The sequence below is a fragment of the Solanum dulcamara genome, chromosome 7, assembly GCF_947179165.1.
Source record: "Solanum dulcamara chromosome 7, daSolDulc1.2, whole genome shotgun sequence".
In the NCBI taxonomy this organism is placed as follows: Eukaryota; Viridiplantae; Streptophyta; class Magnoliopsida; order Solanales; family Solanaceae; genus Solanum; species Solanum dulcamara.
Window position 1 is genome coordinate 21,982,278 of NC_077243.1, and position 71,774 is coordinate 22,054,051.

General features: G+C 34.5%; 7 protein-coding genes across 8 annotated transcripts; 1 reads left to right on the forward strand and 6 right to left on the reverse strand.

Moving 5' to 3' along the window:
- Positions 1–1,915: 1,915 nt before the first annotated feature.
- On the reverse strand, positions 1,916–6,640 carry LOC129896377 (pentatricopeptide repeat-containing protein At5g66520-like). The gene has a single exon (XM_055972258.1). It carries the CDS (start codon positions 3,756–3,758, stop codon positions 2,136–2,138), a length of 1,623 nt encoding a protein of 540 aa, XP_055828233.1. The 5' UTR covers positions 3,759–6,640; the 3' UTR covers positions 1,916–2,135.
- An 822-nt stretch (positions 6,641–7,462) lies between these two features.
- Positions 7,463–8,884, reverse strand: LOC129896381 (uncharacterized). The gene has a single exon (XM_055972261.1). The coding sequence runs from the start codon at positions 8,882–8,884 to the stop codon at positions 8,003–8,005; it is 882 nt and encodes a 293-aa protein (XP_055828236.1). The 3' UTR covers positions 7,463–8,002.
- Positions 8,885–9,428: 544 nt separating this feature from the next.
- Positions 9,429–14,535, reverse strand: LOC129896379 (uncharacterized). Its single transcript, XM_055972260.1, has 3 exons — positions 13,399–14,535; positions 13,146–13,294; positions 9,429–10,016 (listed from the first exon to the last, which is right to left on the reverse strand). The coding sequence occupies exons 1-3, from the start codon at positions 14,308–14,310 to the stop codon at positions 9,767–9,769; spliced, it is 1,311 nt and encodes a 436-aa protein (XP_055828235.1). The 5' UTR covers positions 14,311–14,535; the 3' UTR covers positions 9,429–9,766.
- Positions 14,536–16,698: 2,163 nt separating this feature from the next.
- LOC129896180 (DEAD-box ATP-dependent RNA helicase 7-like) lies at positions 16,699–21,902 on the reverse strand. Of its 2 annotated transcripts, XM_055972019.1 has the most exons (14): positions 21,091–21,902; positions 20,073–20,207; positions 19,846–19,986; positions 19,629–19,740; positions 19,355–19,425; positions 18,990–19,144; positions 18,778–18,889; positions 18,395–18,496; positions 18,248–18,308; positions 17,992–18,160; positions 17,815–17,911; positions 17,636–17,730; positions 17,332–17,465; positions 16,699–17,126 (listed from the first exon to the last, which is right to left on the reverse strand). In XM_055972019.1, exons 1-14 carry the CDS (start codon positions 21,556–21,558, stop codon positions 16,927–16,929), a joined length of 2,052 nt encoding a protein of 683 aa, XP_055827994.1. In that variant the 5' UTR covers positions 21,559–21,902; the 3' UTR covers positions 16,699–16,926. The 2 variants fall into 2 exon arrangements, 1 of the variants encoding a protein (XP_055827994.1); XR_008767923.1 differs by lacking the exon at positions 17,815–17,911 and having other exon boundaries at positions 16,988–17,126.
- Positions 21,903–26,803: 4,901 nt separating this feature from the next.
- Positions 26,804–28,809, reverse strand: LOC129895358 (xyloglucan galactosyltransferase XLT2). The gene is given in 1 exon segment (XM_055971070.1): positions 26,804–28,809. A coding segment is annotated over 1 exon segment (1,509 nt). The 5' UTR covers positions 28,634–28,809; the 3' UTR covers positions 26,804–27,124.
- Positions 28,810–47,130: 18,321 nt separating this feature from the next.
- LOC129896808 (CDGSH iron-sulfur domain-containing protein NEET) lies at positions 47,131–51,374 on the reverse strand. Its single transcript, XM_055972783.1, has 2 exons — positions 51,077–51,374; positions 47,131–47,372 (listed from the first exon to the last, which is right to left on the reverse strand). The coding sequence occupies exons 1-2, from the start codon at positions 51,271–51,273 to the stop codon at positions 47,270–47,272; spliced, it is 300 nt and encodes a 99-aa protein (XP_055828758.1). The 5' UTR covers positions 51,274–51,374; the 3' UTR covers positions 47,131–47,269.
- A 3,279-nt stretch (positions 51,375–54,653) lies between these two features.
- LOC129895373 (K(+) efflux antiporter 5) lies at positions 54,654–66,373 on the forward strand. The gene is made up of 21 exons (XM_055971082.1): positions 54,654–55,091; positions 55,650–55,693; positions 56,084–56,151; positions 56,245–56,329; positions 56,426–56,487; positions 56,614–56,689; positions 56,802–56,876; positions 58,570–58,641; positions 58,771–58,854; positions 58,927–58,995; positions 59,092–59,169; positions 59,271–59,359; positions 59,460–59,556; positions 62,052–62,105; positions 62,285–62,380; positions 63,975–64,163; positions 64,239–64,316; positions 65,419–65,463; positions 65,556–65,654; positions 66,020–66,059; positions 66,091–66,373. Coding segments are annotated over exons 1-21 (1,734 nt in total). The 5' UTR covers positions 54,654–54,859; the 3' UTR covers positions 66,093–66,373.
- Positions 66,374–71,774: the final 5,401 nt, after the last annotated feature.

The window sequence follows — 71,774 nt, forward strand, 5'->3', positions numbered from 1 at the left end:
TCTTCCAAAAGGGAAGTTAGAGGCTACGGCTACTACAAAAGTCCTCCAAAGACTACTCTTGACTTGGGAAGAAGAGGGGAAGAAATCTTAGCATGGGAAGGGTTCCAACCGATAGAATTCAGACCTATCTTGCCCGTCAAACATTCGAAACCAGGGGTTGGATCTACGCTATGTCTCCACTGTTGCTTGGCACATAGGTAGGTTAGGCTTTCTCTAATCTGAGTAGTTAAATATATACTTGTTGCATAGTATGAAGGGTTGTAAGGAAGAGGTTTCATTATTGGGCTCTTGAACAGGGTCATGAACAGGAATATGGGTGTTTTCAGTGGCCAAGTTTAATGTGACCTGGGTAAGAAAGTTATGTGACGAATTTGAGGTATTGGCAATTGTACTCCCGTATTGATATCAGTGTGTGATTGTAACTTTCTTAAATTGTACGGATATGCTAGAAAGAAAATAATGGGAAGATTGTGATAAACCTTATAGGTTGGTGGATTATCTTAATTGAGTGTAATAGTCTGAGTACTTGTATATGCATTGATTATATTTATTTATTGTAACTGTAAATGTGGATTTTTATTGTTGTGAGGATCGAGTGTCACGTTCGGACACGTACTTGAATCGTGTGTCACGTTCCGACAGATTCTTAGATCGAGTGTCACATTCTGACACATATATGATTGAGTTTGGGTCCCATGAGAGGGCCAAGTTGTCTAAGGTCCCACAAGAGTACCTGATGATATTTGTCATTCTGCGGAATAGTAAGTGTAACTGCTAATGGACTAAAATGTAAGACTTTTATAGAACCTTGTTGCATCTGTGGTGGTTATTAGTGGCTGAGAGTTAGTATAGGCTCATTCATGGGTAAGACTGCCAAAATCTTCTGAGGCCATGCTGTGATATTGCGCTATTCTATACCCTCGGGTTAAGAGGGGAGGTTGCTTGTTAGCAGAGAGTTGTTCTCATTAGGATCGATCAGGTGGTAAAGGTCGTTGTACTTGATACATGAAGGCTAGAGCTAATTAAGAGGTGTTCTTTGTGGGATGATTGGGTCATGTTGGTAAGGTAAACAGGTTAAGGCTAGTGATAGTTGTGTTGCCTTATGAGTAGGTGAGAGTAGGGAGTTAGTGGTAAATTAAAGTGGGCAGCATATAAAGCTTATTGTTTATGATCTCTCTTATTTTTCTATATAAATTATGCGGTGGGTATTAGATTGACCGATGATACCTACCAGTACGTGTTGTTTGTACTGATACTACTCTTGTTATGCCACTTGGCATAGTCTGGGTTCAGAGTCGGTGGAGTTCCTTAAGTGAAGGCAAAGACAATCCTCCGGCAGCTTCTATTTTTCCTCCCTTATGATTGGAGTTGTGTCTTTTCATTTATCTTATGTCCTACTTCGTAGAACTCTTGTACCTGTTTAGACTAGTATCCCTGGGGGTTAAAACAGTATCTTGTATAAAACTTGAGTTCTTGAGTTATTACAGGCTTAATGGAAATTCTTGGCTTACTATTTAAATTTTTTTTAACTTTCGAAACACTTATTTCATATAAGAGGTTAAGGATTCTCCTACTTAGGTCTTAGAGTGGGCGCCCGCACGACCCGATGGATTGGATCGTGACTATGGAGCATCTTCTTCATTTGTCCCATTGAAAGAAGATCGCCGCTTGGATTTGTTAGAAGCCGCTTGGATTGAAGGAAGAATGCTCTCTATTATACAAGCTAGGACTGATTTATTCAGTCAAGTCTCCTAATGAGGCATGTGTGGGTATACATAAAAACAAACTAAAAAATGATCATTATCTTACAAGTAGTTTATTCATTCAATTTTGTGTGTCTCTATGTATACATATATTATAATATATAAAACCTATACATTTGTTGTTTATTTTGTAAACTAGATCACCCAACACATTGGACGCAATAATCCTCTCTTCTTCTTTTTTTCATTTTGGAGCATGAACAATTAGAAGGCAAAGCAGGCCGTGAAAGCCCTAACCAGTAATCAGTTGGACTGGTGCAAAAACAAGATCACCACTTGGCATATGAAAAGTATTGACTCTCATGTCCTCAGATGGAATGCCATGCTCTGAAGAACCAAATAAGTATTGTTCACTTGGTAATAAAACTCTCTTTAACATTCAAAAACGAAGCTCATATTACTACTACTTCCTATCTCATCAATCAAACTAGCTAAGACACACTTTATTTCCGTCATCAAAACTTGAGGTGATCCTCTTATAGAAAATTCGCAGACAACTCCATTAACTTCAATCGTGCTGCAGCCAGGAACGGTCTTCTCAATCCCTTTTTCTTTCATAAAGGCTCTAATTTCCTTCACATGATCAAACCTTCTAGCTTTGGCATATATATCACAAAGATTAACGTAAAAAGCATGGTTCAGAGGCTCTAAAGCAATTAAATACCAGGCGACTTTTTCTCCTAACTGAAAATTTTGGTGCATTTGACAGCCACCGAGTAGTGCACCCCATACGAAAACATCTGGCTCCATTGGCATATTTATGATTAGTCCTTCTGTTTCATCAAAGAGACCAGCTCGACCAAGAATGTCAACCATGCAAGCATAGTGTTGGACTTGTGGTTCTATGTGATAAGCATGCCTCATCACACGGAAACACCAGCGGCCTATCTCTATAAGGCCAGAATGAGCACAAGCAGACAGCAACGCAGTAAAAGTCACAGCATTAGGTCTCACTCCAGCCGTTTCCATGTCCAAGAAAAGCTCGAAAGCCTCCCTGCCATTCCCATTAATTGCAAACGCAGAAAGCATAGCTGTCCATGACAAAACATCCTTATTTTTCATTGCCCTAAAAACATCAAGGGCTCTAGAAACACTCCCACATTTTCCATACATATCGACTAATGCTGTCGCAATCACCATATCACACTCCATTCCGCTTCCATTCAAGTAATCGTGCACCCACCTTCCCTGATCAACCGCGCCAAGAGAAGCACAAGCTGAGAGCACACTAGCAATTGTCATTTTATCTGGACTAACCATATCATCACCAGAAACTTGCATTCCATAAAAGAATTTTAAAGCTTCCTTTGGCCTACCTCCTTGTACGAACCCCGTGATAATTGAATTCCAAGTGACAATATTCCTTTTCTTCATTCTCCTAAACAATTCTAAAGCCATATCCAGCTCTGAATTTCTCAAACACCCAATTATTATAGAATTCCACGAAACAATATCCCGGTTAGACATTTCATCAAACATCCTCCGTGCATTGCTTGCTGACCCGCATTGTGAATACAGAGTAATCAAAGAATTCTGTACAAAAACATCACTGTGAAACCCAAAATTAACAACATGGGAATGAACACTTGGTCCGACAAATTCTTCAACTCTGCTGGCGCAATGTTTTAACACGAAAGGAAATGTAATAGAGTCCGGTGAAATACCATCAAAGAGCATTTGTTTGTACAAAATTAAGGGCTGAGATGAATTGGGGTCATGGATTCTTGAAGCGTGAGCTCTGATCATGGCGTTGTAAATGAAGAGAGTTTTTCGAGGAACGAGTCTGAATACGGTGTCAGCATAGCTGAGAGACCCTGATTGAGAAACTGTACAGAAGAAAATAAGGCGAGAGATTAAGAACCAACGGTCAGTGATGAAGAACTGAGGGGATGTAGTGATATGGGCATGAATCTGCTTGAGATCTCTCATGCTCCTGCAATTCTCAAGCAAGCATGCTAGTTTATTCTTCAAGTTTAACCGTTGGAACTCCATCATTTTCGAAGCTCCAACATTCAAGATTCTAGTGAAGTAACTAGTAAGAAATGAGCAATAAACAAATAATTGAATAATATGAATTGGGATAAAAGATCGAGTTGCCCTGAGCTCTAAGGTGGTTTGACTGGTAACGACACCGGAAAATGTAATGTTGAACACAGTTGAAGTAAGAACTTGATTGCTTTGAGATTTTTAGTAGGAAATATGATACTCATATGCCCTACTGTTATTAGAATGTTGATTCACTGGTCCTGGTTAATGCAGTGGCAAGGTGTGGAAGATACTGAAGAAATTTGATCTGAAATGATAGGAACTAAGAAATCTCCATTGGAGGAGTATATGAAAGCTGAGAGAAACTTCTCCTTTTTTGTATTAGATGAATATCAAAGGCAATCTACATACAATAGCTACACTATGTATTTATAGAGGAAATGAAGCTGAATAATAACTGCTTTAACATAACTGACTTGTATCAGTGATGACAATGACAGCTGCATAACTAACTCTAATATCTCTAACACATTCTAACAAACTCTAACTAACTATTCTGGATATAATTAGATGAGACTAGGTGCAAGCTAACATTGTGGAATCTAATCCTACTAACATCCAATTCCATCATCTGCAATACTCCTCCTCAAACTAGGTGTACTGAAAATGTTCAGGACTCCAAGTTTGGACAATAGTGTGTCGCGTTGAGTCTTCCCAAGTGCCTTGGTCAGTAGATCAGCCTGCTGGTCCTTGGTATTGATGTAGATGGACTGGATCAAGCCACTAGTTACCTTTTCTCTAATGAAGTGGCAATCAATTTCAATATGCTTAGTTCTTTCATGGAAGACTGGATTGGTAGCAATTTGTATTGCTGCCTTACTGTCACAAAATATGGCAACAGGCCTTTCAATTGTGATCCTCAGCTCCTTGAACAAGTTAGTGGTCCAAACCACTCCTGCTGTTAGAGCTGCTAAGTTTCTGTATTCTGCTTCTGCTAAGCTCTTTGAGACAGTGGCCTGCTTCTTAGACTTCCAAGAAATGAGGGAATCACCTAGTTTTAATAAGTAACCTGTAACTGACCTTCTTGTATTGGGGCATGCAGCCCAATTTGCATCACAAAAACCTGTGAGCTTCATACTCTTCTCAGAGGACATGAGTAATCCTAGGCCAGGTTCATTTTTGATATATCTAAGCACCCTCAAAGCTGCATCCCAATGTTGAATTTTAGGCTTCTATAGGAATTGACTCAAAGTTTGGACAGTGTATGCAATGTCAGGCCTGGTTATGGTCAGATACAAGAACTTGCCAACCAGTCTTTGATACTTGTGGATGTCAACAAACAGCTCACCATCATCATGATCAACTGTGGTCAGTTTCACATTGCATTCAAGTGGTGTCAAGGCTGTCCTTCCTGCTGCTAAGCCATCTTCAGAAATGAGCTCCAGTGCATATTTTCTCTAGTTCATCAAGATTCCCTTCTTGGACCTGCTAAATTCAATCCCAAGAAAAAACCTGAGCTGCCCCAAGTCCTTGATTTTGAAGTTATGGTGCAACACACTCTTGGTTTCTTGGATTAGTATTTGATCAGTTCCAGTAATGATCAAGTCATCTACATATACCAGAATCATTACCACACTACTTCCCTTTCTTTTTGTGAAAAGGGAATAGTCAAGGTGGCTTTGCTCATAAACAGAAGTCACTAGAGCCTCAGTCAATTTGAAGTTCCATTGCCTGGAAGCTTGCTTAAGTCCATAGAGGGACTTGACAAGCTTTCAAACTACAGGTTGCTGCTGCTTCTTCTGAACATGTAGTCCTTGGGGCAATTCCATAAACACTTCCTCAGAGAGATCACCTTGCAGGAATGCAGTGTAGAAATCCATCTTATATATGTCCCAATTCTCAGTTGTTGCAAGTACAAGGATGATTCTGACTGTCACCATCTTCACAACTATTGAGAAAGTCTCTTGATAGTCTATCCCTGCAATCTGATTGTACCCTTTGGCAACCAGTCTTGCTTTGTACCTCTCAACCTCACCATTAGCTTGGTATTTGATCTTAAACACCCATTTGCATCCAATGGGAGACTTGCCATGAGGCAAAGGAATGATCTCCGATGTACCATTGTCCTGCAAGGACTGTAGTTCCTCCTGCATGGCCAAGATCCATTTGTTGTCTTTGAAAGCTTCTTCATAGGTCTTAGGTTCTAAGGGAACTGAAGTTTTACACAGATAAGCTTGATAGGATGGTGAAAGTTGAGCATAAGACATATAGTTGTCCATAGAATGGGATTGCTGTATGTCAGAACTCTTGGTAGTGGTAATGTAGTCCTTATGCCAGATTGGAGGATGAACAGATCTTGTGGACTTTCTGATGACATGAGGAGGATCCACATGGTCAATATCAGGGGAATCAATAATAATTGGATCAGGAAGGACATCATCATCTGCAATAGTATCATCATGGCTTGATTCCATCCCTTCAGTGGGCATAGTGCCATCTGTAGTATGATCATTAGACTGGACATCTGTAGTCACTTGTGGTTGTGCAATAGATACAGGTAATTGTCCATCCTGCAGGTTAGTGAAAGGGAACACATGTTCCTTGAAAATGACATCTCGACTTACTAAAAACTTCTTGTCTTGCAAGTCATAGAGTAGATAACCCTCCTGTGTCATAGAGTAGCCCATGAGAACAAAAGCAGTTGCTCTTGGGGAGAACTTGTCATGTTTAATAATTTTGGTTGCATAGCATAGGCAACCTATTATTCTCAGGTGATCAAGTTCGGGTTTATGCTTGTGAAAGACTTCAAATGGAGACTTCCCTTTCAACACAGTTTTAGGTAATCTATTTATTAAGTATATTGCTGACAAAACACATTCACCCCAAAACCTTATAGGAATTCCACCTTGAAACCTGATAGCTCTAGCAACTTCCAAGATATGCTTGTGTTTCCTCTCCACCACTCCATTCTGCTGAGGAGTGTGTGGGCAGCTACTTTGGTGTATTATACCCAATGATTCAAACAACATTTTACATTCTTGGTTGAAGAATTCACCACTAATATCTGATCTCAACACCTTAACAGAAAAAGAGAATTGAGTTTTCACCATCAAAAGGAAATTTCTTAATACAGCAATAACATCTGTTTTTAGCCTGAGCAGATACAACCATGTCATCCTGGAACAGTCATCAACAAGACTCAAAAAATATTTATATACACTATGAGTGGCAACCTTGTATGGCCCCCAGACATCTAGATAAATCATATCAAATACATGCTTATTTTTAGTAGAACTCATAGGAAAAACAAGTCTAGTCTGTTTAGCTAGGGGACAGACTATACATTCATCACTAGCAACATTATTATGCTTACTGCTTGCTAATGATAGCTTTCTTAGCACATTTATTGAAGGATGCCCTAGTCTTCTGTGCCAAATGACTTCTTCCACTTTATTAGTCTTTACTGGCAGCAACTTGACCTCTTCATTCATCAGTGGTTTAAAAGTATGTTCTACCAACAGATATAAGCCTCCAAACTCTTTATCAATCCCCTTGACTCTCCCAGTTGAGAGGTCTTGAAAGACACAGAACTCAAGAAAAAAATTGACAGAACACTTTAGTTGTCTAGTGAGTTGTGATACAAATAACAAGTCATACTTGAAGTTAGGCACAACCAACATATCTCCCAAAATTTCCCCAGTGTTCCATCTATAACTACCAGTACTGATTATTGTGGTGCATTGTCCATTAGGCAAGTAGACTTTGTTTCTACTTCCCTCAGGTACTTTTGATACATCTAACAATTTGTTTATGTTAGAAGTGATATGTTTGGTAGCTCCTGAGTCCACCATCCATTCCTTATTTTTAGTAGATGTTGCAAGAGCTGTTTCATTGTCACTCTGTGGTACAAAAGCAGTAGTATTAGTACCTGCCATGTTGATTGTCATGTCATTGCCTGTTGTTTCATGAGCTCCACCTTTGCTCAGCAGGTTCAGTATCTGATTGTATTGTTCCTTTGTGAAAGCAGGTCCTGGTGCAAATTGATAGTCAGCATCCTGTCCCTGCACAGATCCTACAATTGCACCAAATGGATCATTGTGTTCAACTGCATTAGCCATTCTGGTATGGCCCCCTCCATTTCCTGATCTCCTCTTGTACTTGAGGTCAGATGGATAACCAATGACTTTGTAGCATATTTCCTTAGTGTGTCCTTTCTTTCTACAAACTTCACACTGTAAGTTGAAATTTCTCCCTTAGTTATAAAATGCTGGTTTTCCTGCATAAAGTGCTGCTATTGAAGGCTCATTCATATATGCATGTGTCATTCCTGCATTTCCTGCATTCTTTGCACCATACGAGTTAGCTAACTGATGTTCATTCACATGTCCCTTCCCTTTACTAGCATACAAAGCTGTTGAAGAAGATTCTCCCATATCTCCTCCTGAATATGAACCAGCTATGATTTTTTGACTCTCATCAGCCATGATCATTGAGTAAGCCTTTTTGACTGATGGCAAGGGGATCATTATTAGTATTTGACTACGTGCTTGATTGTATGATTCATTAAGTTCCATCAGAAATGCATACAGTCTCGTATACTCCAAATGTCCTACATACTCTCTAGAGTTGGGACAACCACATGATGGAGGTGCAATTAATGCATCAAACTCAGCCCAAAGTAATCTTAAACTCGTGAAATAAGCTGAAACAGATGAAGTTCCCTGTGCAATTGTGCATATCTCTCTATGCAATTGGTAACCTCTAGATCCATCAACTTTGTCAAACCTTTCCTTTAGATCTGCCCACACAGTTGCTGCATTTGATGCATACATGATCCCATTCATGAGGTCCTTCGAAACTGAATGAACAATCCATGATAGGACAAAAGCATTGCATTTCTCCCATTGTTCTTCCAAATCACTACTGTAATCACTCTTTTTGCAGGTTCCTTTGACAAATCCAATTTTGCTCTTAGCTCTCAGATTGAGCAGCACCGATCTACTCCATATTGTATAATTTTCAACTCCTGTGAGCAGATTTGTGGTCAAAGGTATCCCTGGAGTATCAGAGTTAAGGAGATGAAGAGGATGGTTACGTTGCTTCTCTACATCATCCATTGTATTTGTGCTCACCATTGTTCTTCACAGTTTCTGAGCACACAATTTCATAAACTGTAACTGATTGAATTTGCTTGAATCACTGATTGATTCGAAGCTCTAATACCGTGAAGAAATCTGATCTGAAATGGTAGGAACTAAGAAATCTCCATTAGAGGAGTACATGAAAGCTGAGAGAAACTTCTCCTTTTTTGTATTAGATGAATATCAAAGGCAATCTACATACAATAGCTACACTATGTATTTATAGAGGAAATGAAGCTGAATAATAACTGCTTTAACATCACAGACTTGTATCAGTGATGACAATGATAGCTGCATAACTAACTCTAACTAACTCTGACGCATTCTAACAAACTCTAACTAACTATTCTGGATATAATTAGATGAGACTAGGTGCAAGCTAACATTGTGGAATCTAATCCTACTAACATCCAATTCCATCATCTGCAATAGATACCATGGCGTGGCATATAGTAATACACATTGTGAATTGACATTAAAACATTCTTGGAAAAGATGGATAATTGCCTCACACATAGCTAAAGGAAAGACAATCAGATGACAGATAACTTCGGAAAGTTTGAAAAGATGGAACTTTGCTTTACAAGTTGCTTCCTCGATTTCCTAGAAACTTGACGACACGGGATTTGAAAGGGTTACAGGTAAATAAGCATGCTTATTGAACAGTCATTTTCCGTAGCCACGAAAGGGAATTGGAGTTCTCCAAAAAGAACAATTTTGTAAAGACAATTCTTTGCTTAATCTTCACTACTGGAACCTGAAATGAAAATCAATCAAGATGCGAAGAAAAGACGAGCATAACTTCCAAAGAAACTGCCTGCTTAGGCTTCTGGAAGGCTCCCTATTCACATGGCCTGCTATGCATTTCATTCTCCTCTATAGGAAACCCTCAATCCCCTTCCCTGCCTGCACTTCCCTATATATTGCAAGGGCTTCATCCATTACTTTAGCCTGAGCCAACAACTGCGCTCTCTTCTTCCCAGAAGGATGAGTAGACAGATAATCTCTCAAGGCTGATTCGCCAGAAATTTTGCCCAGCTTCTCATAGACTGAGGGAGCTATTCGAGGGTTATATCCAGCAGAAGCCATCAACAGCAGCCCTATGTAATCTGCTTCCATCTCCATCCTGGTACATAGAAATGCTTGAGAACTCGATACGACAGGAAAAACCAGGCAAAAAATTTCATTCTATCTATCACCATGAAATGACTAGTTTCTTCTATTACATATTACATGCTTGCTAAGAAGACGTGTGCATCCCAACAGATAAAACGGTTGAGATATAACAGGGTACATTAACACAGTTTTAACAAAACCCCACATAACAAGTAGGTGATGCCATGACAGCTTGAAGCCAAAAGTTTTAGTTCCAAACGCTCGATGATCAGCGACTAGTTATATCACCAACCTCTACTACTGGATCAAGCTCATTGATCAATTCACTCAAGTCTTTAACCAACAAAAACAAAACAAAAGTAAGCCTAAATACATAAGACTTAGAGAAACAACAGCAGACTTATTGTTGCACTATCTCACTAATTATGAACAGCAGGATCACAGTAAAACTCAGAACGTAAAGTGATCACTTGCAAACTTTTTTCATCTAAAAAAGGTAAAAACAGGTTAAAAGAAGCAAAAACTTCTAGATCACTATTAAATACATTAATAAAATGCACCAGATAACTGACACAAATAAAAACATTTGAGCACATCTGAAATCGGTGACTTCCTCCTCTCTTTTTTCATTTTTTATGTGGGACAGGTGGACGGAAAAGTGGGTTACACGACAGATATTGCCACTCGCATTCATTTTTGAATGTTGAGGTTTCTAATCCCTTTGGATATAGAACCTTTCTCCTATTCCCCAATCCTTTTCAAATTGTTTCTTTCGCCATTCACAACATGATCAACAGAATTCTAGAACCCTTTACCCAAGTGACTAAATGGATTATGTCAAACACAGACAAATTTAAATTTGTAAGTCCTGGAGTCAACAACTAAACTGATGTCATAAATGAGGAGACTAGGATATGATTTCAATGCACTTATAAAAAAGTAGCAATAAGTTATAAGAAACATAAGCTGGTCATATGTTATTGCTTTCTGTTCACACAGACTATATCGTGTATTGGCACCACTAAAGCCCAGAAGCACATAAGTGCTTGAGAGGTTAACATCTCAAACATTGGTTGTCCCACTTGAATTGGCGACAAAGATCCACATTCTAACAAGTCGTAGTTGCCATGTTTTGCCCCCCATCATTCCACCAAAAAAAAAATCCCAGAAGTAAAAATAAAAGGATAATGGAAGCAGTGTCTTCTTTATACTTTTCTTTTTGCAGGGTGGGGAGTCACTGTTGCCACACTAAATTTCCTCTGATAAATTCCTGAGAACCGCCTTAGATTACTAACCAAAGGTTAGCCCCTAAGCTTTAGAAAATTCAGGTTCCATTTCTCAAAATTATATTTCTCATCCGAAAGGCTCATCAATTGGCCGCTGGCCATTATCACGTTAACGTGGATAAAATGGGAACTTGGTCTTTACCAAGCAACTTGAGATGTCTAACTCCTTAGAACCCTGACACAAAGCATTCAAGGGAAACTCCTCTCTTCTGCTCATCATTGCAGAAAGCAAGTAGAGTAGCATCCTTACAAGCACTGAAAGCCAAGTCGCCTACATTACCTAGGGGTGTCAATGCTTCAGTTCAGCCAGTTAATCTAAGAAATTTATACCATATGTCGGTTACTCTACTGTGTATTACCAATATTAGACTTCTCGGAACTGTCTCAATTATCTCAGCATCTCTCCAATAAAACCCAGTCACCTATATTACCTAGGGGTGTCAAAGCTTGTGTAAAATAATAACAAAATTTTAATATAAACAATATATGGTGTAGATTAAGGGTATTATATGTTCGTTGACCAAAGGTTTTACTGTAAAAGCTAGCATACACACAATGCATAGGTAAAATTTTGATTTACAGGGTTGAGGTTTGCAATAATGTAGGTTGTACACTCGCAACACACTCTTTACCAAAAACAATATTCTTCTGTCTCAGAACGATAACTGAGCAATGATGTGTAACATCACTAGAATTTTTGGAAAATATATTAACTTGATATTTGACTCTAACATCACACACACACAAACACACACGAGGAGAAAACATACCTTGGTGGCTTGATTAACCAATTTAGTTTTAGCAGTAGTAGAGTTCGGTCAAAGTGTTACTCGTAGCCGTTTCCATTGAATCCACCCCAAGTCCCAAGGTTCAAAATTTAATGATTTGTTATTCGTAAACTTAATATATAAGATATACTTTGTACAATGTATATATAAGAATTTATTCAGTTCTGTTTGGTATTTTTTTTGGTTTATCTTATAAAATAAAAAAACCTACCATAATTATTCAGTACAATTATAGATCTATACTGAAACCTACAATTTTATTATAAAAAAGACTAAGAATCGGTTCAGTAAGGCTCAGTTCAGTCAGTACAATCCATACTCAGAAAACCATTGAGACATCTAATATTATCAACTTGTTCTCCTCCTTTATTATACCTTCCAAATGAAAACCTTATAAATGTTTCCCATGTGAAGCTAGAGTTAAGTTATCGAGTTCACACACACACTGTTCTTCTAGACCAAAGCAGCAGAAACAAATTGGCGCAACTTTTTTTTCTTTTTTCTTTGATTGTTCTACAAGCTCTATTCACTTTGTATACAGTAGAAGCAATGATACTAGGGGTAAAACATTGGATTACCTCTTAGAAGGGCTCATGTGTGTGCAATGAAAACCATAGCATGAAACATAATGAAATTTAGATAGGGAGTACAAAAACGTTATTGTAAAAATGTCTTCTTCTTAACATGAGTGTTGGAGGATACAAATGAAAAGAAACAAGGGACACTAAAGACATCCAACCAAGATTTTGATGCGACCACCTTTATAAAAGAAGCTCAAGCTCTATGTCTACATGTTGCCATGATCCCAACAAACATTTAACAAATATTTCACATACGGTAAAGTGAGCTTACTAGACTGACATAATCTATGATGCACGCTTCTTGGCTACATATTGGTTGTATATGTGGACATGACATTCCTATGACTATAAAATTTACCAACTTAATAAAATTGAATAACAGAGAGAATTGGCACGATAAGACACAACAATGTTAACTGAGTCATAAAAACATACAAGCAAGTGAAACTTAGAAAATTCAGATAATAAAAGGGGACAAACATACCTGCGTGAGAATGGAAGCCTTAGAAATAGGGCTGACATGGTGTTAACAACATCAGGCATAACAAATTGATAAAGAACCAGTTGAATGATCGCAAACCACAAGTTTTTTGTAATTCCCTCAACAGCATGGCGAGCCACAGCATGCCCAACCTATCAAGCAAGCAAACGCATGAATTGGACCATACTAAAACCAGGCAGAGATGTAAATGTATACAATGCACTTAAATGAACAAAATGGCAAAGCTGATATACACCTCATGCCCAATGATGGTTGCAATTTCAGCATCCGTCCTAAAATGTTCGAGCAACCCTGTGAAAACTACAATCTTCCCACCAGGCAAACAGAAGGCATTTACAACAGGATCATTTACAACCAAAACCTCCCACTTCAATCCCTCTATATGCCCGGTAGCAGATTCTGACCCCTTCTCCTGTCCCCTCTTTCTACTTTGCTGAACCCAACTGTCATCTAGAATCTCATCCTCTTTATTCCACTTTGCGCCAGGGTTACCATCACTTAATGCCATCAAAGTCTCATGCCCACTAGTCTCATGAGGTTCCACGGCATCTGATGCGTAGTGAAGATCAGTCCATACCTTCTCTTTTCGCAATCCTCTTTGTAAAGCTTCAATTATATCTGTAGCTATCAGTCTCACCCTAACACTTTCCGGGTGTATCGCCGGCAATATTTTCCCTCTGAATGACGCTTTCATCTCTTGAAACTGAGACTCACCCAGCCTTCTCTCAATATCTTTAGAAAAAAGCACAAAATGGGTTCTTTTTGTATAGGGTATAGTCTCCAAATTACCCAGATAAACAGTTATCACTAATCCTGAACCCACTAAGACAACAATAAGAACATTTCTTGGATTCTGAAACCATCTGTGAGGACCCCTTGGCCGAAAGTGATGAATTTGGTGTCGATCAACATAGTAATATCTTCTAGCCCTACCGAAGAAAGGGCCACTGTACTGATTTTGCTTAATTCCATATTGAAAGCACGAATTTCTCAAAATCCGTGAGGACCCAGATGGACTAGGTTTGCCTAGAGCATTCGATACCAAAGAATTGCAGTGGTTGGTTCGTATTGAATTCTTGAGTGAAAACTTTGTTGCGAAACTGCGAAAAGCATCAATGCCAAATTTTGATCTTCTGTACCATCCCATGATGCTTCGAGGACCTCAAAAATCAACAAGAGTGATTACGAGTAGGAACAAAAGTTATTCAGACATCAATTAGTTGGAGCAGAATCAAATCTATAAATTATTTATCCCTAAATAATATAAGAGGAAAAAGGAAGAGAAAATGAATGGAAGAAATGTTGGAAAATCCGGGAATCAGATCAATAGAGAAGGCGAAGGCCGAAGAGTGTGTGGAAGAGTCGGGAAATGGCTAAACAAGGTGGTCTTTGGTCTGGAGGAAATAAAATAATGGTTTTCAATTTTTCTAATTGGTCAATTTATTCTATAAAAAACAGGTGAAGAAAATAATTTCCATGATTGAAGTAGAAAAATTAAATTGTATAAGTCGGATTTCAAATTTATTAAATTGAAGAAAGAAAAAACTATTTGAAATGAACAAAAATGTCTTTCGTTTATAATTTGATCCAAAAATGTCCTTATCGTTAATACTTTGATCCAGAAATACATTTACTGTTATTTAATGGATCAAAAATACCCCTATTGTTACAAAATGAGTCAAAATGCCCTTTCCCGAATAAATATATTTTTTTAAAAAAAAAAACTTTGTTCCTTATAAAAATATTACTTTTAAGAAACTATATTCTAGTTTTTTTTTTAAACCACTTTAAGTAATAAAAATGTAGGAAATTATTTTATTCTTCATAATCTCATTTTATCAATTAAAATAGAATAATTTAATGTATTCTAAGTTTTAATAGATAATATATGTCATATGTATAAGATCATAATAAATTCATCATTAATTTTTATTCAAATAACGATAAAAAATAATTATAATAAAATAAATAATATTTTATTTTTTTCTAATTAAAGTAGAATAAACATTTGATAATAAAAGAAATATTATTAGGAAAAAATGTGTTCAAAAAGAAAATAAATAATATATTTATTTGAAAAGGTGCATTTTTGACTCATTAAATAATAATAAGGATATTTTTGGATCAAAGTATTGACGGTAAGGACATTTTTAACCAAACTATAAATAGAGGACATTTTTGTTCATTTCAAATAGACTACTTCTAACTTGTTCCACAACACCTTAATTTCAAGTACACTACTCCCTTGGTTCATATTAATTGAATTGTTAGATATAATATGTTATTTAAAAATAGAGGAAATAACGGTTTTCATCTCTATGTTATTGCATAATTTCAGTTTTAGTTTTTGTGTTATTTGACTATGCATATTTAACCTTCATTTATTTGAATTGTACGATTTTAGTTCTTGAAGTTAACAAAAGTTAACTATTTAACAAAATGATTATTTGATAATATATAAAATAAAATAAATTAAAGGATTGATGATTTTAAATGCTTGAAAAATTATACATACACACATATATATATATAATTAAAATTATATTTTATTCATTAGCTCCATTTTATTCAAATGTTCTATACTATTTTTTTTATTCCTTATCGACTCGTTCTACCTCTCTTTTTCAATGGTTACTAATTAAGGTCAAATACGATTACATTTGAGGGTTTAGTAGGTGGAGAGGCTCGTTAAGGCTATCAATGATGTCCTAACAGCTTTCACTCTTTAAAAAGTTTAACATTTAATTTTTTTACCTACATAATCCTTCAAGTATTTAGAATCACCAACTCTTCAATTTATTTTATTTTATATATTTCAAAATAATTATATTGTTAAATAAAATTAACTTTTGTCAACTCCAGGGACCAAAATCGCACACTTCAAATAATTGAAGATTAAATGTGCATAACCAAATAACACAAGGACTAAATCTGAAATTATGCAATAACACAAAGACTAAAACCGTTATTTCCTCTAAAAAAAATAATTCTTATAGAAAATATAAGATAGTCAAAAACCTTAGATAAATATGAGGGAAGAAATCATATAAGGGAGGAAATCCCACAATTCTCTTAAATTTTGAATAATTTATTTTTTTAAAATTATTTAAAAAAAATCATAATATAAATGAAAGGATTACCCTTTTCGTTTCAACTTAAAATATTGTTCAATATTCAAAGCTTATTTGGATGAAATTATTTTAATTAACTTATAAGTTAAAAATTGTTTATAAGTTAAAAAAATAAATAGGTGCACCTCAACTTGTTTTTTTTACTTATAAGTTTGCTTAAAATTAATCCATCCAAACAAACTCAATTATTTATTGAAGCTTATTTTTAAGCACAAAATAACTTTAAATTAACCGACCAAATATTTAAAAAAACTGAAAATAGCTTATTAAATAACTTTTAAGCCAATCGAGCTCTCAGCTTATTGCATGCCTCATGTCGTTTGCCCGTTGAACCTACCCATGCAATAAAAGTTGTTGCTCACAAATAACTGTTACATTTATAGTAATATATTGACTAGGAAAAAAACAAAAATTGTTGAGTTTTAAAATACAAGCTGGGAAAAATTGCTACCAAGCAAGAAATAAAAAAATAAGTCTAATTGAACCTATGTGTGGAAAATCTAATGTTCGTATTCCATTAACAGCAGCCGTAATATACATTTTTTTCTTCATTATCGCAAAATTTTGAAGCCACAAAGGCGAAAAAATTCCTATACAGTCAGTCAGCTGTCTGAATAAATTGTTTGCATTCTTCACCATCTACGGCCAAAGTTTCCATAACCTCTCCCACCACCACTTCTTCCGCCTCTGCCTCCAGAAACTCGACCTCCATTTCTCCTGTCAGAGAAGCGACCACGACCACCACCAAATCTTCCACCTCTCGACTGATCTTGCTCTTGCAACCGAGGCAGTTCTTTTACTACCTCTAAGCTTACACCTTGTGCGTTCTTCCCTACAGACCCCCACCAGGAAAGGAAAAAGTAAAGATGAGAAAAAGAGCTTAGACAAGCAGTGACAATTTGATCACTGATAAATGAGGTGGCGTGGTTGCTTGAATATGGTTATAGAAAGCAAACTCTGATAGAGGAAGGCTTTAGAGTTGAATTTGTTTGGATGATTTTCATCAGCCCATATTTACAGAAGATGGAGAAACATACCAGCTAGAAATGTATCCAGGTCATCAGCAGATACATCAAAAACCGCGCCCTTTCCATCGGCTGTCAAAGTAAGACCTTTGATTGACTCAACCTTGTCCTCAGATAGGAACCCCCGCAAAACATTATAAGCAAAGCTGCCATTTTAACAAAGTACAAAAGATCAACAGAGGAATTATTCAAACCGAACTAACAGCAGGCTCTGCCATATTTAGCTCTCACTGAGTGAGATGCATCTTCATCGTAAGACTGTTTATAATTGGAGAAAGTAAGAAATCCATTTACTGAACATGGTTTAAATACTCACGAAGGTGAAAATATGGGCCTCCCACACTCAAGAAGTAGTGTGACACAGTTCTCCATGGAAGAAAGAAGCGACCGACTCTTGATCTCAGAGTAGCCCTGGAAAAGCAAGAGAAGAGCTCTGTCAATCATAAGGCTAGGCTTGGTTCCCCGGTCAGACAAGTAATGAGGAAAAATATTTACAGCTGCCTTGGCAAGTGCCTTCGCTAGCAATTCAGCTGGTGATAGTTCAGAGGTATGTAAAAGTTCCTCTGCAGCAGCCTTGAAAGCAGGTATTACACTACAGAGATTTGAAAATAGATGAAATGATAAGAGCGGTGGCACATTAAAGTCCATAAAAAGCACAAATGAAAAACATACCTATCAGAAATTTCAGCAACTGCTTCTGCTGCTTCTTTCCCAGCCGCTTTAGCAACATCAGCTGACTGTGGAACAGGTAGATGCTCGAACTTGACACCAGATTCCCTTTCAATCTTAGAGATGTTGGACTTCTTAGGATCGTAAAGCATTACAGCAACACCAGTATTTCCTGAATGGCATAGTAACAACAAACTAAGTAAGAATGTTCGTGAATTCTAATGATCTAGCGAAAGCAATTCGAACATCAGCAGCTCACCGGCTCGTCCTGTCCTGCCAGAGCGATGAATATACGCTTCAACATCACGTGGAGGCTCACACTGACCATATGAATTAACTTCAGCATTCACAAATACCAATAAGGTTTGAGCATCAATGTTGAATATGAACTTAATAATGATCAAACCTGAATAATTAACTGGACGTTGTCGATATCCAATCCACGGGCTGCTACATTTGTAGCCACTAATGTCAGGAACTTTCCTGATCTGAATCCAGAAAGTGTAATCTGGAATAGCATGCAACAAACAGGGTAACAGATGTTAGTTGAGAATTGAAAGAAGCTAAATCATAACTTTAAAATTCGTTGAAGGAGTCAAGGAATGTGACAAATAGTCAACTTATGCAAAGTCCTTTTGGCTTTATATTCTTAGACATCAACAATAGAAGGTGATTACATCTGGAGAAATTCCAATCCTCTTAAAAGCGACAAAGTCATCAAAAGGAGCAGGAAAGATTGCAAAACAGAGCATGCCAGAGTACAGCACGTATTTTAAACAATTTTTTTACCTCACGCTGGGACTGTTGTATCTCTCCATGCAAGGCACGTGCCCCAGGCAATATCCGAGCTAGCTCCGAAGCATAACCCCTTGTCTCAGTGAAAATAATTGTGCGTCCACCACTGATATTTCATGGCAAAAGGATGGAAAATGATCTCATAAGTTGATTGTCACTCTAAAATTCTCAGACGGACAGATACTTAAGAATAAGAAACAACCAACCTGCTGTAGCAGCGAATGACATCAGGAATCAGCTGAGATCTGGCTGAACTAGAGCAAGGTATAATAATATGCCTCACATTCTTACTGGCCTTCATTTTCTCATCACCAACAAGATCAGCTGTTTTCTTATCAGGTTTGAGAAACTTCGAAGATATCTGCACCACAAACAGGTCACTATTCAGGAGAGAAAAGAAAATGAAAGCCTAGGTCACAGAAGCTGTACATCTCCCACTTACCCCTAAGGTGGGCTGTTTTCCAAGCCCTGGAAGAAGTAGTATGTTTCAAAATAAACCAAGGGCTAGGAAATATTCCCCTGGAGCAAACACTGACTGGTATTTATAGAAAAAGGGAAATAAGAAACTAACATGCTTCACCCAGCTTGGCAAAGTGGCACTGAAAAGAAGTGTTTGAACTTGGCTAGCGTCTTCTACCTTGCCTTCAAAAATCAAACGAAAAAAGTAAAAGTAAAGCATAAAAAAATCAGAACCATAAGATGACAAGACCCCTGGAAAAGACATCTAATGCAAAAACAAATTTCAGCTCTCAAAGAATATTACACGGATATAACTGACAGCACCAGATAAAGAGGGGGTGAAAAATCATACAACAAGGTTAAGATACCGTTGGATAGCAGCATACCTAGTATAAATTCAACATCATCAACAAAACCAATTTTCAACATTTCATCAACTTCATCAAGAACACGAAACTTTAGGGACCTGAAATCAATATTTCCTCTTTCGATGTGGTCCTGCAGCAAATTTGCAAGGAGTAAATCTAAACTCTCTGAAGCATGAAAGCATAACAATAACGAATATTCCAGAGTCACCAAATATAAGACCAATTAATACACTACCTTGACTCTTCCAGGAGTACCTACGACAATATCAACTCCTCTTTTCAATTGAACTTGTTGTTGTCCCATGGGGGAATTTCCATATAAACAACATGAAGTTAGCCCCACAGCCCCACCATAAACTTCAAAGTCAACAAACACCTATATTAACATGGAGAGAGAAAACAAAACTCAGAGGTTCACATTCAGTGAAGCGGTCAACTTCAGCAAGGCCTCTAAAATAATACCTGAAGTGCCAACTCTCTAGTAGGTAAAAGCACTAGGACACTTGGAGCCCTCCCATACCCTGTTTTCCGTGATACTTTAGTAGGTCCATTTACTAAGGACTCCAATATGGGCAACACAAAGGCCAATGTTTTACCCTGCAAATGTGGGAGCACAAATTGAAATAATAACCTGTTAGGGACTATTTAGTCAACAAATAATCACAAACATCGCATAAAATGTCTTGCGATTCTGGAATATTTGGTCCATTATTATTCGTATGATAATAAAACCAAAGTGGGCACTGTCCATATATCATAATGAATAAGCAATGGCAAAGTCTTAATTGAAAATAGAAACTGTTAACTCTTGTGTTCTCAAAAAACTCATTTCAGATATAAAATTCACATCAGAGGGCAACCTGTGTACCTTTAGCAGATCCTCACTAAGCACCATAGGGTACTGTATGTTTCTTGCAAAGAGAGGAACACGGGAACAGAGGGTGTACCCCTTGGACAAGTAAATAGCAGTTTTGAAGTTTGAACGAAAATGTGGAACATGAAATAAATGGAACTCTATCAATTATGGTTCTAGAATGAAAATCACCAGAAATGTGAGTTACTCCTGAGTAGGTCAGTATAAGTGGACAGCAAAAGAATGAGAATCCCATAAAGAACAAAGGTTCTCTGCCCCCGCCAAAGAGCCAAGCGCATGTAGAGATGGTTATAGTCTTATAGATGACTTGCCTAGTCGCCTAATTTTAATCTTCAAGGATCGCGTTGGGGTTAGAATTTCCCAATGCCATGCCCTAAACAGACCATAATCAAACCAGTAACAAAATTTACATGACGAGTTGCTGGTCCACAGAAAGAAACGTGCATTTAAATTATAACAAATGATAGCCAGATTTTTGAAATATCGTCAATTCAAGTTTAAATTATTAACTGAACACACACACAAAAAAAAAATAGATATAAAATAGAAATGTTATTTCACTGTTTGTGCATAAGAGTTAAGAAGGTAATTGAAAAGAGTATATACCTGACCAGTGCGAGCTCGACCAACCAAGTCAGACCCATCCAAGATGGTATCAAATGTCATAGCTTGAATAGGAAACAGCGCATTTATCCCTTTGGCAATCAAAGCTTCTCTCAATGGCACTGAAATGCTAAAATTAGACAAGGCATTAGGATCCTCCTCTTTCTCCTCAACACCATCCTCCACCAATTTAGCCTCATCCTCCTTTTTCTTCTTCTTCTTCTTCTTCTTCTTTTCATCCTTATTCAGATTACTCGGTTCCAAAACCTCCGAATTCCCATCATCAAAGTTTAAAGCTTTACGATTCTTATCTTTCTTCTTTCTCTTCTTCAGCTCCTCTGAATCAGACCCAGAATCTATTTTGGTCTTCTTCGACTTCTTAGGGGAGTCGGCGGATGACCCCTTTCCGCTATTCTTCAGCTCCTTCAAATCTTCAGACGCCATTGTTTCGTTTTCAACAAATGCAGGCATGACAAGCTATGTAAATTGAGTGCATAGAGAGATAGCAATGTAAGCTTGAAGATGAGAAAATGGCGGTCCTGCTGAAACTGTATTGCAGTTGAGCTGCAATTGCAGGAAAGCAAAGAGGGGAAAAAATTGAATTAGGGTTTGGTGGTGGATGATTTGAAGCCGTTGGATTGCAATGAGTCCTGAGGTTTATTATTCGCCGTTCGATTCTTAAAAATTTCCCAACTTCGCGGGAATAAGTTGAGCATCAGCTCCTCGTAATAACAGCGTTCACGCACTTTCGGTACTGCCCGCCGGTGTTTTAAAAGATTATGGTGGGATTAGCCTAGAGGTTTGTTCTGGGTAGACTCTAGTAAAACGGTTCAAGATTTAAATATGGCACTTAATTTTATAAGACTTATGCTCTAAGAGTTCGTACGTCAAATGTTTGGGGCTCGCTTAATAAATCTTACACAAATTATATGTTAAAATCTTTAGTTAATATTGTTGATCCTCATAATTCTTGAATAAATGAATAATACTTAATAATTTTTAACCTACAAAGATAAGAAAATTAAGAGTAACTCTAATAACAAGTTGTAGTATTACATTTTTACTATTTAGTAACACTACGAAGATGATTATATATTATGCAACATTTTTTAAAAAAATACGTAAAAAAATTTTATTTTTTCACTTATCATTGGTCTTCATGATTCATATTTTATTTAGCTATTTGAAAGAAATTTTATTTTTATTCATGATAGAGTGATGTTTTATTATAATACTAATAAGTTTTATTGATTATTTTCTTTGAGGGAGGTAAATTATATAGTATAATAAAAAATATTTTAAAAAATAATGATTCTTTTATTATTAGAAATTTTAGATATTAGATTATTTATACTTGTATGGTCATGTGAGTTTTATTTTTTATGAGTTTCCTTAATCATATTTGTAATTATTTTAAACTATTGATGTATTTTTATAATTTCGTATTAGTATATTATTATATCATATTGTAAATTAAAAATTTAAAAATCCATGAAACTTACGTGTCACATCTCGAGGCTTACACCTCGTCCTATATTGAGTAAAACATGTCGCCTCACATCCCTATCTTTTAAAACATTGATAACAACATTTTAAAATAGTAAATAGTAGTAAATATCTTTTATTTAACTTAAAAGCAGGTTAATTTTGAGGATACAAAAGTTAAAAGACGAGAGCATAAGAGCCAATAGTCACTTATATAATTATTAGTCATAAGACACCGTGCTACCACAGGCTCAATGTATGTTATTTTTTTTTTCGATTTATGTGATATGAAATTATTATTTTTTATGTTTTTAAAATTTTAAAATTGATAATTATTATGATTTATATATTTTATGTCATTTTAATTAATACATATTATTTACTTTGTTGTATTTTATGTCGCCTCAAAATTTTATTAGTCTTTTAAGTATGTTAGATTATTAATTATTGTGGTTTATAATATCTTTTACATAAATTTCAAATAATGTATGTTACTCTTTCTGTGCAAATTTATGTGGCACTGATAAAATTTAAAAAATCATTTAGATTTTGTCTATGTCTTTTAAATTTTTAAGTTGGTAATTATTGTGATTTATTATATCTTTTATATTATTTCAAGTAATATATGTTACCTCCTCCGTCTCAATTTAAGCTACTGATTATTGTGATTTATAGTACTTTTTACATAAAATTTAAAATTGCTAATCACTGTAATTTATAACACTTCGCATTTAATTTTTTAATATATAATCTATTCCAAAAAAAATAAAAATGAAATTTAAATTAAAAAAATATAAAAATAAATATAAATAGACACATCAATCACCAGCTGCTTACTTCAAACAATCAGAAGCTGCTCAAACAAACAGCACAATCAAAAGCGGCAGAAGTTATTCCTTTGTATATAAGTACTAATATCTAACAAAAACTTCTAATATGAGAAATCCCAAAAACTAGATGGAAGATTTTAAAACATTGCATACCATTTTCAAAGGTATGCATTAATTTTATATAATCAACAACAACAATAAACCCAGTATAATTCCATATGTGGGGTCTGGGGAGGGTAGCGTGTACGCAGACCTAACCTCCACCTTGAAAGGTAGGGCGGCTGTTTCCGAAAGACCCTCGGCTTTAAGAGAGGACAAGATAAAAGGTCAGATAGGGGCAAACATATAAAAAACAAGATGAAAACACGAATAGCAAAAGGGAAAGTCGTGATAGAGTGGTACGGGAAGAAAGAGGCATAACTACAATAAATAAATAAATAAAATAAGATAAGATAGATAAGACAGTCAAAGTACAACGGCGTCACAACTATAAACAGCAATACAATGCAGAAATCAAAAGGCAATAAACAATGAGCAGAACTACAACTACTATGGTGCAAAAGATGAATAACTTAGCCTTTAATCCTAATCTGAGTCCTCCACAAAGGAAATTATAGTGCGCTAATGCGCCTACTAATAGGGTAGGATAACGCGACTATGTACTAGCCTTCTACCCGAATGCGGGTCCTCCACACACTCCTATCTAAGGTCATGTCCTCGGTAAGCTGTAACTGCGCCATGTCTTGTCTAATCACCTCTCCCCAATATTTCTTTGGCCTACCCCTACCTCTTCTGAAGCCATCCATGGACAACCTCTCACACCTCCTCACTGGGGCATCTGTGTCTCTCCTCTTCACATGCCCAAACCACCTAAGTCGCATTTCCAGCATCTTATCTTCCACTGAGGCCACTCCTACCTTATCCCGAATAGCCTCGTTTCTAATTCTGCCGCTCCTGGTATGCCCACACATCCATCTCAACATTCTCATCTCGGCTACTTTCATCTTTTTGGACGTGAGAAACCTTAATTGGCCAACACTCTGCCCCATATAACATAGCCGGTCTAACAACCACTTTGTAGAACTTGCCCTTAAGTTGTGGTGGCACCTTCTTGTCACAGAGCACCCCGGAAGCGAGCCTCCATTTCATCCACCCTGCCCCAATACGATGTGTGACATCGTCGTCAATCTCCTCGCTGCCTTGCATGATAGACCCAGATACTTGAAACTACCTTTCTTTTGGATGGCCTGGTCACCAAGCATAACTTCCACGCCAACCTCATGGGGTGTCTCACTGAACTTGCACTCTAAGTACTCTGTCTTGGTCCTACTCAGCTTAAACCCTTTAGACTCCAAGGTGTGTCTCCAATCCTCCAGCTTAGCGTTAACTCCGCTACGAGTCTCATCGATCAGGACTATATCGTCCGCAATATGCATTAATTTTATATATTAGTAGTATTTTGTATGATATATTTTTTCAGCATATGCTATACACTTTATTGTGTATTATATAAATACATGGAAATTCATGATATAAGCAATGCAAGAGTTATTAATGCATGTATTAATATGATTAAAGACACAATTGTCCCTCAAAACTTACTTTATATCTTTTCCACTATTTTTGTGGAGAGTATTTTGGTAAATATATATTTTTTAGAAATTATGTAATGTATGTTATTTTTAATGCACAAACCAAACAATAAATAAAAAATAATCTCTCTGTACTTATATAAGCATAACTAATTAATACAAACATTATTAGTACACTTTATTTAGCATTATTTTTGTGCACTCTACCAAACGAACTCTAATTGTTAGGTTATAATATTTCGATTTTGAAAGTGCATACATAGTCTATATAGTTACCTCAACTTGAATTAACTCCTAGAAGCATGTCCATTCTACCTCCTACCTGTATTTCGCGTGAGAATTTCACTCAGAGCTCACATTCCCAAATTTTTTATCAAAATAAGTTATTATTTAAATTAATTTATTAGAATAGTATTATTTTTTTAAATTTTTTTTATAAAACTAATATAAACACTTGGCAGTAATGTTTTAGGTATTATTTTATTCAAAAAAAATAATAAAAAAATAGTCAAATGTCCCTTGAGCTATGATCGAATTTTTAACTACATACTTATACTTTACGAGGGTCCTATTACCCCCTTAAACTATTTTAAAAAGGAATAAATAGCACCCTAAAACTAGACACCCACATTTTTAACATGCTTTGAAGGGCACACATTGCTATATGTCAGATATATATAATGATTTTTTATATATATATTTATAGTTAATTCTTTAATCTTTATTCTATTTTATTTATTTTCTTTTTCTTTTAAAATTTGTAATTGATATATATACACGCAAATTTATCCTTCAGTGTATACATTGCTATAATATTTGCCTCAAATCCTTCAAATGTTTTTTTGGCTTTATTAATTTCTGAAAATTTCAAGAAGAAAAAAAATATTATTCTCTATTGTGTTCCTTGAATTTGTGCAAATTTATGAAAATTTTTCACTCACCGGATATGTTGTTATTATTGTATTGAGTTTGGTGTATTGAATCTATGCATTATTTATATATTTTTGCATCCAGGTGTCGTAAGTATGCTTATCTTTGACCTTCCTACATCTGAAGAAGTAAAATTCCCTTGTGGGTGGCAGCTTTAAAACAACTTGCTCCGAAACATTCATTAATTTATGAATTTAAATCATATTTTTTTTTAATTATGAATTTTGAATCTGATTTTTTAAATAAATCAACCATCAGCACTGTGGCTCCCAACCCGCCACAAGACAAATAAGCAATTTTTGAATCAATTTTGTATTTATCCCCAATTCTCAAATCAAACTTCTCGCACTTCTTCATTTTTACCCTCACCATTAAAGGATCTTGATCAAACAAGAAACTTCATATGTATTATGTTCTTTTTTTTAGTATGACATTACAATATTATATTATTTTTATTTTAAAATATAACACCACTTACCAAAAAAAATAATAGATAAAAGTCTGAGAAATACTCAAAATGCTGTCTGGAAATAAAGAAAAGATAGAATGACAAAAGAGATACATGAAGTCTGTGTAGTATGAATACAAAAATAAATGCGTACTCAGACAAGTATCACTAATTGATCCCGAAGAGGTAGCGGCAAACTGAATAACATTTTTCATCAATGTCCTTATTATTCTCAAAAATATTTTAAAGTAAAATTATAAATATGAGCAATTAACTCTCTTAAACTTATCACCTCTCTTAAATTATAAATGTAAATTCAGGACAAAAATAATAATAATAAAAAAATTCAATAACACTTTTGAACATTAAATTATTTTAAATATTAAAAAAAAACTTTAAAATCCAGTTATTTTATAGGCTAGAGGGAGTAGTAATTGTAGAGTGAATATGCTTATTTTATGTCCCCATCTTTTGACAAGTTTTGAATTTTGAACGTGGAATTGGTAATTTATCATCATCAACCTGGCCCAGTTTGACAAAAAAGAAGGAATGTTTGGTGAGACGCACAAACAATGATATGGGTTGTCAGAATTTAACAATTTTCAAGACAGCAGGTTGGTATCTGCCACACTGGCTTGTTTAACGTTCAATACAGGATAAATTAACATTATCCGATTTAACATTTACACAAACACAAACACAAAGGGAGGGCCCAATCATGGTTCTTCAGTTTTATTTCATTAAAAATGCAACTAAACAAAACTGCCCTCATATTTCCATTTATACTGCTTCTTCATTCTCCTCAATACACCTTCCACTGCAATATCAAATGCATCTTTAATGCCATTTATTCCCTCATTCGGTTTACCATACACTATTTTCGGTATATTCTCTATCGATTTCTCCCTCATGGACTTCACCTTTTCTTTGCTGAATTTTTCAACAACCGCTTTAATGGACTACCCATTTTTCACCTCGTACCGGTCTATAAAGACCGAATAACTCTCCGGTTCACCGGGTAAAAACCACTCATATTGGTAATAAGCCGTTCTCTTCCAGAAAAAGACCGGAATTGAACCGGCCACCATGCAATCAAAAATGGACCTTCAAGTGAAACTATCACCCCTGGGTTGTAAGCAGAAATCCGAATCGAGAAAAGTTTCCAGAATCTCTGAAATGCCATTCGAGCATTTGGAACCAGCACAGTCCAAAACTCGGCACGATTTTGACTCGCTGTAACAATGACTCAGTAATAAACCTCTGAATTCGTTCTTGATAAACCCCCGTGTAGCTCCGGCGAAGCAAAACAGAGTTTTCCTTTTACAGTGACGGACGAAGTTCTGCCACTGGGCGATGTCATCGGCGGTGCTGGGGTGGAATCCGGTGGGATAAGGTACTCCAATGTCGAAATAGTCCCAAGGGTTTTTCTCAATTAGGAGGCGCGTGATGTTACGCATACCCGGCATGTATATACAACTTGAACCCCAATCTTTATCTTTGGATCGCCGGAAATCCCATGAAATCCGGCCCATCGAGATGAAATGATCCCATCCGTTAGTTCGCTTCCAATAGGTCTGATTCTGTACCCAATTGAGCAACAACTCAGAATGGAGATCGCGATCTTTTGCACTGGAGTTATTCTTAAACAAGTACTTCCCCACTGCCAGACCAGCATAGAACGGAATGTAGAAAGTCGTGGCTGATTCCGGCTCCATAGTCCTGCACTGGTAATTCAACATGCGGTTATGGTAAATCAACTCCAATGCAAATTGGTCCGTTCAATACCACAAACGGACCAAGCTTGCCGGAATAACATCTGAAAGAGCGGTGGCTTCGCGGCCAAATCCGTCGTTCGACAGGGCTTCGCACGGGGAAATCCAGGGATTCAACTCATTACAATTTTGTATCAGCTCCGCGTTGAATAACAGGGGAAGGTCGTATACATAGACTTTACCTAAAGGACATAATTCAGTAACATTATCAACTTGTGTATTGATCGTACTACTATCGGCGGAAGATTTAGTAGGGAGTGTAAGAAGCGGAGAAGAACGGTGGGGGTGGAAAGCTATGTAAGCGGAGAAGGAGCGGGAGCGGAGAGTGAGGAGGAGAAGAATTTGAAAGAGGAGGACGGTAAGAATAAGGCATGTACGGGGATTGTGAAATGAAAGCAAAGGTTGAAGGGAATTAAAGGAGATTTTTCGATCTGCAAAAAAAACAGGGGTTTTGAGTTTTGAAGGAAGGTTATTGGAATTAGGAAACATCAGAATGGAAATATCGGCGGATTTGGCCGGAAAATTCAAGAATGAAAATGAACGCTGTGGTTGGTGGTCCAAAATGGTGGAAATAATACAGAGAAAAAGAGAAGAAAGTGGACGGGGAGGTTTATAATCAAATAAAATGTCTAGCCTGTTTGGATTGACTTTAAGTTGGTCAAAATCAACTTAAAGCCCCTTTTCAGCTTTTGAATGTATTTGTCTAATGCTAACTTTAAGCCAGAAAGTTCTTAAAGTCAGTCAAAAATGAAAAGTTAGGATTCCTAACTTTTTTTACTAAGTGTTTAAAGTCATTTTCTTTGACCATGAAAATTACTTTTATATCCCTTATATTTTAACTAAATTCCCAAGCTACCCTTTTTATTCTTTTAATCCTAAAATTCACATATTTTCCCTCATTTAAGCACTTTTATCCAAACACTCAACTGCTTATTTATAAAAATAACTTTCAGCACTTTAAAATTCTAAAAGCATTTCATACATAAAAGTTACTTTTTTAAGCCCATCCAAACGGGCTCTAAATAGCTCTTCTAGACTTTACAGCCGACACCTCTTGCTTAGTATTTGATAATTATAGTAAATAAACTGATTTTTTAAAATTCCAAATCTCATCTTGTTAAGGAGAAGATACATATTAAAACCACGAAAATAACTTATTTTGCTGAATTGACCAATATCAAATTCTCTTAGTTTAAAAAAAAAAAAAAAACTTTTCACCTAAATCAACCACCAATATTAAATTCTTTAACTCATGAAATTAAATTGGTTGTTAAAGTTGCTGTTGATCTTTTTTTTCTTTCTTAAAAAAAATATTCCATCCGTTTATTTTTACTTGTTTATTTTAAATTCTATACATCTCTTAAGAAATAATAATTAATTTAAATATTTTACTTTAATATCCATATTAATTTATATTTTTAGTCTTAGATTCTGAAATAAATTTGAAAAATAAGTAATAAATATTAAAAGTAAAATAAGAAAAAAAAATCTTAATATACTAAAAAATGATAAATAAAGTTGGAGATATATTTTATATTAAATAAGTAAAAATAAATGGAGATGGTAAATATTTGATCAAACTCAACTCTGAAAATCAATCTTATGAAACGAATTTAGATCAAATAATGTCACATTGAAAAATACAACCACCATAATAAGGTTTGATTTTGATATCATATTAAGAAAGTTTATTTAAGATATAACTTAATCTTAAACATAAATTAATAAAGTGAAATTGTTCAATATTATATAACGCAAGCATACAAATATATTTTGTATATTGGAGGTGGACATGAAGTTCATTGTTTGATTGCCTAATAACACGTTAAATTAGATCTTAGACTTAATTCACACCTCAAAAACTAGCTCAAGTTTTATCAGGAATCCACCATCTCATTTATCATCAACGTGGAATATTTGTCATTTTTTAACAGAGAGAAGAGTACCATGCTGTCAAATTGTTGTTGGGAAAGCGACGGCATGCATGAGCATGACTCAAGCAGCTCTTTGGATGTGTTGTCCTCATAATGGGCGGAAATTGAAGATTTTGAAGGAGCGGACACATGCAGTGTGTGCGCATAGGATTGTCAAACAGCTTTCAGTTTGTTTGGGCACCAAATTGGCCCCCTCTACACCTATACTAAAGACTACACAACAATTACTATCAACATTTAAGGGAGTGAATAAATAAACAAATTGTTGTAATCATATTATATCAAAAAGACACCATCTAGATTGTATTAATCAAAACACAAAACTATAATTTAACTACATGAATAAGTATAACTTTTCTTGTCGATTTTATTTATTTATTTTTGATTTGTATTATGACATGATAACCTCATTAGAAATTTATCTTTTAAATAAGTGTTTCTTTATATTTTAAGACTCAAAAAAGAGATTTGGCATAGTATTTCAGCTAATTGTTTGCATAAATAATATTAGAGCCTAATTCGTTATAACTACAAATTATTTTTAAAAAACTTAATCCATTTTAATATGGAAAAAATCCTTAAAGTAACTGATAAAATTGTTGTCAAGTGATCTTTTCTTGAATTTTGCGCATAACAAAAATTTTAGTACATTGTATTACCCTTGACGACATTTTAAAAAGGAACTTTGAACTGTGACCTTGATTAAATAAATGAAGTTGATCGATTAGACGAAAAAAAAGCTTAGCGTTAATTTATATGTCAATAAGTATTCTCTTTTTATTTATTTATTTATAATTTAATACTATAATATTCCGACCAAGCATGGACTAAACAAATTTCAAATTAATTAATTATATTATTCATGTAGAAAGATTCTCTCGGACTGTTATACTGACAGCTTGATCAGTTTTCAATCACTATTTTTCAATTGTCTATTTGTCTTGTGGCCGCTCACAGTACTGATTGCTGATTCAATAAAATTTAATAATTTTAATTTAAATCTTATATTTATATTAAAAATATTTAATATATTTAATAAATTAGATTCAAAATTCATAAAATAAAAATTATAATTTAAAATTCATAAATTAATGAATGTTTAGGAGCGAGCTGTTTTAAAGCTGCCACCCACAAGGGAATTTTATTTCTTCAGATGTTGGAAGGTCAAAGATAAGCATACTTACGACACCTGGAGGCAAAAATATATAAATAAGCAGAATCATGAGATGAATCAAAACATGTTACATCGTAGAATCTAAACACAAAACATTCAGTAGAAATAAACAACAACAATGATTCAGTGAAATCCCACAACGTGAATCTGAAAAGGATAAAATATACACAGACTTGCTCTTAAAATAATAAATTTCGTTTGTAGAATGATTTTTGGTAGTTGATAGAGTATACTGTTAGGTGTCACCTTGTAAATTGTCTAGACAGTATGAGTACAACTTTTTTTTATTAGAGAGATAAGGGATCATTCACTCATTTGGGTTACCAAGAAATAGGATAGGTAAGATTTAAAAATATTGCATGAATTGTACCTAGAATTCTTTTTAAATTTTATGATTTAAAATAAGCCAAAAATATTCGTGTCACTATAAAATATACTATTATTAAGTAGAATAAATATTTTAATGTCAAATTCTTCCCAAATATAAAAATGTTTCTTTCTTTTTAAAACTAACTAAAAAGAAAATGTGCCATATAAATTAGGACATATAGAGTCAATTTATTTACTTTTTATATGAGATAACTAATTTCATCATTTTCATAACAATTACTACTAATATTTTTATGAGTAAACAATACAAATTTCACTAGTTTAGGTCGTAATTACGTTCAAACACAATAGTTTATCAAATTATCATTCGAACTACTTTTTATATGGTAGATACATGTATTTGATAGGCTTAGATATACGTATCTCAAATATATGCGGGGCAAATTATGTATAATTTGTTCCATATACATTATATCCAACATGATTCGCATGCATATGTGATACACTAACTCTCTCGCTCGCCTCTCTCCCTCTCTCCATATTCATTAGTGTATCTAGTATCAAATATTTAGTGTATCTGTGCATAGATACATATATTCAGGCATGATTCACATTTATCTGAGATACACTAACCCTCTCTCTCACCTCTCTCCTATCCCACTCGCCTCTCTTCTTTCTCGCTCACCTCTCTCCCTATTCATTAGTGTATTTGCTATCAAATATTTAATGTATCCATGGATAGATAGATAGATATATCTAGTATTCAACTATTTTGAAGGAGTGGTATATCTCAATTGACACATGATATGAAATTATTAAATAGTGAATTAATATGTAATTATTTTAATTTTTAGAATGAATTGATATATATGATAGGAATGTTTTAGTAATTTTCCTTTTTCCTTTTTCCTTTTTCTTTTTATTTTAAATTATCGCTTATCGCACCGACCAAACAAGTCACTTGGGAGTTGGGCCTAGGAGCGTGCAATGTCATGATTCCTAATAAAGTGAAGGTTTTCACCACAAAAAATGTTGTGCGATGTAGTACTTGTGGACGTAGCAACGAGCTCGCAGAAATTAATTAAGAGAAAATTACGTGAATAAGTAAATACTTCCTTCATTTCATATTAAGTGAATTTGTGAGGCAATGCACATATATTAAGAAAAACATTCAAAGACATAATTTGAACCATACTTTTCATTATGGCCCTTTGTAAAATCATAAATATAACTTTGCAAGTAATGTGATTTATCTCCTAAAAAAATATAAAACTTCAATAAATGTTCTATTTACCAATTAAAATTATCATCTTTTCGCTAGTTTCATACTTCAACTGTTACTCATTTTGTATTAAAATACACCTTGTTGAGTTGGTCTACCCACCAAAGTGTACTTAAATATAAGAGAGAATATTGAAAACACTTCTAAACTCGGCGTGAATTATTAGTTTCATATATGAATTATTGACAGTCTTAAAATTTACTTGACTAACTGAACTTAAACACATTTCCGATCTTTCAAGAGGAGTGAAATACAATTCTAAATTCTCGCTAAGCTTTTTGGATACTCTCAAAGCTTCAATTATAGACCCAGACATCAACTACGTTACTCAAGGATTAGAAAACATTAATTTCCAAGATAAGCAGGAGAATCCACAGAACCACCCAAACTTCATTCCTCTTACATCAAGTGAAAAGCACCGACTATATATATTGCAAGATAGTCAAAACGCGTTTTGAACGCGTAGTCAACAAAACACGTTTTGAACGCGTAGTCGAGGTGCAATACGCGGATTTTATGCGTTTCTAGTTTCCTATAAATAGAGGACCTCTTGCCCTCATTTAAATCATCCCAGAAAGAGAGAGTAAGAATACAAAGAGAGTTATACACCAAGATAAATATTGTAGTCTTGAGTGTCCTCTTTAGTAGTTGTTCCTTTTACAAGAGAGAAGTGTTAATTGTTGTTTTCTCCTTGTATTTGAGAGCAGTGTACTCCATATTTTAATAGTAAATTTCACATGAATAGTAAATTTTGGTGACGGTATAATTTATCATGATTGTTCGTAAAAATATTTAGAAAGGATCTAAAAAGGTGTGAAGCAAATAACAATGTCGATACAATAAAGTTTGACGTTGAAAAATTCAATGGAACTAATTTCTCATTGTGAAAAATAAAAATAAAAGCGATATTGAGAAAGGACAATTGCTTAACTGCAATTGAAGGCAGGCCCACAGATTTTACTGATGACAGCAAGTGGAATGACATAGATAGCAACGCAGTTGCTGATCTACACTTGACACTAGCTGATCAAGTATTATCTAGTGTGGCTGAAAAGCGGATGGCGAAGGAAATATGAGATACTCTTACAGGATTGTATGAGGCCAAGTCTTTGCATAATAAAATCTTCTTAAAAAGAAGATTGTATACTCTTCGAATGACAGAGTCCATGTCAGTTAGTGAACACATCAATACTTTGAATACTCTGTTTTCGCAACTTACAACAATGGGTTGCAAAATAGAAGGGACTGAATGTGCGGAGCTTCTACTTCAAAGTCTACCTGACTCGTATGATCAACTCATCATTAACCTGACGAACAATACAGACAGTCTAGTTTTTGATGAAATTGCAGCCGCTGTCTTGAAAGAAGAAAATCGGCGCAAAAATAAGAAAGACAGACAAACAAGTTCGCAGCAAGCTGAAGCTTTGATGATGGTGAGAGGAAGATCAACGGAACGGGGCCCCAGTGAGAGTCACAATCATGGCAGATCTCAATCAAGAAGTAATAAGAATATCAAGTGATACAACTGTGGCAAAAAAGGACACTTCAAGAAAGATTACAACAACAACAACAACAACCCAGTGAAATCCCACATCGTGGGGTCTGGGGAGGGTAGAGTGTACGCAGACCTGACTCCTACCAATATAGGATGGCTGTTTCCGAAAGACCCTCGGCTCAATAAAAGCATAGAAAAAGGTCAGACAAGAATATTAGAGTAAATAAGTAGATGACGAAAACGGTCCAAACAATAGTATAATCAAAGCACAAAAAACAGTAGATATTATTATTGGATAATAACATAAATACCATAAATAACATACATCAGAGTACAAAAAATCATAGTGCGTTAATACGCCTACGAATAAGGGAGAATAAAACCACTATGTACTAGCCTTCTACCCTAATGTGTGTCCTCCACACCCTCCTATCTAGGGTCATGTCCTCGGTAAGTCGTAAATGTGTCATGTCCTGTCTGATCACCTCTCCCCAATATTTCTTCGGCCTACCCCTACCTCTTATGAAACCATCCATGGCTAGCTTCTCACATCTCCGCACTGGTGCATCTGGGACTCTCCTCTTCACATGTCCAAACCATCTCAGTCGCGTTTCCCGCATCTTGTCTTCCACCGAGGCCACTCCTACCTTTTCTCGAATAGCCTCATTTCTAATCTTGTCACTCCTGGTATGCCCACACATCCATCTCAACATTCTCATCTCGGCAATCTTCATCTTTTGCACGTGGGAGACCTTAACTGGCCAACACTCCGCCCCATATAACATAGCTGGTCTAACGACCACTTTGTAGAACTTGCCCTTAAGTTGTGGTGGCACCTTCTTGTCACATAACACACCAGAGGCAAGCCTCCATTTCATCCATCCTGCCCTAATACGGTGTGTGACATCCTCGTCCATCTCTCCGCTGTCTTGCATGATAGAACCAAGGTACTTAAAACTACTTCTCTTTTGGATGGCTTGGTCCCCGAGCCTAACTTCCGCGCCAACCTCTTGAGGTGTCTCACTGAACTTGCACTCTAGGTACTCTGTCTTGGTCCTACTCAGCTTAAACCCCTTAGACTCCAAGGTGCGTCTCCAATCTTCCAGTTTAGCGTTAACTCTGCTACGAGTCTCATCGATGAGGACTATGTCGTCCGCAAAAAGCATACACCATGGTACCTCACCTTGAATTTATCGCGTCAATCCATCCATCACCAAGGCAAATAGGAACGGGCTAAGAGCTGATCCTTGATGCAACCCCATCATAACTGGGAAGTGTTCTGAGTCCCCTCCTACTGTCCTTACCCTGGTTTTGGCACCCTCGTACATGTCCTTGATCACCCTTATGTACGCTACAGGTACATCTTTAGCCTCCAAACATCTCCATAGTATCTCTCGTGGGACTTTATCGTAAGCCTTTTCCAAGTCGATGAACACCATATGCAAGTCTCTCTTCCTCTCCCTATATTGCTCCATTAGTCTCCTCATAAGGTGGATGGCTTCTGTAGTTGAGCGTCCCGGCATAAATCCAAACTAGTTCTCTGAAATAGACACGTCTCTCCTCACCCTCATCTCTACCACTCTTTCCACACTTTCATAGTATGGCTTAGAAGCTTAATACCTCTATAGTTGTCACAGCTCTGGCTATCCCCTTTATTTTTGTAAAGTGGGATCATGATGCTCGATCTCCATTCTACGGGCATCGTTGCCGTCGTAAAGATGACATTAAATAACCTAGTCAGCCATTCCAAACCTACCGAGCCCGCACTCTTCCAAAATTCTCCAGGGATCTCGTCAGGTCCGGTTGCTCTTCCCCAGCGCATCCTACGAACAGCATCCTTAACCTCATCGACCGTAATACTCCTACAACCCCCAAAATCATGACTCTTTCCTGTATGTTCCAAATCTCCCAACACAATTTCTCTGTCCCCTTTGTCATTCAAAAGTTTATGGAAGTATGACTGCCATCTTTGTTTGATAAGGGTCTCCTCTACCAATACTTTTCCGTCTTCGTCTTTAATGCACTTCACTTGATCCACATTGCGTGCCCTTCTCTCCCGGGCCCTGGCTAGCCTGAATAATTTTCTGTCCCCACTTTTCTCTTCCAGTTCAGCATAAAAACGTTCAAAAGCTGCCATTTTTGCCATTGCAACCGCCGACTTCGCCTCCTTCCTCGCTATCTTATACAGTTCTCCATTCTTCCATTTCTCCACCTCATCCTTGCTCTCCATCAACTTAGCATACGCCACCTTCTTTGCTTCCACTTTCCCTTGCACTTTTCCATTCCACCACCAGTCCCCTCGATGCCGACTACGACTACCTGTCGAGACTCCTAGCACTTCCTTTGCTACAACCCTAATATAACTAGCTGTCCTATCCCACATATCGTTCGCATCCCCACTACTATCCCAGGCCCCCATATCCTTCAATTTCTCTCCCATTTCAAGGGCACTAACCGTTGTCAAACTCCCCCATCTGATCCTAGGTCGTTCTTCCCCGACCCTCCTCTTCCTTGTCATCTTTATCCCTAAATCCATCACTAAGAGCTTATGTCGGATTGTAAGGTTGTCGATCGGGATGACCTTACAGTCTTTGTACAAATCCTTATCATCCTTCCTGAGGAGTAAAAAATCTATCTGAGTTTTAGCCACTGAACTACAGAAGGTTACCAAGTGATCCTCCTTCTTTGGGAAACTCGAGTTAGCTATCACCAATCCGAAAGCTCTTGCGAAATCCAACAGTGCGGTTCCTCCTCCATTTTTGTCCCCGAATCCAAAGCCCCCATGCACATCATCATACCCTCCCGAAATAGATCCGATGTGCCCATTGAAATCCCCTCCCACGACAAGCTTCTCAGTAGGTGGTATGCCTCCCACTAACTCGTCCAACTTCTCCCAAAAGCGCCTCTTATCCTCCTCGCATAAGCCCGCTTGCGGCGCATAAGCACTAATAACGTTCAACGTGATCCCTTAAACGACCATTTTAATCGACATCATCCTATCATTGACTCTCCTAACCTCCACCACCTGATTTCTTAAATCACTGTCTATTAAAATGCCTACCCCATTTCTATACTTCGATTTACCAGAAAACCAAAGCTTATACCCGTCTACCTCCTTAGCTTTAGAGCCGACCCATTTTGTCTCCTAGACACAGGCTATATTAATCTTCCTCTTCTTTAGAATCTTAACCAGTTCTATGGATTTACCCGTTAACGTCCCAATGTTCCAAGAACCTATTCTCAGTCTAGACGCTCCTTTAACCCACTTACCTCTCCTTACCCTCATCCCCGTCCATGAGCGAGAACATGACCCTAGTCTACCATCACTATCCAAAGCCACGAAAATGCGTATGAACTAATAAATTATTCGGGGGTTTAAAATCAGCAAAATGTAACTACAAGTATATGAACAAAGGATAGAATATAAAGATATAAAAACCGGAGGTACCAATTCCGGTAGAAATGAACCTGATTGCCGCCGGAAAATACTGCTCACGTCAGAATACTGTTCACGTCGGCGTACTTAGTTTAGTTGCAGCGGTTGTTCGTTACCGGAAATACAGATCTGTACACCTGGAAGAAAAAAAAAACACTTTGCCGGAAAAACTAGAGCTTCGCCGGAAAAACTGGAGCTTCGCCGGAAAAACTTGAGATCAGTTGAGCAGATTAATTAAAGAAGCAATAAGTATTTGATGTAAGCACCACTTGAAGCAGTAGGCCAGAACAGAAAAGCTTTTGAACAATATGCAAGGAGAAATATTATTGCTTTTTGTTTCTAGAGTATGAAGTTTTGTGCTTGAGAGCCTGGATGGATCTGTCTAGATCTGTCTCTAACACGCCAAACCTATTGTCGTTTTAATTTCCACTAGATTTTACTATTCAGAACGGTGGAGCAGCAAAGCTCTCAGTTGTTATCGTTGACAGTTCTTGCCAAATTGCAAAACCACAGACCAAACCAATCCCGTTTAAATAAAGTTATGTGAAAATAGCTTTGATTAGAACTTGATCGCGCCGAAAAATAATGTCGCCGGAGGACGGGATTTCGATGAGGTGGAGGGGTTGGAAGTGGGATGAGAAATGATAAAGCGGAGGATCCTTCTGTTTAAAGTCACACTTCAAGAAAGATTATCGATTCAAAAAGAAGAGTGAACACCCTGAGCCATCAAATGCTCAAGGGAATGTTGCATGTACCTCGGATGATGACGATATTTTATGTAGTAAGGCAATATCAAATAATGAAGGCAGAAAACGTTTCGCTGATGTCTGGATCATGGACATAGGAGCAACGTGGCACATGACTTCCTAGAGAGATTGGTCCATCAATATAATCTTATCTCAAGAGGGTCTGTGTTTATGGAAAACGATCATGCTTTGGATGTTATTAGTATTGGGTCCATCAAAATAAAGATGTATGATGGTACAGTACGCACTATCTAGGAGGTACGACATATAAAAGACTTGAAGAAGAATCTATTGTCTTTAGGACAACTAGATGATAATGGATGTTCATATAAGACTCATGGTGGAGTCATGAGAATATCCAAAGGAGCGCTTGTAGTGATGAAAGCAGAAAAATTTGCTACAAATCTATATGTGCTTAAAGGTGAAACACACCAAGAAGGAGAAGCATCAACTGCGTCAGCAAGTTCATTTGAAGAATCAACGATGATATGGCATCGTAAACTTGGCCATATGTCGAAACGAGGTTTGAAGATTCTTGCTGATTAAATGCTTCTTCTGGGGCTAAAAAAGGTTTCACTATCCTTTTGTGAGCATTGTGTTATCAGTAAGCAAAATAGACTGAAGTTTAGCAGTTCCTCTGCTAAAAGCAAGGAAATATTAGATCTGGTCCACTCTTATGTCTGGCAAGCACCGGTGAAGTCCCTAGGAGGAGCAAAATATTTTGTGTCATTTATTGACAATTACTTCAGGAGAAGTTGGGTGTATCCAATCAAGAGAAAGACAGATGTTTTTCCGGTTTTCAAAGAATTCAAAGCGCGGGTGGAACTTGAATCTGAGAAAAAGATCAAGTGTTTGAGGACAGATAATGAAGGAGAATACACTGATGATGAATTTAATAACTTCTGTAAATAAAAAGGTATTAAGCGGCAGTTCACGGTGGCATATACTCCACAACAAAATAGAGTAGCAGAGCGGATGAACAAAACTTTGTTGGAATAGACAAGAGCTATGTTGGCAACTGCAGGATTGAAAAAACCATTCTGGGCAGAAGCAGTCAAAACTGCCTATTATGTGATCAATCGATCATCATCAACCGCAATTGATCTGCAAATGCCAATGGAGATGTGGACAGGAAAACCAGCTGATTATTCTCTCTTACATATATTCGGAAGTCCTGCTTATATTATGTACAACACCCAAGAAAATTTAAAGTTGGATCCAAAATCTAGAAAATGCATTTTATTAGGGTATGTTGATGGAGTCAAGGGGTATTGCTTATGGGATCCCACAGCCCGCAAGGTGGTAATCAGCAGAGATGTTGTATTTGTTGAAAATAAGATACAAGTAAAATAAGGTAGCACTTCAAAAGAAAAATCAGAGACTATTACAGTTGAAGTTGAAGAAATAGAAGAAGTTTCAGTTTTTTCTGAAGCAGCACCAGAGTACGAAGAACAAGAGCAAGTTGAGATTGAAACTCCACAAGTTAGAAGGTCAACTAGGGAGAAAAGAGAACCAGCTTGGCACTCAGATTATTCTATGGAGAGTAATATTGCATACTGTCTACTAACAGGAGATGGAGAGCCTTCAACTTTTCACGAGGCTATGAAAGGCCAAGAATTATCTCTGTGGGTGGCAGCAATGCAGGAAGAAATTGAAGCTCTTCATAAAAATAAAAATGGAATCTTGTTCAATTACCACAAGGAAGGAAGACCATTGGAAACAAATGGGTCTATAAGATCAAACACAATGGTAATGATCAAGTGGAGAAATATCGTGCAAGATTGGTGGTGAAAGGATTCGCTCAGAAAGAATGTATAGACTTCAATGAGATATTTTCTTCGGTGGTTCGACTCACAATAATTCGAGTGGTTCTGGCGATGTGTGCTACATTTGACTTGTATTTAGAGCAGTTAGATGTCAAAACTGCATTTCTTTATGGAGAACTTGAAGAAGAAATTTGCATGCTCCAACCAGAAGGTTTTGAAGAACAGAGAAAAGAGAATTTGGTTTGCAGGTTGAACAAATCTCTATATGGTCTCAAACAGGCACCGAGATATTGGTATAAGAGATTTGATTCCTTCATAATAAGCCTTGAATACAACAGACATAGTTCAGATCCTTGTGTTTATTACAAGAGATTTGGTGATGAAGATTTTGTTATTTTACTGTTGTATGTTGATGACATATTGGTAGCAGGCCCCAACAAAGATCGTCTTACAAATTTAAAGGCATAGATGGCTAGGGAGTTTGAAATGAAGGACTTGGGACCAGCAAATAAGATTCTAGGGATGAAAATTCACCGAGACAGATATAATAGGAAGATTTGGCTTTTTTCAGAGAACTACTTGAAAAAAATCTTGAGACGCTTCAAGATGCAAGATTGTAAGTCAATTTCTACCCCACTTCCTATTAATTTTAAGTTATCCTCAAGTATGAGTCCTAGCAATGAAGCAGAGATGATGGAGATGTCTCGAGTACCGTATGCATCTACAGTGGAAAGTTTAATGTTCGCCATGGTATGTACTAGACCTGACATTGCACAAACAATGGGAGTGGTTAGTCAATACATGGCTAATCCTGGTAGAGAGCATTGGAATACTGTTAAGAGGATTCTGAGATACATCAAGGGTACCTCAGATGTTGCAATGTGTTATGGAAGATCAGACTTTACTATTAAAGGTTATGTTGATTCAGATTATGCAGGTGATCTTGATAAAAGCAAGTCCACCACAAGTTATGTATTTACTCTTGCTAGAGGAGCTGTAAGCTGGATTTCAAAACTGCAATCTATCGTGGCTACATCTATGACGGAAACAGAATATGTAGCAGCTACACAAGCTAGCAAAGAGGCAATATGGATGCAGATGTTACTGGAGGAGCTCGGGCACAAATAAGAGAAGGTTGCTTTGTTTTGTGACAGTTAGAGCGCTTTGCATCTTGCAAAAAATCTAGCATTTCATTCAAGGACAAAGCACATACGAGTTCAGTATCACTTTGTTCGTGAGAAGGTGGAAAAAGGCAGTGTGGATATTCAGAAAATTCACACTAATGACAACCTGACAGATATGTTTACAAAATCAATCAACAGTAACAAGTTCATATGGTGTCGATCTTCTATTGGCCTAGCAAAAATGTAACATTGCAGTAATTGGGTAGAAAGGATGATGTGAAGACTTAATTGATTCTCAATTAAATCTTCAAATGGGAGAATGCAAGATAGTCAAAATGCGTTTTGAACGCGTAGTTAACAAAATGCGTTTTGAACGCGTAGTTAACAAAACGCGTTTTGAACGCGTAGTCAAAAAGGAAATAAAACGCATTTTGAACGTGTAGTCAAAAAAGGAGGTGCAATACGCAGATTTTACGCGTTTCTAGTTTCTATAAATAGAGGACCTCTTGCCCTCATTTAAATCATCCCAGAAAGATAGAGTAAGAATACAAAGAGAGTTATACACCAAGATAAATATTGTAGTCTTAAGTGTCCTCTTTAGTAGTTGTTCTTTTTACAAGAGAGAAGTGTTAATTGTTATTTTCTCCTTGTATTTGAGAGCAGTGTACTCCATATTTTAATAGTGAGATCCTTCTATCCCGTGGTTTTTTTCCTCTATTAGTTAAAGGGGTTTCCACATAAAATTCTTGTATCTAATTTATTTTCTTATTAATTGTCATATCAAACTTTAGTTGTGGTGCTTCATCCCCCCAACATATATTCCCCTTGGAAAACATCTATAATCATTAAGCTCATTGGGAAAAACATGGGGTACATCTATCTCCAAAATCGCCTCCAAGATATCTGGTAGTTATCAAAAAATATCAATCTTATAGACCTTAGCGAGGACTGCTATCTCATCAAACTAACCAAAACTGAAAACTATGACAAAATCCTTCAATAGGGGCCATGGTTCATTGGATCCCAGTTCGTATCTGTTCATAAATGGGAATCTAAATTCAATCCATCCTTAGCTCAAATAAATTTTGCCACAGTGTGGATACGACTTCTTGAACTCCCTACTGAATTTTATGATCTAGACCTCCTACGAAAAATAGGTAATCAAATAGGAACGATCCTCAAAATAGATATAGTCACCATGAATGCCACTAGTGGAAGATAAGCTAGGTTATGTATCCTCACACCAATCTCCAAAACCTTATCAGTAGACATCCTCATAGGTACTCATCTTCAAAAAAAACTTGATGAACCCTCTACGCCACTATATACCATCTGTGACACTCACTTCCAACATGACTACCAAATCAAATGATAACAGGGGTTGGACCACAGTAGTGTACCCAAAGAGGAAACCTTCTACTTACCAAAAGCACTCCTACCAAGTTGCCAACCATAACATAATTACTACACCTCCTAATGTACACACTCACTACACGTGCAGAATTAACAACTCAGACTATCCTTAAGGAAAAAGACCCCATCGAAACCCAGATTGACCCCCAAAACAATGGAGAAAAGACTGCGGGAGGGGAGGCTGCCACGACTCACGACAAAGCCCCAACAAGCCACGTCAAAGACATAATTTTGAAATTTTCCGATAATGCTACTAAATTGAACTTACTGTTGATTACCCTAATAATCCCAAGCATTAAGAGAGATGAATTTCGTCGTTTGAGGCTGATAAAAGTTGCGCTTAGTGATTGTAAAGAGAGTTTTTGGAGCCCCTTTTCCCTTTTATTTAGGGCTCGCGTGATTATCAACTTTTAGAGACAGGGTTTTAAATTTTTTGGAGGCCCGATATTATTCCTGGTTTATTTATATATTAAAAAAATGTATATTAGGGACCACAAAATAATCTCATCTCTATAAACATACTTTTAGGGACCAAATTTATAACTTGTCGCTAAATGGTGGTCCATAATAAGCCTTTTTCTTATAGTGAAAACATCAGCCACAATCTTTTCAAAAAAATCAATTTAAGTACTAAACCCTCCACGCCCCATAATATATCCTTTCAGGCTTTGAACTTTCTACATTTATCACATTCTATCACTTCAAAATCTCCAAGTTTTAAAAATTTAGTGCATTGGCTCGCGCCACGAGAGGGAAGATTTAAGCTAAATATAGATAGTTCTTTCGAGTTATATTCAACCAATGGTGGGACATGAGGAGTTATACGAAACCATTTAGGAACATGGATTGTTGGTTTTACATACAAGGTTAAAGCGAAAGATGCTCACCATGCTGAAATCCTCGCATTGTTACATGGCCTGATGCTAGCGCAAAGGAATACTATTAAGCATTTATGTGGAAACCGATTCACAGGTATTACTAAATTCCTTCTATAACAATAGCCTTATCTATTCACATATCTACGCCGATTGCAGTGCTTTACTCAACCAGTTGACGGAGCTCCACTACAGCACATCCCGAGGGAGGCTAATCTAGTAGCTGATACTTTAGCAAAATACGGAAGGAAGACGAAGAATCCACTTATTATTACCAACCAAATATGTTTTTTTGAAGCATCGCCTTCTTTTGTTTTACATATGCTAGCGAAAGATGTGAAGGGAACTAATCAAGCACCTTCCTCTCTTGTATTAAGTGCTCTAGATAGAGATGCAAATGGAACTACCTAGACTAGGCTAGTTCCTCTTTGTATGGATGAACCTTCTATTATCTAAATAATAATCCTTCCATTTTTCATAGCCAAAAATAAAGGCAAATATGAAAAAAAATTCAAACATCTATCTTGAACTGTGAACAATTCAATTATTTTGAATAATGAAAAATCCCTCAAAAATTCACTTAATATGGAATGGAGGGAGTATATACTAATTAATTTCTTGTATCAATTTGATTAATTTTAAAAGCTAAATTAGATTACATTAATTTGATATTTTAAAATAAAATTTTTAATGTTAAAAAAATTATATAAAAAGTACTATATATTGCAATTTTTTTCATCTCAATATGATGAAAAAATAAATCTTAAAATGTTAATCAAAATTTATATCGTTTGACTCTCGTAAAGAAAACTATGACAACTAAAAAAAAACGGAGTGAGTATCACTGTATAAGCCTGTTACCGGTCTCTAAATTTAGCCTAAACCTGTCCTCCATGTGCTTTTTAGTATGTTATGAAAATCTCAAACTCTTCTTTTAAGAGAACTTTTTTTTTTCGATCAAAGTAATTAATATGAATTTAGTCGATGATTACCGGATTTTGAACCACTAATCAAATTGTTTACTTACCTATCAATCTTCTAATATGCTAATGGAAAGTAGAATAAAGATATGTTACCCGCTTACAAAATAAATGGAAGAAAATAATTTTTTCAAATGAAGCTTTCTGTAAAAAGGTAATAAATCTAAAATAAATAAACAAAATGTAAGTGCCTGTAAAACCAGTTCTCCCTATATTTCATCGCTTAACCATATTCAAGTGATATATATATATGTTTTCACTTTTGTTTGTAATTTTTTAAAATTAATAAAATAAACACCCAGTGCATATACATTTGTCAGTGTTCCTCTGGAGAAGTATACTTCTAAGTTCCAACTATATATATCCTTCACTTACTACTGTCTGGTCCAAAGCCAAATATACAAATCACATAAGCAGTAGTAACCTAAAAAAATCCCAAATGAGCATCTTGCTTTTTTTCTTTTCGAAAAGCAATTTGCAGTTCCTTAATTGAAGCTCCCTTAAGCAATGATAACCAACTTTAATCATTATTTGCCTCTTGACTAAGTCTCATTTGAGGGACTTGGTATGAACAATGGTGGAGTCTCTCATTAAGAGCCCGTTTGGATGACCAATTTAAAGTCCCTTTTTAGCTTTTGGACGTGTTTGCCTAATGCTAACTTTAAGCCATAAAGTTCTTAAAGTCAGTTAAAAATGAAAAGTTAGGATTCCTAAATTCTTTTTTTTAAGTGCTTAAAGTCATTTTCTTTAACCATGAAAATTACTTTTATATCCCTTATATTTTAACTAAATTCTCAAACTACCCTTTTTATTCTTTTAACCCTAAAATTCACATCATTTTCCTCATTTAAGCACTTTTATCCAAACACTCAACTGCTTATTTATAAAAATAACTTTCACTACTTCAAAGTTCTAAAAGTACTTCATACATAAAAGTTACTTTTTAAGCCCATCCAAACGGGCTCTAAATCCAAATATGATTGGCCACATCAAGTATCAAACAGAATGGGTAACACTACGGGTGTCAAATAGGCGGATTGAGTTGAAATGAGAGATATTAAAATGGGTTGTAATACAGATTAGGTTGGGTCATCATCCGTCCAAATTTATCTTGGACTCAAATGGGATAAAAATCGGGTTGGGTCATGACCCGCCTAATTGGACTCGCTTAATCTCAATAATTTTAACATATTATTATTTACCTTTTATAACCACAATTTGAATTTCAACTCAAAAAAATAAATAAAAATAAGTTACAAATAAATAGATAAATCTTAGAAGATATAAATAAATATCAACTCATATCTTCAATATGGGAAGTAGAAACATACATTACACCAATGCAAATAAAGAATTTTAAAACGAGTTGAAATTGGATATTAAATGGGGTTCAATTGAAGATTCTTTAAAATGGTTAAAACTTGAATGAGTTGAGATTGACCAAATTCTAATTATCTTGAGTCCAATTCATAAAATTTTGGACAGATTGAGTGGATTACTTATACTTGAGCTCATTTTGACACCCCTAGATAACATATAAAAATATGGGAAAATAACACTTATATCCCAAAAAGGAAATTATTTTCAGGTAGTCACTCCCTTACTTTCATACCCTCTGTTTTAATGGCTAATTCACGTTTATTGCTTGATACCATTGGAATATATATATACTCTGATGGTATAAAAGGGAAGTAGAGAACACTACTCAATTTTTCCTAGATACCGTTAGAGTATTTATATAACAGACAATGTTTCAATAAAAAAAACTATTCAGTTACTCTTTGATATTATCAAAGTATATAAATATTATAAAATTTGAATTGGATCTAATTTGGGGTAAAAAGTCTTGGTACAATTCTGTTAAAGAGTGTTACTATGTGGAATGATATGACTTGTTAACTCATGAGTCTCAAATTAACTGATGTATATGAAAATTATACTCCACTCAACGTTCCACAGGATTTGATAAGTTTTGTAGCATGAGAAGACTAGTGCTGGAAAAGGATAAATATTTGCAAGTAGTTTCAGTTTTAATAGGTCTTATACTAGAAAGAAAGAAGAATATCTCATTCAACAAATGGTAGATAGAGCAAAAAGATACTAGGGAAATAGTTTTGCATAATCTAGAGACTAAGAGCCCGTTTAGATTGACTTTAAGTTGGTCAAAACCAATTTAAAGTCTTTTTTTAGCTTTTGGACGTGTTTGTCTATTGCTAACTTTAAGTCATAAAGTTCTTAAAGTCTGTCAAAAATGAAAAGTTAGGATTCCTAACTTTTTTTTTCTAAGTGCTTAAAGTCATTTTCTTGGCTTAAAGTCATTTTCTTTGACCATGAAAATTACTTTTATATCCCTTATATTTTAACTAAATTTCCAAACTATCCTTTTTATTCTTTTAACCCTAAAATTCATATCATTTTTCTCATTTAAGCATTTTTATCCAAACACCAACTGCTTATTTATAAAATAACTTTCAGCACTTCAAAGTTCTAAAAGCACTTCATACATAAAAGCTATTTTTTTTAAGCCCATCCAAACGGGCTCTAACACGTTACCACAACCATTTACTGGCTTACTGTTTCTTCAATAGCAGGGGTCCGACGTTATCTCCAGTTGCCTTATTGTGCTTCACATGGCTTCCATCACATAGAGGAAAAGTCCCAGACCTCCAACACCTGCACACAAAAATCTCCCACTTATACCAACTAAATTCAGTTCGAAATGTTATTCTATTTCAAGAGTTGTAGAATCAACAAGGAATTCCACACAATAATAAGTAGGGAGAGATCTATGGCTCTGTTCGATGTAGATAACAGATGGATGGTCCTAACACATAAATAATACTCCTATGAGAATTACAACATAATTATTAAGGATATAATACTGAATTATTTTCAATAACATGTATAACCAAAAACAATCCTTCAACACCACTATTCTTGAAGGACTTAAAGAGAAGTGGCCTTCTATACACACTTTTTTGGAATGTGAAATTACTTTAAAAAATCAGATCCAATTTCACTACCAGTAAAGGATTAACTTTCTTCTTCTTCTTTTTAACGACCGTGGTGGTGATTGGTCAGCTTTCGCCAATCTCAACTAATTTCATTAGATATTTGTCACCTCCCACCAACAATAAATACCGAGTAACTCTATGTTTCTGTCCACCGAGACTAAGACACATGAATAATAATAGGATTGACTATTGATTGGACTTTATATATTACTACTACTCACTTACATTTCTATGTGGCATGTTTAAAACCACAAAATTAAATGACATTTTGATACATTTGACATAACTTTAATTTAGGACCTCAAAATTAAAAAATCTTTTTTATTTTTTTAAATTCAGTATCAAATGAAACTAGGTCATTTTTTTTAAACGTAGGAAGTACCTTTTTTTCAACTTAAACCTAACAATGTTCTATCTCTACTAAAAATGAACAAATTTCTTTTTGCTATGAACGTACAAGAGTCGCAAGTTCACAGGTACAGAAAGAATTTTCAAATAAAATAAAGATTTTGGAAAAGAAATACTTAAAAACACTGTGATTGACTCATACTACTATATATGTGGCTTGTCCCCATTTTCGCACATCTATATATATATATATATATATATATTATAAAGGAGAGTAGTTTGTAATGTGATTAAGTCAGGTGGCAAGTTATGAAAAAATCACTTAGAAAAAATTAGTAAATAATGTAATAGAAGTTTTGAATTGAAAAATTAAAATTATTTGAATTTGAAAATACACTAGATTTTAAAAAGAAAGATTGTTTTATTAGATTAAAAATAGAAACTCATAGATAGAAAAATTCTAAGTGAACTTTTACTGTTTCACAAACTTATAATTTTCAGATATTATAAATTAAATTTAAATACATTTTATTTAAATATCAAATTGAAAGATAAAAAATATCAAAATACTAACACTAACACTAACACTAACACTAACACTAACACTAACACTAACACTAACACTAGTAATAGTAATAGTAATACTAATAGTAGTAGAAATAATAGAGAAAAGAAGAAGAAACGAGAAAAAAAAAAGAAAAAGAGAAAAGAAGAAGAAACAAGAAAAAGGGGGAGAAAACGTGGGAAAGTCGTGTTTTTATTCGGTTATTGTTAACTATAAAAAAATACTTGGAGTGTATTTAACAAAATTAAAAATAAGTAAGAGTAATAAACTGATATTTTCTTAACAGATAGATGTGATATTTGAATTTAAACTTAAATATTTGCGGGTCGAGGCCGGATTGGTGCGGGATGGCTTTCGGGCTTTTATCCATCAGACATGACTGAAAGGGGATCACAGATCGACAGGTGATCCATCCTTTCTCCAACATTCTACATCCTTAACGTCTTCTTATATATTCTCCTACAATTATATCTAATATTAAGCTTCTTCTCTTTTTACATAAAAATGGTAATTAGTTATACTGATGAATTTATTTACTTCATTTCTCATTTTTTTGTTTTAATATTTTTATTTTCATATGCAAATGAATGATTGTCATATTATAGGCTAATATTGTTTTCCTATTATATCTAGACTTAAAATCAAGTAAGTCATATATCTTATTCTAATTTTGTTCGTTTAGATTTTTGATAACAATAAATACATTTGATTACATAAAGTCATAAATGAAGAATAAAATAATTTTTTATTGAGAATTTTAGTCAAGCATTTAACTTTTTAAATACTATTTTTATTATTATTCTTATACTATTTTGTTAAAATAAGTGTTCATACTATTTTTATGTTTTTTGTTTTTTATTTTTATTTTTGTAATGATATGTTTAGTAATCCGATGTCGTGAGAAATTGTGGACGAAGACTAGTAACTCAATAACATTTTTTTTGATGGGTAATATATTTTTTTTATTTATCATCTATTGAACTATTTAAGGTGTTTTTTTTAAAGTCTTTTACCTAATGAGTTTATGATATTCAAAAATAATATTATTGGCTCCTTTTCGATTATGTGGTTGGTTCTCTTTTATCAAAGTTTTTGGAAGTCATCCCTATTCCTTCTCTAACCTATAGAGATTGATTAAAATATTCACAAATGCATCTAAAAATAAAAAGAAAAGCAGCAAACAGAAAGAGATAACTTGGACCTTGGTAGGTTCAATTGTTTGGGTATTATGTTCTAAACAACAAAAGACAATACAATTTTTTTAACCAACTTAGTTTGAAAAAAATTAGTAACCTTAAGCTTTGACATTAAAAATACTTCCTTAACTATTTACTTTATTCAATCAATATAATTTAATATATTTAATTTAAATGTTTAATAAAAGATAAACATATATTTATATAATAATAATAATAATAAAGGAAGTAGTTTGTAATGCGGTTAATAATATTTTATTTTTCAACTAAAATATTATTGTGTTCAATTATTTTATCTTTCTTATGTTATATGTGTTTGAAAATTATTTATCTCATATTTTTATTTAATAAATAAAATTTATTTTTCTGTAAGTATAGATAAGTCCATTATATTAAAAGAGAAAAATATAATAGAAAATGGTATCTAAATATTTAACTGATATGAGTAGTAGTAGTACAATAATAGCTGTTCAAAATTTATTATTATTATTATTATTATTTTATTATTGTTAAATATTTATCTTGATTCAAATATATTTAGTTTATAAGATAAATACATTATATTTAAAAAATTCAAATGCTTATCCTTTGAAGACAAAAAAATAATTTAATTCAAAGTTAAATTAGAAAACATTAAAGTAATTAAAATATAATAGAAAATGTAAACGGGAGGTCGGGGGTTGGGGGAGGGGGGATGAACTAATTTTGATAGATAAAGATGTAATTAGATAATGCACATATTATTATTTATAAATTTTAAACAGAAGAAATGAGAGAAAAGAAGAATAATAATTTAAATTATTTGTTGACAATTAAAAATTTTTATATTGTAAATAATATAATAAGAAAAAAAATATTAAACGTAAAAGCTTTATTGTTAATTATATAATTATTTTCACTCATATACAGTTTTATTAGAGTTAGTAGAAGGGAGGGGGGAGATATTAAAAATCTAATATCTTTAAATTTTGAATAATATAATAAAAAATATGAAGAATAATTTTTTTTTCTTTTTACGATTACATGATATTAAAATCATGGGGTGATGGAGAGGTATTTCAATATGAAATGATTAAAAATATTAATTTAATATTATTTGCGCGTTAAGACAAAAGGGGGGAAATTGGGATAAAGAAGTGAGTAAATTAAATATTGCAGGTATATGCATATTCCCAACTACCTGGAATTATCCAAAAAAATATAATAATATAATAAATTGAGCAATTTTGAAAATGTATAAAAGAGAAAAGGAACCTGCAATAAGCAGTAAGAGGCTTAGAGAGTTCAGTGACGAGAACAGAGTCGACTACTTTTGGTTCATCCTTCTTAATATCTGGATTTATAGCTTCGGCACGAACCACCACCACACGCCTTGGACTCGCCGTGAACGTAGCTAATGCGCCGCCGCATGAGAACAACCCAGATTGAATTATGCTAGTTGTCGACGCCATTGATCTACTTTTCTCTGTGGAGTATATTATTTGGGAATGTGATGCCTAAATAGTAGAGAAAGAGAAAGCGGTGACGAACGTGTGGCAACGACGGTCCTCTCTTGTGAATTGTGATGTTCCTTGATCGAGTGGAAGCTACATTGTCCACGTTCCTTAATTTACCTACTTAATATCATGGGATTAAACCATGTAAAGACAATAATACCCCTCAAATTTTTTTAATCCTTTTCTTGATTCTATGTTTTATATTTGTATTAGTAAATTTATTTAAATAAATTAACTTACACATTTTATTATTTAGAGAAAGTTATTTGTTGCTAAATAAATCAAATAAAATATTTAAAATGTGAGTTGTTTAACATTTACTAATTGAAAAAGCAAATGCATCACCGCATGATGTTTGTGATTTTTATTGAATGTATTATTTGTTTATATATATGTGGTTTCCTAATTATTCATATTTTGAACAATTTATAAAATTCAATATATATTAAAATTACAACTTGCAACTTTTATGTGTAAACATAAATGGTTTATTCGATTTTACAACCATTTACCATTTTTTCAATTTTAAAAGTAGATGATCTATTTTTTTTTAAATTAAAATTTGATGTTTTGTGATTGATCAATTTATTAAGATGAAAAATTATTTCCCCCCAAATAAATCAAGTGAAAAAATAACAAACATGACAACAAAATCGTTCTTCTCCTAGCTAGTTAGAAGACCACAAAAAAATAAATAATCTAATCCAACATTTATCTATCTCGACTCAATTACATAAAATATAAAATCTCACAATAATTCAAGGGTATAATTGGAAATAAGTTTTTTATAAATTTTTAATCCAAACACAAGATTAAGTGAGAAACAATGAAACATACATTTGAGAAAAAATAATCCATGCATTATTAATCTTTGTTCCAAACAACCTCTGTTAGTTAAACTTCACCTTCGTTTTTCTTTTTGGTTGAAATATAAAGTAAGATGGAAGGAACCCATATATTGACTACTATTAGAGCCGTCAAAATGGACTGACTCAATCCAACCCAACCCAATCCAACTCTAAAGGGATAGTGAGTTAAATGGGGTTAGGACGGGCTAACACTTTTAACTAAAGGACCTATAAAATAACAGCCTAACCCAGACCTAAGCAGGTTACGGGTTGGGACGAATGGTCCTTCAATCAAAAAATGGACAATATTGGCCTCTTAGAAAGACTATCGAACATTGATGAACACAACATCAATACGTCAAAAATTCACATGTCCATGAGTTGCACACACTTTAATAAAATACTTATAAAACAATGGAATAGACAAGATACACTAGTGAACATTCATAGGATTCATATGAACAACATACATTACATGATCATTTTTTCATAAACTAAACGAGAAAGGAGAAACAAAAAATTAGGCATAAACACAAGAGTAATAGAGGTCAAAGATTTATAGTTATAATAATTTCAATTGCCTAATTGCTGAAGATTTGACAAAATAAAATACTATTTAAAATATATATAATAAATATTTTAAAAATTCACGACCCACGGGCTGACCTCTGAGGTTCGCGGATTGAGCCTGTGAGGCTGAGCTAAAAAACGTCATTCCTAAATGGATAGAAATTTTTTAGCCCAACTCCACTTAATTTAAGGGTTGGGTTGGATCGACCCTCACGGGCCAAGTCCATTTTGACATCTCTAACTACTATTGATACTTTAAACGTTTACATGGCAATCCTTTTTTCAAGGGTATATGTACAGGATATAAAGCACAACAAGAATATTCAAATTAGTTTTGGTAAAAGTGAAATGAAAGAAAAAGATGTACTATATACTTTTCGAGAAAATCTTGTTAATTTTGTTATACTTTAATGGGGGTTTATTATATGGATCATTTCCTTTAGTTTGATTAATGAAAGTAATAGATGACCAAGCTGTTTAAAAGATTGTGAATCATATAAATAAAAGCTTGACTGTAACGGAGCAGCCCGATGCATTAAAATTTTTGCTATGGTTAGAATTTGGGGAAGAATCCGACCACAAAGGTCTATTGTACGCAATTTTACCTTGCATTTCTGTCAGAGGCTATTTTCAAAGCTTGAACCCGTGACCTTCTAATCACATAACAGTAATTTTATCAATTACTCCAAGACTCCCCTTCAAAAACTTGACTATAATGCTGAAAAATATTTACACTATACAATTTTATGTTTACTAAGAATTAGGTAATTAAAAAAAGAAAGAAATAAAGAGTTAGGTAATTTTGTTTTATTCAATGTATATTCCAAATGTGCAAGAACCAATTAGTACATGTTTTTACATTTATAATAATGTGATAAGTTATTGTTGTCACTTATATATTTTATCAAATAAAAGAAGAGAAAATAATAGAAAAAACACGTTTCTACAACTAATTAGGATTTGATAGGATGGTTTACCAAACAAAAGAGAAAGTCGTGAAAAGCAACGAAGCAAATCAGAGTTTTTATTTTTAGACACTTGTCGCTCCCTCCTACTTCATCAACCAAGCGGTCTAATTTTTTCCATCATTGGTTAAATAATTGTTGTGACACTGACATTGCATGCTTCGGCAGATTTAGGATATACGATCAAATTTTCAAAAAATTAATATTTTTTTTCGTGAATTTTATATTTGTATTCAAAAATTAAAAATATAATTTGAAAATTCAATAACAAAGTGTGTTATTTTATCCAGGGGAAAAATAATTTTTTAAAAAACTTTGTACCTTTTTGGTTAAGGATTTAAACTTACCTCTTGATCATTACATTTAAGATGGATAAAAATTTACGATTCTGAATTCGATCTTTAATTACTATTAATTTAAATCCATTACATGGACCACTAATACGTGTGATCAGGGGCGGAGCCACCTATTGCTCAGGGGGTTCGGATGAATTCTTTTGGCGAAAAATTATATAATTTATATGTGGTAAAAATAATTTTTTATGTATATATAATAAATGCCGAATCTCCTTCGACAAATTTATGTATCTATTTTTAAAAATTTTGAACCTCTCAAATTAAAATCATGACTCCACCGCTGTGTGTGACATCATTGGATTGAACCATTCTTTTTAACCGTTTATGTATGGTGTAACTTATAATTTTAAATTTCAAACATGCAACATTTAATTTTACAATAATTTATTTTGTTCAAATTGCACATTAATTGAAATCTATTCTTTTGTCCGATGTGCACCAAAAATCATTTTTGTTGGAGAGATCTGAGTCGTTCTTAACATAAAGAAGAACAAATATGAGGAAAAAGAGAAATAAAAATGAATACGGCATCAAAATAAATTGTCAAGCACAAATTTTTAAACCGAACGGATCCCTATTACGTCAAACTTTATTAAATTCTTCAGGTTTGGATCCCGCCCTTAAAATACTAAACAGTCCAAATCGAGACAATAACTTCTTTTCAATTTTTGCCTTGGATGCAAGAAACGGAAAGTTCAAACAAACCCTTTTGCGTCTCCATTTTCCCTTTCTTCTTCTTCTTCTTCTTCTCCTTCTCCAATCTCCTGCAAATTCTCTCTATAATTTCCCTCCAAGTCTGCAAATGGAGAGGGTTGTGGTGAGAAGAGAGAAGCTTCGAGCATGGATATTCCTCTTCCTGTCGGTTGCTTATTCTGGGAGGATGACCTTAGCGGTCAGATCTGAGAAGGAGATTAGGGCAAGGTTTTACGGAAATTTAGTAAATTCATCCGCTCCCCACACTAACGATGGCACTATTGCCAAAATGTTCGATCGTGTTCTCGAGAAAGAGTTTTCTGAAAACGATCAGCCTGAAGGTAAGGTCTTGACATTTTTCGGAATTAGTTTTTTTTTTTTTTTTTTTTTTTTGGTATTCGCTGATTACAAGTTGAGTTGATTTATTTTCGGTGGGAATATTGAGAATAGAATACAAGTTAATGGTGTATTGCCAGTCTCTTCATGAGCTCGTGGCAAAATTTACTTTTGGTTATTAGAGTTTACTATGACTTAAATGGATGAAGAAGGTACATCTAAATGTTTTCTTAAAGGTTTCCGTATGATGGAGGTTTTATTGATTGATGATGTATGATGATATATTATACACCTTTCGATGATGACATTTATGTCTTATGCTTGATTGATAGACAACCTCTTCAAAAAGGTTTAAATAAGTTATGAGCTTTCGTAAATCAATTCTATTACTACAAAAAGAAAGAAAGATGAGCTGAATAGAGCAACCAATTGGAATTTTTAATATGCTCCAAGTTCTGGCGTTTAACCAATATGGTTACTCTGGAATGTAACAATGCATTCAGTCTGTGTGGTTTGCATGATAAAATGTCGGATTTATCATCTTCTTTTCTCACTCTGATTAGGTTCTGACGGAAGCAGCTTTAACAGTACGGTTGCTGATGAGACTGTAAGCTAAGCTATTCATACTTGTCATCAATTTACTTTTCGATCATGTTAGTTATTATATCAGTAGAAGATTATTTTCTGAAGCTTAGGCAACACAACAACTGCTTGTTTTAGATGGTGAAGCAATATATATATATTTTCTTGGATCAGAGTATGCTTAAGCTTAGCTGACTTTGTCTAATTGTTTGTGTCAAAGTTGAAGACATGCATATCTATTCTAACTTCAACGTCTCCTATGTTCTAAATTTCATCTTCTAATCAGAGTGCCAACAGGCCTAACTTTGTGACTTGCCTTTGTCAGAGTCTGACACTTCTTACAATTTACTTTTAGTTCCAGCTGATAGAAAAGTCTTTGCTCTTTTATGAAAAGTTTACCTTTCTTTTCCATTAGGGAGTCCTGGAGACGGTAGCCAAAATTACACGTGAGAAGATCAAGAAGAATGAGACACAACAGACAAAGTAAACAAGAAGTTTGTAACTAAATAGATCACATGCCTCTCCTGGCTTTATATGAACTTTGCTGAAGTTATTCATTTATTTTGCCTTTTGCAGTGATACTAGATCGTTCAAATTACAAGACGTTTTCTCCCTTGAAAATGAAGGTTCTGATGATGTTACTACATTGATTGACAAAAAGGTAAAAAATCTATCTTTGAATTGTTATAGAAAACATTGGTCAAATCTGTAACGTGTGCCTAACTAGCTCTTTGTATACTGTTTTGCTTTATGACAGGACAATGTGTTTGTCATGTCAAATAAGAAATCAAAATATCCGGTGCTTCAAGTTGATGTGAGGTCAATGTTAATCCTTTTTTATCATGGCAATACTGCTGAATAAACATAGATATTTAGGGATTTTCATCTTTCCTTTAGTTTCCTCAGCTAGTGACATGTAGTTTGTGCCACAATGTGTGTCTGCAGACTTATCTCAGACTTGGTGGTGGTTATAGTCTCTGCTGCCATTGGTGGAATCATCTTTTCTTGTTTAGGACAACCGGTTTGTCCTTTTAGAAGCTTGTGAAATCTTTCTTGGTTGATTACGATCATCTGTGCTTATAAATCTAAATTTCAATTAAACACAAGTATTGAACGTGTTCTAATCATGATAGGTTATCGTCGGTTATCTTCTTGCTGGCTCATTAATTGGACCAGGAGGTATGAAATTCATCAGTGAAATGGTACAGGTATGTAATCCTGCAAGCCAACACATTGCTTATGAAGAACAATCATGTCTGCCTGTTTGTTGTTAATATCCATAGATTAAGCGACAATGTAATCTTGTAATTTGGTATTCTTGTCCATATGCTAACGTTAATGGAAAAAGGATAGAGTGCATGAGTGTCAAATGGAAAAACAATCTTGAGTTCTGTTTCATTCAGTTTCTTTATTTCATGAAGAGAGATGCTAACTTTTTGTCTGTGCTTTTGGTATGCGATGCTTAGTGGTTTGATGTTCAAGCCAGTTCTCTACTTCTCATTTCTTGTCATCTGTGATATCATTGTTGGCTGCCAGTTAGTATGCAACCCTGACAGCTTGAGTGCTTAACTGCAATTAGTAAACAAATACTCTTATCTGTAACTGGATCATTCATGGTTGGTCACTGTTTATTCCTGAGTAATGTTCATTTGTCTACTCCTGCATCCCATGGTTGGCGTCATTCAAATATACAACATAGATTTCTATATCAGTTTTACTATACTAGACTTCTCTTTTTAGTGTTTATATTTTAGACATGCATCTTCATTTGTCTCCAACTGCTGTTACAAGCAAGCTTGCTTGCTTTCTCTTTCAGGAAGTGATGGTATTAGTTTCCTTGTTGTTCAGTGATTTTGATTGCTTCATAATTTTGCTTGTTATTAAGCAAACATTTCAAGTCATCAAATTCCAGACTTGCACAGACACCCAGACCTTCTAAATGAGAAGAAAGTGACAAAAGAACCCAACTCAAATGAGAAGACATGAAAATTTTTAAAATCATGTTTGGCTCTGGAAAATTATTTTGGTGGAAGAGTTTTCTGATAGAGTGCTTGACGTTATATGTTACTTTTTTGGAGGCTAAGAATCACATATTTTATCCAAATATTTACAAGTTAGGGTGTCTAGCAATGCTGGTGCATATTTAGGTTTCTTAAACTTTGGATTTGACTTTTAGTTTTTGCCAACCTTAGTATCGAGTAATTCAGCTTGCTGCCTTAAAATATCGCTACAAATTGGAGAAATTATCCTTGTATTTCATCTGGTTTACATGGCATTAATCCGTGATAAGCTAATGTAACGAGGTTACTGAACACATTGAATCATGTTTATTCTGTTGATTATGAATAGTTTCTCCTGATAAAAAGGCGTTCTTCCATGTGCTGCAAAATAGCAGAACCTGAGATGCAAAAAATGGAAAGTTTGTCCGATATTCTTTTTGATTTTGGAGTTTGTGGGCACTCGTATAGATAGATGTGCAAAGGGTTGTCCAGATTGGAATTGTTGCATGCTTTGGTATGTGGTGCAAGTAACGTTCTTTCTGTTAGTATATCTTATGCATACAAGATTGAAATTTCTACCTGGTTTATATGGGATAAAATGTTGCCTGGTTGATCGGGTTGGTATCTGTCATTCATATCTCTGAGAGGTGAGCATATGAGTTTGGTCTGAACTACATGTCTGCTGCATTGCTTTTGACTTTAACAGACTAATATATTTTGCATGGAATTGCGGGCGTGTATTCTTTCATTGTTATGTCCTTTTTGTTTTTGAATAACTAGACTTCCATTAATACAAGTCTGTGAAGTTACTAACATATTATTGACTGAAACTCATTTAGTTATGATGTAGGTGTGTGGGTTTATCCTGTTTTGAACTCTTTCAATGTTGATTGTATTACAGGTCGAGACCGTTGCTCAGTTTGGAGTTGTCTTCCTTCTATTTGCTTTAGGTCTGGAGTTTTCCTTGACAAAGGTGCTTTATATCATTCTTTGTGGTGCTTTTTTCATACAACTGTTAGAACTAATTCTTGAAAAAGTCATTCGGTATTTCAGTTTATATCTTTCCTTACTTGGGGCAGCCTCCTAACATATTATCATGCAGCTAAAAGTTGTTGGTCCTGTTGCTGTTCTTGGAGGGTTGCTTCAAATTGTTATCCTTATGTTTCTGTGTGGCACAACTGCAATGGTATGGCTGTGGAATTGAAGTATGCTTCTCTAATAACTGTTGCTTAGTTATTCATTCTGTAATGTGCTGCAGTTATGTGGTGCAAACTTGTCAGAAGGTGTGTTTGTTGGTTGCTTCCTATCAATGTCATCAACGGCAGTGGTATAATATAAAACCATGATTCTTGCCAGTTTTTCCTTGTCTTTAATATAAAGTAAGTCTCACTAGTGATGTACTTTGACCATCTTAAATAAACAGGTGGTGAAATTTCTGGTTGAGAAAAACAGCAACAATGCTCTTCATGGTCAAGTGACGATCGGAACACTGATTTTTCAGGTAAAACCTGTGTCCCTGTTACCACATTTTTAATGGCCATGTCCTTTGTCATATACATATTACTAGAAGGTTGGTCCTTTTTCTTTTTCATTTATCCTCAGGACTGCGCTGTTGGTTTATTATTCGCTTTGCTTCCTGTTCTTGGAGGTAACAGTGGGCTTTTGCATGGAATTATCTCTATGGGAAAAGTGTAAGCTTATGGACGTGCCTCTTTCTATGTTGTTTTTTGTTTGACTTGGCAGCAATTTGAGGCTTAGAGCAAGACTAAATATTCTGTTTGCTCTGTCCAGGCTGCTGATCTTATCCATGTATCTCAGTGTTGCATCAATTTTAACTTGGTCATTCGTTCCCCGTTTTCTGAAGTTAATGATTCGGTTATCTTCTCAAGTGAGTACTTCTCATGATCATATTTTTTTATTTATTCTTTGCTCCGATGGAATTATCTAGAGGTGTCAAATTTGATCCACAAATGTGAAACCTGTCCAAACTTTAGCTGGTTGGGTCAGTGATATTTTCATGTCGGGTCAAGTTGAGTTGTAGCCCAGACTTACCCATAGCTTAGGCAGTCGGTTTGGGTCATTAACGGGTCAGTTTCTCAATCCGCGAGAGTAGCTAAATGTGCATGTGTCATACGTGTACCTCTCACACCGGCATACACCGCACACCAATTAATTGATCCCTTTCTCTAAACCTTTTTTTTAAACTGTTGTCTGACTTTTGTATTTTTCGTGTTTGAATAAACAAATGGAAACAATGCAAACTTTTGATTAGAAGTGGTTTTCTTAAAAGCTGGGTTTATATTTTTATGTTTGAATAATGAAGTGGAGAAAATGCAAAACTTTAACTACAAGAGGTTTTCTTCCAAGCCAGGTGTTCTCAGAAGAGAGATTTAGTCGGCATTTGTCCATAATTGTGAAATTTGGAAAAAAGTAGTATTTTGAAATATTTGAAAATTGGAGTTGTGTTCGGACATGAATACTAATTGAATTTGTTTTTGAATTTTTGTGAGTGATTTGGAGTGAAGATAACTTTTTGGAGTTTTTGAATTCCAGAAAATATTGGAATTCAACTTTCCAGAAAATTGTAACAATTCTCTATGTTCAAACAATTTTCCAGAAAAGAGTGAAAAATATCCATGGCCAAAAGGGCACTTAGAAAAAAAAAATCAGTATATTTTCAGAGTTATTTTCTTTTATTATTTTTTCTGCAATATCAGCCTAAGAGTTCTTCAATATTTATCCCTTAATCCGATTTCTTCTTTAGTTAAACGAAATTAATATCCTTGTTTGTTTATATTTTCTTGGTTTTGTTTCACATTGATTTACATTTACATACAATGGCTATTCATATTTCAAGCTAGTTGTTGCGCACAAGGTTGCTTCACTTTGAGGAGTTTAATTGGGCGGGTTGGGTAATAACCGGCAAACCATCTTAAACCCAAATTGATTCTGGGCAGGTTGAGTCATGACTCGTTTTGCCCCCCCCCCCCCCCCCCCCCCCGCCCCCCAAAGTTGACCCAATCCGCCCAGTTGCCACCCCCTAGAATTATCCTTCTCTCCATCCAATAATAGGTGGTTTCTTTAACTAGCATGGGGAGCAATGGAGAGAACTTGAGTGGTTTATTACAATTGAGTTGAGTAAAAACTTGTTTCCAAGTATGTGAAAAACTTGATCAATTTTGATTAGTGGTGAGATTAAGAGAAGAAATATCAAATAGATTATTCTATTTTGGAGAGGTTTTAAAAATAATTTGAAGTATGAAAGCTACAATATTCAAGATGGAAAGATGTGTACAGATCTATATTAGTTGCAGTTACTGCAGAATGGTAGACTTAAAGTCAAGCAAATAGGCCAAATATTTGGGACTAACCAAAACGACTGCTGGTCAATTTATTTTTTTTGTGATAAAGGGAGCAGTCGTACTCATACATCTAAGATAACTTATCCCAGTCCTTGTGAAGACAAAAGTAATAGTGTAATACAAGGTTGTAAAATTTTCTATTACTTATAATGTTTGAAGATGTACAATGGATCTGTTGGGTAGATGAAAAAAGAATGTGTATTTGGGAAAAAGTGCATTGTTAAGAGTTTCAGCAGAATAACTCACTTATGATCTTCAAATATGTTAACATTACCAACTTGATAATCATCAGCCAATGATCATGTACAGAAGGCCAGATTAAGCTTGCGACCATCAGGTCTGCTGATCTTAGCAGTTCATATTATTCTTAAGCTGTTCCTTTAAATGACAGCCCTTTGGTTGTATTTTCTTTTATAAATGTCAGAGTGCACCACAGCCGTTCTGATCTTGATTCACCAACTGATGTCAGAATCCACCTAATTAACTGAATAATGGAATGATCATTCGTCCAATCTAAGATGATGAAGAAAATGGGCTCTGGGCAGAATGACATTAAAGCTGAATCATGATTCCCTTGGAATCAACCATTACAGTCGTCTAAATTGAATGAAATGTTGATCATAGTGGGACCACAACCGCTCTGATCTTGATTTACCAACCAATGTCAGATTCCACCTAATTTAACTGAATAATGGAATGGTGATTTGTCCAATCTAAGAATGAAAAAAATGAGCTTCCAGCAGAATGTCATTAAACCTGAATTGTGATTCCTTTAGATTTCGATCTTCGGAATTGAATGAAATGTTGGAATCACAATGCTTTTCTTAGGTTATTTTGCAGTATCAGACCAGTCATAATTGTTCGAATCTCCAGCTTTTGTCAGTTGATGCCACCATATGGTGCTAACAATAAACAATTTATATCAGCTCTACTGCATGTATTTGTACATTTCCGAGCTTCATGCTTTATGCCGTCTTTCGTTTTCAAGTTGTTTACTTTCTGAATTCCTTGTCATTTTCAGACCAATGAATTGTATCAGCTTGCAGTGGTGGCGTTCTGCTTATTATCTGCTTGGGTTAGTTTGAACACTGTTCTAATTTTTCCTTACTAGAAAATGGGATGGCTATTCTTCAGTTGCAAATTGTAGGATATATATATATTTTCCTGAAACATTCTTGTAAAAGCTCTCTGAAGTAGTGACTACATAGCAAGCAGTGCCAGAGAATACTGAGGATGTTTCATTTGATTCTTCAGTGCAGTGATAAGCTGGGGCTTAGTCTTGAGCTGGGCTCATTTGTAGCCGGAGTTATGATATCCACAACTGACTTTGCAAAACATACCTTGGATCAGGTATTGATTTATGATAGGATGTTTCTTCGCTCATGCTTTTATTAAACATAAATTGGAATGTTGACCATGAACAAATCTATGACGCATCCTTACTTCAAAGTTCATTTTCTATGTCAACTCACCAATCTTATTTATGCTAATGTTTCTATGATTATTCTCATTTTCTCTGAATGTTCCTGGCTTCTTTCAACACCTTTGTACAGAATGATGTCTGATCTGTCATTTTCTATTCATATTTTTTCTAAGCTCTGAAGAATATATTTCCATTTTTCTTTAATTGTTCTATCCTTCTTCCGTCTTATTTTTCCGTTAAAATGTCTTGAACAGGTAAAGCCCTCATTACCTGCTTAGAAAATTTACTATTCATCAGTAGCTGTATTTATTTTCATTATCGGATATATGGAAAAATCAAATATCAGAAATAGCATTCTAATTACCATGATTGCTGTACAACAATGACAAATTGTAATGTATTAGTACTTGGAAACATCAGACTACATTTACTTTTTTTTTTTTTTTTTTTTTTTTTGGGAACAGACCCTACACGAGGCTCCCACCTCTCGTGCACAGTCAGGGGTTGAGCAGCACCCCCAAGCCTTACCATAAATAATCAAAATAAAATACAAGGAGGGGGACATAAACCTTACCTCCGATCCTATGGTGGTTCATAAGTCGGCTAACCTCTTAAGATCGGCTAACTCATCCCCGATACAAAAAGAGACTAACTATAACTAGAAAGCATTAAACCTGTGAGAGGACTCCTCTCGGTACAAATCAACTAAGAAAGCATAAATGAGGGAGACTCTCCCCTTCCATGAGAATACAAGAAAGTAGCCTACACTAGTCCTATTCAAGAACAAGTATACGAACCTTCTATCTCGCATGGGTTGGGGAAATTCTTTTCATCTTTGCTCTTTTTAGACATGTCGTACCAAGTAGGTCCAAGGAAAGTTGCAGCAACACCAATCGTAGCCAAGTTGGGAAAATTAGAGATAAACATGTTCAAGAAGGCTGTTTTATCCTTTTTAATCTTCTTCTCCTGAAGCTTGCCATTCCTATCTTGTCTAGCTTTATGTAGCCCTTGGTTTCTTGTGGAAGTTGTTGAAGGTTGTAGAAGTGTTGTGTATTATCAAGTGTATGGCTGTACTTAGATAATGTATCAGCTGGAAAATTTGCTTCCCGAAAAACATGTTTGCATTGGAAGTATTCTAGCAGTTGGACCAGTTGTTGGAGTTCATTAACGTAGTTTTGAATGTTCCAGGGTGGTTTGATGTCCAGATTCAGCCACTTGATCACAAGTTCCGAATCTACTTCCAATATTACTCTATTATAACCTTGTTGAATGCACCAATTAATGCCAAAACTGGTTGCCTGCACTTCCGCTTGATTATTTGTTCCAACTCCCAAAGGAGAGGCAAAAGCATATATCAAATTACCCTTATGATCCCTTACTATGCCTCCTGCTCCTATCTTTCCTGGGTTGCCTATGACACTCCCATCAGTGTTAAGTTTAACTATGTTAGGGGGGGGTGACTACATTTACTTTGATTTTCCCTAATATGCTTTGCGATTGTTAACTTAATATTACTTGTAGGTGGAACCAATCCGTAATCTCTTTGCAGCTCTCTTTCTCGCTAGTATTGGAATGCTGATACATGTACAGTTCCTTTGGACACATGTGGATATCTTGCTTGCTTCCGTTATCCTGGTTATAGTTTTTAAGACTACTGTAGCCACCGTGATTACAAAGGTTTTTGGATATAACATTAGGACATCACTTATTGTAAGTCACCCATCTAAACACTTGTTAGACAAAATATATTGCCTTAATTTTTTAAGAGTTTGAATGACTTTACAGGTTGGACTTTTGCTTGCACAAATTGGGGAATTCGCATTTGTGCTCTTGAGTCGTGCCTCGAACCTGCATATTGTTCAGGTGATCTCATCCTACCTGTCTTATTTCACCTGTGATGTTTCTTATCGTTTTGGACACTTCCCCTTCATAATACCTTTTAGGAGGCAAAAGGTTTTTGTGTTCAAAGCGTGACACTGATCTCCTGAAGCTCTTCCATTTAATGTCTTAAGTTCATGAAATAAAGGAATTGCACTTGCTTTTGTGGAGATAGATTGTGAGTGCCACTATTTCTGTTGTTTCAAAGTATATGCATGACACAATTTGAATTTATACATTGTTTCAAGGTTAAAAGTTACCTAGTGGTTCTCTAATTTTGTTTTCAATCAAAACTCTACATGATACTGTGTTTTGCATGTATGTATAATGCAATTTAAAGTCACCCTAGTTGAATTTATGGTTTTTAATAATTCAGTCGTGTTTTGGAACACTAGCTATACAGTTCAGTTTCTTGCTTAACCTGTTATTTTAAACAACAGGGGCACTTATTCATTGTTTTCCTTTGCAATATTTTCCAGGCTGCCTAGATGTAATTAGTGTCTCTGGCGTCACGTAATGGCACCATAAACACTTTTTCCGTTAAAGATTAGCTTTTAAGAAAATTTAGAAGAACTCCTACTTGTTAAAAAAGAAAGAAGGCCCCTAAAGGAACTCTGCCTCTTCTGCTAAAACGCTAGGTGATTCCTTCCCATATGTCCAAGCTTTGGTGAATAGAGCAGAGTTATCCAGTATCTGTGTTATGGGAAGCAGCATGTACCTCGTGAAATTTGTCGAGGCGCGCGTGAGCTGACCCCAACACCATGTGTTCTTTTCAAAAGAAGATACTGCTTGTTTTTCTTTAAGAAAAAAGTCTTTTGAATTATCTGCAGGCTCCTTGATTAGGTTTAACCGATTATTTGTGCTGTATTCTTACTTTCACCTAGTACAATCATTTTTATTTTGAGAATGTTACATATTGTGTGTGTGTGCGTGCGTGTCTATATATTTAGCTGCACAAAGCGTGTGCAGCAACCATAATTACAGTGTGCAGTAACAAAAAAAAAAGGGAGCCAACCCACCAAGTACATTATTTGTCCCACTCAAATGCCTTTTTATTACTCTTTTGAATTTTCTGTTACATATACAGGGCAAGATGTACCTTCTTCTTCTCGGGACAACCGCCCTAAGTCTTGTAAGCTTCTAAATCTTCAAATTGCTTGAGGAAATACTTTCTATGCTATATGTTTCTTACTTGATGTTTAAGAATGAGAAATTTTTGTTCAGGTCACAACTCCTGTCTTGTTCAAGTTGATACCTGCTATCATGCACTTGGGAGTTCTTATGCACTGGTTTCCTGTGGAAAATGTCGCACCACCAGATGAGGTAGTGTTTCTTACTGAGGTCGTGGAGTGATTGACACAAGTTTTACTGTGTGGTGGCCCAAAATGCTGTTTTATTTTCCAGGTTGATGCTAATTGAAAATGAGGTGTTATTTCTATATCAATTTCACATGCCAACACCTCAAAGATAGATCAAATGTTACTCTCGAGTATCTTTTTTCTTCCTTGCTTATGTAATTGTATTGGCATGCCTAGACACTTAAATGAGAATCTTCTGCCTGCTCGTTGTTTGTTTCTTCTGGCTGAGGAACAACAACGAGCTAGGGGTTTCTCTGCTTCCTCTTTCTTTTGTTTGGCTATTGTACAAGAAATACAGTAAAGGCATCAGTTTGGTTTTTTTGTTTGCAGGAGAAAGTTGCAATGATTGATACTCGCAACAGAGTATTGTAACATATGCTGTGTTCATATCCAGTAGTATCAACACAATGGCTAGATGACAGAGAATTGTAAAATATACCCAGTTTTGGCGGGCAGTAAATTTGATGTGCATTACTCAGCCTGAACTCATCAAGGATGCAGGAGTTAGATAATTTTAGATTTTAAAAAAAATATATGAAAAAGTTAAATTTGTTATGTACATAAATGTTCTGCATATGATGCTGTATATATTCTCACTTTTTTGTCTCGCAGAACTGGGCCTTGACATAACACAAGAAAATTGTACGTCCACATACATAGTGAATGCCAAAGAATTATATGTTATCCAGTTTTTTCTTCTTTGGACTTCGAAAAATTAGATTGCTTCAAGTTAGAAGCATTTTCCAAAATTCCTTGCAATCTAACTTTGTACACTAGTCTTGTATTCTTAAGAGAAAGATGGATTTCATTTTCTCCAAATAAGAAAAAAGGAAAAAGGGAAGAGACAATAACAACGGAATAAAATGATCAAATATAGGGTTATGATTCTAGAAAACATAACAACCTATTAGAGGTCAAAACATATAATGGTTTATTGTAATTTTTTTACAAGGGAGAGAGGGAGAGAAGAGAGGAATTTGCTAGAAAAATAACATATAGTGGTTTATTGTAATTTTTATAAGGCATAATACATAAATTGACCCCTAAATTTGGGATCAAATTTTAAGTATGATCTCCAACTTTTATAGTGCACAAGTAGACATTTTAACTATCCATTTCTTAAACAAAAAAACAAGTGAAACCAACTTGACGTAACGCGTGATTGGGACACAATTCAGGCACGTCAGGTGTAATTTTCGAGGGCATCTGCAGTAAAAAAGTAGAAATGACAACTCTACCCTTAATGAATACCTTTTCTTCTGTTTCCTTTATTTTCTTTATTTTTTTAATTATAAAATACTTGTAAAGTTTTTAATTATGTGGCAATCACTGAGTGGCTAAAAGATCTACGTGGGAGTGTTTGTATATCACATAGTAAGGTTGTTGGTTTCGCTTGTTTTTTTGTTTAAGAAATGGATAGTTAAAGTGTCTACTTGTGCACTATGAAAGTTGGAGGCCATACTTAAAATTTGAAACTAAGTTTAAGAGTCAATTTATGTAATATGCTTTTTTTTAAAACTATAGTTATGTTCTATAAATATGTTGGCATTTTTGCCTTGTTCCATATTTTTTTTATTTTTTTTCGTAAACAACACAAATTCCATTAATTTTTCTGACTATATTTACATTATCTCAGAACATGCAGGTTAAATTAAGTGTCATTTATTTCAGATACATTGTATCCAAACGTGATTCACATGTATTTAGGATACACTAGCTCTCTCGCTCACCTCTCTTCCTCTTTTGCTCACGTCTCTCCCATGTATCTATATTTCTGAATGTATTTAGTATTTCAGATACATGCATCTAGTGTGATTCACATATATCTGTGATACATTGACTCTCTCGCTCGCCTCTCTCCTATCTTGCTTGTCTCTCTCCTTATGTATATATGTATTTCAGTATCAAAGATACATATATCTAGTATCTTTGATACATATATCTGACTTGAAGTTTGAAGAAGTGGTGTATTTGACTTAAAATTTGTCTGAACTTATTAATTAGTGAAATAATATGTACTTAATTATTTCAAATTATAAAGTGGATTAGTATATATGGTAGGAATGTTTGTATAGTTAGGCAGTTTTTCCATATATTTTTTGTTGTTTTGCGGTTCACTACAATGTGAAAATGTTACCGGCTAGCCACTTTTAGTGTTCTTGTTTATTATATAATCACTGTTTGCAAATGCATTTAAAATTTAGCCACTAAAACATGTTTCTTCTATTGCCAAATAAGTACTATTATAACATCAATGTCTAATAAAGCAAGGTTCAATTTTCTCTCTCTGGATTATTCTATTTGTATCCCCCTAATAAACTTATATTATGCAAAGTACTAACTTTAGATGAATTCGGTAATAGAGTGTTGCATCAACCCTGTCTATGAAAGGCTACTGGTTCGTTTGACCTAATACAAAATATAACCATCTTGGAAGGGGTTAAATTGGCAATACCATTAAGCGCCTGTTTGGATGTGTTTATAATTTTATCTTTTTTTTGTTTAGAAAATATTTTGAATTTTACTCAAATACTATAATTACAAATTATTTTTAGCTTCAAAAACACATAAAACAAATCAATCCAAACATACTTTTAATGTGCTCCCGAAGAACAAAGTCAATTAATATGAGGCAAGAATATATGATGCCAACCTTCTTAATTAAGTTGTTGTTTGACCATGTTTCATTATGAAATTTAGATTTTATTTTCATTTTTATAGTGAAAATGATATTTAAAAGAAAAAAGATTCAAATATATTATCGAACTTTGAGAAAAGACTCATTTATGACATTCGTTCAAAGTTTGGCTCATTTATGTCATTGCCGTTTGAAAAAATCCTTATCTATGCCATTATTTTTAATTTTGATTTTGTAAAATCACCCAAACAACTTTTAACACTTTTTTAATGGAGTTTTGAATCAAATGTACTCTTTTTGCTTCTTCTTTTTCAAGAACACATGAATAATACCCAAAACTCCAAATTTCCAACTTCTTCAATTTTTCAAGAAATTAGCTCAAATTTCAATAGTAGTATCCCTTCGAGCTAGATATCAAAACTCAATATCTTTCAAGTTCGAATTCAACCTAACCCAATAAGGTACTTAAAATTTCTTCAAAGTTTCAAAACTTTAATCTTCTTTAATGGTAGAATTTTCTCCACAACTCTAAATCACTTGAAATTTTGAACTAGACATAGTGAACTTTAACATAGCATTTTTTGAGTCTGTGTTCAAAATTTTAAGTAATTTGGAGTTGTGGCGAAAATTTACCCATTAAAAGAAGTTAAAGTTTTAAAATTTTGAATCGAGCTCAAAAGATATTTGATTTTGATATCTAGTTTGGAGGGATGCTACTATTGAAATTTGAGGTGATGTCGTAAAAAAATGAAGAAGTTGAAAATTTAGAGTTTTAGGTGTTGTTCATGTGTTCTTGAAGAAGAAACAAAAAGAGTATATTTGATTCAAAACTTCAATAAAAAATATTAAAAGTTGTTAAGGTGATTTTGCAAAATCGGAGTTAAAAAATAATGACATAGATGAGTCTTTTCTCAAAAAGCAATGACATAGATGAGCCCAAACTTTTAACGAATGACATATTTAAGTCTTTTTCCTATTCAAAAATTAGAGTTATGTTTGTTCACAAATAATTGAAGTTGTGTTTGACTGTTTGTAAATAATTTAGAGTGAAAAGAATGAAAACACCTTTTTGTTATTTTCTAAATTCTTGAAACTCTTAAAATTCAACTTCAAGTTGATTTCCGAATTTTATGGTCAAATATTTCCATAGTTCAACTTCAAAAAAAAAATCATGATCAAACGCGCCTCTCTCTCTCTTTCTCCATTGTTAAGTAATAATTTTGGAGACTCTTGTACTTGGTTTCGTTTGTCACTTGGACCCTTCTACTCACGTTTTTACTAAGTGAACACTTAAAGTTATTAAAAAACGTTATTTTAAACCCTTCTGGCCATGAGTGTCTCTCAATCGCGCTGATAGGGATAACACACCACTATCCACATCAGATAAAAATTACCACATCATTTTTATCATTACAAATACTATTTTCTAAAAAGAAAATCTCAATTTCATCTCCACTATTAATCTTTTGAAATTAGTTCACCGAAAAAATGTGTTTCCGGACACTTTATTCAAAAATAGTCACCGCCGACAAGTTATTTGGCTGGAGGATCTATCCAAACTGAAATTGGAGTAAAAAATTTTCTTTTCTTTGTTGATTTCTTTAATTAACTAGAATAAGTCTTAATGTTTCCATACTTCTATTTTTTTTTCTCTTCTAAATCTTTTCATCTATTTATTTTTTAAATCATGTTTTCTCTTCTTTGTTTTTTTTCTCTTGTAAATCTTGTGTTTGAAGAGGAAAATAAAGAAACAAGTAGATGATAGAAAAAAGATGGAGAAAGATAGAAGAATTGAAGAAGAAGTGGGGGAGGAAGGAGGGTGGGGGACAGGGGCGGCGGCGTAGTGTAAGAAGAAGAAGAGAAACAGTAAATGAGAATGGGGAAGATGAGGATCTTTTCTCTTTTATTTTTATATTTATTAAATATCATATTTTTCCTTTTATTTTTAATGTTTTTTAATTAAAATTTTGTCTTCATTCGCTTTTAAATGTGTGTAATCATGCATTTCATCCTATTCAGCAAATAAATGTCACATAAGTTTGATCAATGGCTATAAGAATTTAAAATAAAGCGTTTGAATAACTTTAAGTGTTCACTTGACAAAGTCGTGAGTAGAAGGACCCAAGTGACAAACAAAACCAAATACAAGGTCTCCTAGATCATTCCGCCATAAATACAAATGCTTTGATTTAGTAACTAATAAAGTTAGCACTCACTCAGTCTCAATTTATATAATATAATTCAAATTTTAAGAGATAAATAATTTAATCATAAATTCAAATATCAAATCTTTAAGCAATTTTTTGAAATAAAATTTATATATTTGAAAACTACGTAAAAAGCAATATAAATCATAATAATCGATAATTCAAGATATTCAAAAGATATATGAAAAAAAATGTGATTAAAGAAATATTTGTTTGAATCTCAAAATTCAAAAAGAACCATATAAATTGAGACGGAAGGAGTATAAACCATTTTCTCAATTTCAATTTGATCGTCTAATTTTAAATTGAAACAGAGTTTAAGAAGTATAGAAATTTTTTAAATATTATGGTCTTAAACTAAAAATTTAAAGAATATACCAAAATTCTCTTTAATTTTATACTCTTAAACATGTCACATATAAAATTGAAATTAAAAAATTATTAAAAAATAAATTTATTTTTAAAAAGATTAAAAAAATAAGAAAACAAATTGAAAAAATGAAATAATAATCATAGAGACTTGTTTTAAGCATAACCTTAACCAAACACACTATCCTGACTTTATAGTTGTTGGTGGATGTGCAATGAAGACCGCAGTGAAGAATTTGAATCTCATTTTTATTAAAAAGCATTTTACTTTCAAACGCAAAACTTTCTGACATAAATTTTAATTTAGATGAGTTTTAATATATATATCAAACATGGAGTTGATTTTTTTAATTTAAAAATGTGTAATTAAAGTGTTGTGCTAAACCCAAAAGTGAGGATGAATTGAGAAGTGATATGTACTTTTGTTCAGACTGGGTTTGTCAGGCTTGCTTGGCTATTCTGAGTATTTGCAGAGCATACAGTCAATTTTATGCAAAGTGAAGATTACATAGGTCTCATAGACAGCACGAGTCCTATGTTGGGTTGTATTCAATGTTATTAAATCCCTCCATTTTTTTATTTTAATGTGATGGGATACAAACTTTAGATATTTTAAAATTAACTAAAAAGGAATGTAAGATAAATAAATTGAAACAAAAAAGTAGTTCAAAAAAAAAATATAGGTGTTGGTGTTCGGGTTAAGGAAAATCTTACTATATATTAGTTGATTGATTATATGAACTTGAATTTTGTGATCTTAAATTAAACATACATTGAATGTATCAAAATTTTCTTTAATTTAAAATTAAAAAATTGTCAAAAAAAATCATTTTTGAATGAATTAAAAAATGTAAAACAAACAAATTAAAAC

Bases quoted from the DNA above. Each gene is read 5' to 3' on its own strand.
- LOC129896377 (XM_055972258.1), bottom strand. From the start codon at position 3,758: ATGATGGAGTTCCAACGGTTAAACTTGAAGAATAAACTAGCATGCTTG.
- LOC129896381 (XM_055972261.1), bottom strand. From the start codon at position 8,884: ATGGTGAGCACAAATACAATGGATGATGTAGAGAAGCAACGTAACCAT.
- LOC129896379 (XM_055972260.1), bottom strand. From the start codon at position 14,310: ATGGGATGGTACAGAAGATCAAAATTTGGCATTGATGCTTTTCGCAGT. The intron at 13,295-13,398 runs GTGTATATCAGC...CTTGCTTGATAG, and splicing joins CAACCATCATTGGGCATGAG to GTTGGGCATGCTGTGGCTCG. The intron at 10,017-13,145 runs GTATGTTTGTCC...TCTATGTACCAG, and splicing joins AGGCTTCCATTCTCACGCAG to GATGGAGATGGAAGCAGATT.
- LOC129896180 (XM_055972019.1), bottom strand. From the start codon at position 21,558: ATGCCTGCATTTGTTGAAAACGAAACAATGGCGTCTGAAGATTTGAAG. The intron at 19,987-20,072 runs GTATTATTTTAG...ATGTTAATATAG, and splicing joins CTAGAGAGTTGGCACTTCAG to GTGTTTGTTGACTTTGAAGT. The intron at 18,890-18,989 runs GTTGGTTGTTTC...ATGAAATATCAG, and splicing joins GTCATTCGCTGCTACAGCAG to TGGTGGACGCACAATTATTT.
- LOC129896808 (XM_055972783.1), bottom strand. From the start codon at position 51,273: ATGGCGTCGACAACTAGCATAATTCAATCTGGGTTGTTCTCATGCGGC. The intron at 47,373-51,076 runs GTTCCTTTTCTC...TTTTGTGTGCAG, and splicing joins CCTCTTACTGCTTATTGCAG to GTGTTGGAGGTCTGGGACTT.
- LOC129895373 (XM_055971082.1), top strand. From the start codon at position 54,860: ATGGAGAGGGTTGTGGTGAGAAGAGAGAAGCTTCGAGCATGGATATTC. The intron at 56,330-56,425 runs GTAAAAAATCTA...GCTTTATGACAG, and splicing joins CTACATTGATTGACAAAAAG to GACAATGTGTTTGTCATGTC. The intron at 59,170-59,270 runs GTAAAACCTGTG...ATTTATCCTCAG, and splicing joins TCGGAACACTGATTTTTCAG to GACTGCGCTGTTGGTTTATT.